This window comes from Somniosus microcephalus, chromosome 28 (assembly GCF_052327205.1).
Source record: "Somniosus microcephalus isolate GS21.2 chromosome 28, FLI_Smic_1.0, whole genome shotgun sequence".
Classification (NCBI taxonomy): Eukaryota; Metazoa; Chordata; class Chondrichthyes; order Squaliformes; family Somniosidae; genus Somniosus; species Somniosus microcephalus.
The window spans coordinates 13160435-13232523 of record NC_141014.1 but is presented as its reverse complement, the minus strand read 5'-3'; the positions used below and the strand labels follow the sequence as shown (position 1 = coordinate 13232523).

The window sequence follows — 72089 nt, the reverse complement described above, 5'->3', positions numbered from 1 at the left end:
ACAATCCCTGGCTTAAGAGGCCAGTGCCTTATCCATTAGCCCACTGGGGCTGAATACACAATGTAACCCGCCTGAGGACAATTGACCACTCCAAAATGTGACATCTCCCTCACAGTTTCAGAGTCTTTGAAAGTTAAGCACAGATAGGAGCTATTTTCACCCATCATATCTGTCACTGCTCGCGCCATACCAGAGCCCTCTACAATGAAAACTTGCATTTATATAGTGTAATGATCAGTAACCTGTCATTCTGGAATGGTACACTAGGTGGTGCTGTATGTAAATAAGAGTGGGCTACCCACGATGCACTAGGCTACCCACAAGTCAGCAGTCAAGATGGAGGCCTCTACAGATACTGTGCCTAGTCCACATGTGCTCAATAAAGCGTCTAGCAAAAGCTAGCTGTTCTTAATAAAAATGACTAGTTATTAATGAACATAACATGGTACCAGGATTGGTAAGATCTGCTGAATATTGTGCAACGCGACATGGAGAATTTGAAGCCACCAGAGCGTTTGAAACTCACAGGAAATATCGACTACAATTGGCAGACTTTTAAACAACAATTTGAACTCTACATTGCTGCCATCGGATTCGGTACGAAGCCAGACGCAAGGAAAATAGCGTTGCTGCTCATGGTTGCAGGTCCACAGACGATAGAGATACTTAATACATTTGTATTTAATCCAGAGGAGAACAGAGGAAAATTAGACGATGTGCTAAAGAAGTTTGATACACATTGTTCTCCCAAAAAGAATGAAACCTATGAGAGGTACATCTTCTGTTCTCAGACACAGCAGCAAAATGAGACTTTTGATAGCTTTATAACTGATCTGAAACTGAAAGCACAGACATGTAATTTCTCTGAGCTGAAAGCATCCATGATTCGTGACCAGATTGTGTTTGGTATTCATGATAAAAAAAGTCAGGGAACGTCTGTTGAGAGAAACCGAACTAACATTGGAAATTGCTGTGAAAATATGCCAAGCCAGCGAGCTAGCTCGAAAGCACGCGAAGACTTTCAGTGAAATCAATAATGATGCGATTGTAATGAGTGATAATGCTGCTGTCGGTGCTGTGTCCTACAAGGGGAAGAAACGTGGGCAGAACAGAAATGAAAAGCAATCAGAGGATGAAATTTTTAATTGTAAACGCTGTGGTTACAAACACCAGTTAAGAAAATGCCCAGCATTTGGAAAAATGTGCACAAAGTGTAATGGAAAGAATCACTTTGCCAAACAATGCTTTTCAAAACTAAAAACAAAGAAAGGGCAACGAGTTAATGTGATTGAGGACACTGATATAAGTGAGACATTTTTTGTATGAATGGTGTCATGTGACAATGTCAAAAATGATACAGAAAATGTGCAGCCCTCAGATATGGACAATGCTGAACATAAAATTAATGCAGTAAAAGAGGACAAATGGATGATCCCACTGCAGATAAATGGAGCATTAGTTACATTGAAACTGGACACTGGGGCAAAAGCAAATTTAATCAGTATGAGTGACATTAAAAACATGAAAGAAAAGCCCAAAATACAGGAAAAAGTCAGTACTACTGAAGTGCTATAATGGACAGAAAATAGATAGCTTATGTGTATGCAGACTTAAAGTGACAGTCAAAGACAAAGTGCATCATCTCATGTTTTCTGTTGTGGCTGAAGGACTTGATTCATTACTGGCTGACAAAGCTTGTGAGGACTTAGAACTGGTCAAGAGAGTATACCGTATAAACTGTGCCATAAGCAGACCAGATGACTCAGTGGATTCTGTAGTAAATAATTTCCAGGATGTGTTCAAAGGATTTGGAGTTCTCCCAATCACTTACAAGATCCAGCTAAAGGAGGATGCTCAGCCAATGGTACATGCTCCACGAAGAGTTCCAGCACCCCTGCGTGACCGGCTCAAGAATGAACTGGACAGAATGACCACACTAGGAGTCATCAGGAAAGTCGAAGAGCCAACAGACTGGGTTAACTCCATGGTATGTGTAAAGAAAAAGAACAATGATCTAAGAATATGCATGGATCCAAAGGACTTAAATGCAAACATAAAACGTGAACACTACCAGATTCCCAAGCGAGAAGAAATCACCAGTGAAATGTCAGGTGCCAGATACTTTACAAAGCTCGATGCATGGTTTTGGCAACTAAAACTGGATGAAGAGAGCACCAAATACTGTACCTTCAACACACCATTTGGCAGGTATTGCTTCCTCAGAATGCCTTTCGGGATAATATCTGCATCTGAAATCTTTCATAGAGCGATGGAACACATAATTGAAGGTCTGGAAGGAGTTCAGGTCTATGTTGATGATATCATCATCTGGGGCTCCACACTGAAAGAACACAATGAGAGACTGACGAAAGTGCTACAGAGCATACGCCGGAATGGACTGAAGCTCAACAACGCCAAGTGTCAGTTTGGCGTCCAGGAAGTCACTTTCCTAGGAGATAATCTATCTGGTAAAGGAATAGAGCCAGATATGGAAAAAGTAAACGCCATACTCAAAATGCCCCGACCCACTGACGAAGAAGGAATGCTACGCATCATGGGGATGATAAACTTCATTGGAAAGTTCATTCCTAACTTGTCAGCCAAGACAGCCTGTCTGCGAGACCTGCTACGTAAAACAAATGAGTTCGCATGGACAGAAAGACATGAACAAGAGTGGATAAACCTCAAAACAGTGCTGACAACCACACCTGTACTCACCTTCTTTGACCCAACAAAAAGAATCAAAGTGTCAACGGATGCATCAACAGATGGCCTGGGTGCGGTCTTGCTACAAGCAGAGGGTGAACATTGGAAGCCTGTTGCCTATGCCTCCAGGTCTATGACTGATACTGAGTGTCGGTACGCCCAGGTTGAAAAGGAATGTCTAGGCTTGGTAGTTGGACTAGAAAAGTTTCATGGCTACATATATGGACTTCCCACCTTCACAGTTGAGACAGACCACAGCCCACTGGTTGCCATCATAAAAAAGAACCTGAATGAGATGTCTCCAAGGATTCAACGACTCATGATGAAGCTGCAAAGATATGACTTTGAACTGATCTACACACCAGGCAAATACATAGTGTTAGCAGATGCACTATCCCGAGCACTCACAATGAGTCATGTGAGCTCTACTGAAGAAGAAGTGGATGTTCATGTGAGTATGGTCACTGCTGCGCTGCCCGTGTCAGACACAAAATCAAAGCAAATAGCAGAAGAAACAGTAAAAGATACAGTATTACAAACAGTAACAGAGAACATTCATCATGGTTGGCCAAAAGGTTCCTGTCCAAAATATTTTCACATAATGTCAGAATTGAGTGTCGCAAGTGGACTATTACTAAAACAGAACAGAATAGTCATTCCACAGGCTCTACGTCAAGACATGCTCAAAAGGATTCATGAGGGACACCTCGGAATTGAAAAATGCAAAAGGAGAGCAAGAGACACTGTTTATTGGCCTGGCATAAATAAGGACATTCAGAACATGATAGGCAAATGTGAGACATGTCAGAAACACCAAAACAAACAAGCAAAGGAACCAATGATAGTAGCTGACATACCAACAGCACCATGGCAAAAGGTTGGTATGGACCTTTCTCATTTAAATGGTAAAGACTATCTAATAGTGATTGACTACTATTCTAACTATCCTGAGATGGCGCTGCTCTCAAGCACCACAGCAAGCAGTGTCATAATGCATGTGAAATCCATCTTCGCCAGACATGGAATTCCCAGGATTGCCGTTAGTGACAATGGTCCGTGCTTCAACTGTAAGGAGTGGCAACAGTTTGCAGCACATTATGACTTTCAACACGTCACATCCAGTCCTTTGTATGCTCAGTCGAATGGTAAGGCAGAGAAAGGTATTTAAGTTCTCAAGCAGCTACTGAAGAAAGCGACAGAAAGCAAGTCTGATCCTTATCTCGCCCTGCTGAGCTACCGAGCCTCACCTTTAGACTCTGGTTCTTCACCTGCTGAACTCCTAATGGGTCACAAGTTGCGTACCACGCTACCCTGCTGTGCAAAAGAAAAGCAGAGTAAGGAACTGAGACAGAGACTTCAACTGTTAAAGCTGAAGCAGAAATCACACTATGAAAAGTCATTCAAAACTCTGAAACCATTGACAAGGGATGATGTTGTCAGGATTGAGGATCCAGATGCATGGAACAGGGAAGCTACAGTTCTTGAGGAAGTAGGACCAAGGTCATACACTGTTAGAACTGAGGAAGAACAGATTCTCAGGAGGAACCGCCGTTCCCTCCTAAAAACACAAGAGGCTATCGAAGAGCAAATCGATGACAATGCCACAACGGAATCTTGTCACTCACCACCAGAACAATCAAACATAAATACACATACAGGCTCTCATGAAAACACATCAGACTTACCTGTGCTGAGAAGATCCACACGTGAAGTAAAAAAGCCTGATGGACTTAATTTTTGAGTACAAAGAAAACTACATTGAAAATGCATTGACTGTTGAAGATGTTTATGTTGTTATTGATTGATATTGATTGATACTGATTTTGGTTAACCTCAAAGAAAGTGGGATGTAATGATCAGTGACCTGTCATTCTGGAATGGTACACTAGGTGGTGCTGTATGTATATAAGAGTGGGCTACCCATGATGCACTAGGCTACCCACAAGGCAGCAGTCAAGATGGAGGCCTCTACAGATACTGTGCCTAGTCCACATGTGCTCAATAAAGTGTCTAGCAAAAGCTAGCTGTTCTTAATAAAAAGGACTAGTTATTAATGAACATAACATATAGCACCTTTAACCTAGTAAAATATCCCAAGGTGCTTCACAGGAGCCATTATCAAACAAAATTTGACACCGAGCCACATAAGGAGAGATTAGGTCAGGTGCCCTAAACCTTGGTCAAAGAGGTAGGTTTGGAGGAACATTTAAAGGAGGAGAGAGATGTAGCGAGTTGGAGATGTTTAGGGAGATACCGTGCCCAGTGTCCATTCCGCGACCCGGCCTGGTCTTTGCTTTCATCAGTGAGCCCTGGAACTTTGCTCAAATTTGATTCCCAATTCCTGGCCTTCTCTGCCATCAATACTACACTGCTCCACTGGACTACTCAGATCTTCTATTCACTTGCTTAAGTTTGAAGGTAACTTTGTCTAGTTTACAGCCCATCCCCCATCGCTGCTGTGTCTGTGACTGTCCCACTGGTTTATTTTGCGGCTGTCTGGGTTCCTGGTCAGAAATTCACTCTCCTGGGCCGACGTCCATTTCTGGATCTTATGGTGGCCTCCAACTTCACCAGTGCTTTCTGCCACACAACACTTCTCCACATTTCCACAGAAATACCTCCAGCATACCTCTCGGTTACTCTGCCCTCCCAAATCCCTTCAGAATGTCTATCAACTTGCGAACACTGCCCTGACCATCTACGAGTTTATTCTGGATGGCTGCATTGAAATTCTGGGCCTTGACGGCTATATCATCGTGCCAATCTTTAAAAAAACATCACCCCAGATGGGACTCGAACCCACAATCCCTGACTTAGAAGGCCAGTGCCTTATCCATTAGGCCACTGGGGTTACACAGAAAGTGATGAAAATCATGAGACTTAAGGGTCAGTTTGTGACCGCCAAATCATTATTTACAGGGCAAATTATTCTCACAGCACACAGAAAATCTTTGATTAGGATTTAAAATGCACATTGTTGGGTGGCTAATGAATCGATTCACCCCATTCTCCCCATGTGGCCCGAATACTACGGTAGGTAATCAATCGAACCCGAACTGTACAGCCAGAGTAATGTTTGTACAGGACACAATTTCAAACTTTGCAAATGACACAAAACTTGGAAGTGCAGTGAACAGTCAGGAGGATAGTGATAGACTTCAAGAGGACATAGACAGGCTGGTGGAATGGGCGGCCACGTGACAAATGAAATTTAACGCAGAAAACTGATACATTTTGGTAGAAGGAATGAAGAGAGGGAATATAAACTAAAGGGTACAATTCTAAAGTGGGTGCATGAACAGACAGAACTAGGGGTGTATGTACACAACTGATTGAAGGTGGCAGGGCAGGTTGAGAAAGCAGTTAAAAAAGCTTACGGGATCCTGGGCTTCATGAATAGAGTTGTAGAGTCATCGAGTCATAACGGCACAGATGGAGGCCATTCAGCCCATCCAGTCCGTGCCAGCTCTCTTTAGAGCAATCCAGTCAGTCCCATTCCCCCGCTTTATTCCCATAGCCCTGCAAGTTTATTTCCCTCAAGTGCCTATCCAGCCTCCACTTGAAAACATTGAGTGTCTCCACTTCCGCCACTTCCGTCGGCAGCGAGTTCCAGGTCATCACCATTCACTGTGTAAATAAGTTTTTTTCTCACAACCCCCCTGTATCTCTTGCCCAATTCCTTAAATCTGTGTCCCCTAGTCCTTGTGCCATCAACTAGTGGGAAGAGCCTTTCCCCGTCTAGCCTATCCAAACCCGTCATAATCTTGAACACCTCTATCAAATCACCCCTCAACCTCCTTTGCTCTAACGAAAACAAATCTAGCTTCTCCAACCTGTCCTTATAGCTAAGATCCCCCATCCACGGAACCATTCTGGTAAATCTCCTCTGCACAACGGCCTTCACATCCTTCCTAAATTGTGGTGACCAGAACTGGATGCAATACTCCAGTTGTGGTCCAACCAGCGCTTTATAAAGGTTCAGCATAACTTCTCTACTTTTGTACTCAAAACCTAAAGCCTCTATTTATGAAGCCCAAGATCCCATATGCTTTGTTAACCACTCTCTCAATATGTCCTGCCACCGAGGTATAGAGTAGAAAATCGTGGAAATTATGATGAACCTGTATAAAACACTGGTTCGACCCCAACTGGAGTATTGTGTCCAATTATGAGCACCGCACTTTAGGAAGGATGTGAAGGCCTTAGAGAGAGTGCAGAAAAGATTTACGAGAATGATTCCAGGGATGATGGACTTTAGTTACGTGGATAGACTGGAGAAGCTGGGGTTGTTCTCCTTAGAGCAGAGAAGATTGAGAGAAGATTTGATAGAGGTGTTCAAAATCATGAGGGGTCTGGACAGAGTAGATAGAGAGATACTGTTCCTATTGGTGGAAGGGTCGAGAACCAGAGGACAGAGATTTAAGATGATTGGTGGAACAATCAAAGGCGACGTGTGGAATAACTTGTTCACTCAGCGAGTGGTTAGGATCTGGAATGCACTGCCTGGAAGGCTGGTGGAGGCAGATTCAATCATGGCTTTCAAAGGGGAATTGGATAAGTACCTGCAGGAAAAACATTTGCAGGGCTACGGGGAAGGGGCAGGGACAGTGGGACTAGCTGAAGTGGTATTGCAGAGAGCCGGCACGGGCTCGATGGGCCGAATGGCCTCCTTCTGTGCTGTAACCATTCTATGATAAGCTTTTGGTCACCTGTCCTAGTATCTCCTTATGTGGCTCAGTGTCAAATTCTGTTTGATAATCGCTCCTGTGAGCCCCTTGGGACGTTTTACTACTTTACAGACGCTATATAAATGCAAGTTGTTGCTGTAGATGGCTCTGGCACGGCACGTGAGCAGCGGCAGATATGATGGGCGAAAATAGCTTCCCTCTATGCTTTACTTTCCAGGATTTGGGAAATGTGAGGAATTTCAGAGCGGTCAATTGTCCTCAGGTGGGGTGCTGTTTGTATTCTGCCCCAGTGGCCTAATGGATAAGGCACTGGCCTCCTAAGCCAGGGATTGTGTGTTTGAGTCTCATCTGGGGTGATGTGTTTTTAATGATTGACACTATGGCGGGTTAGACGGGGCAAGTGGTGGAAAGTACAGCCAGGCGGGGAGGCTGCATTAATCGTAACTTGTGAGCCAAGTTTCCGTCAAGGCCATGGTGTCAATGCAATCATCCGCAATAAGCCCAAGGGTGGTAAGGGCCTTGTGGACAAGTGGATCAACATTTCGAGAAAGTGGGAGCAGGGATTTGGGACGGCTGAGTGACCAAGAGGTTTGCTGGAGGTATTTCTGTGGAAATTGCCAGGGCTGACTGATGTAAACAAAGAGGTGGATGGTCAGTGGGCCCAGGTAACTTTAAACTTGTAGCTTGGGCTAGAATGCAACCACACAGGATCGTACCTATCAGCCAAGTTCCCAGACTCCTCCATCACCATCCCTGGGTATGTCCCGTCCCACAAGCAGGACAGACCCAGCAGAGGTGGCGGCCCAGTGGTACACAGACAGGAGGGAGTGGCCCTGGGAGTCCTCAACGCTGACTCCTGTCTCCATGAACTCTCATACCATCAGGTGGACTTCAATGTCCATCATCAGAAGAACATAAGAAGCAGGAGCAGGAGTCGACCATACAGCCCTTCGAGCCTGCTCTGCCATTCAATAAGATCATGGCTGATCTTCGACCTCAACTCCACTTTCCCACCCGACCCCATATCCCTTGTTCCCCCTAGAGTCCAAATATCTATCGATCTCAGCCTTGAATATACTCCACGACTCAGCATCCACAGCCCTTTGGGGTGGAGAATTCCAAACATTCACAACCCTCTGAGTAAAGAAATTCCTCCTCATCTCAGTCTTAAATGCACGACCCCTTATCCTGAGATTGTGACCCCTGGTTCTAGACTCTCCAGCCAGGGGAATCAACCTCTCAGCATCTACCCTGTCAATCCCACTCAGAATCTTATATGTTTCAATGAGACCACCTCTCATTCTTCTAAACTCCAGAGAGTATAGGCCCATTCTACACAATCTCTCATCATAGGACAGCCCTCTCATCCCAGGAATCAATCTAGTGAACCTTCGTTGCACCGCCTCTAAGGCAAGTATATCCTTCCTCAGATAAGGAGACCAGAACTGTGCCCAGTACTCCAGGTGTGGTCTCACCAAAGCCCTGTACAATTGTAGTAAGACTTCCTTACTCTTGTGCTCCAACACCCTTGCAATAAAGGCCAACATGCCATTTCCCTTCCTAATTGCTTGCTGTACCTGCATGCCAACTCTCTGCGTTTCCTGTACGAGGACACCTAAATCTCTCTGAACACCAACATTTAATAGTTTCTTACCATTTAAAAAATATTCTGTTTTTCTATTCTTCCGAACAAAGTCAATAACCTCACCTTTCCTCACATTATTCTCTATCTCCCTCCTTATTGCCCACTCACTTAATCTGTCTAGATCACTTTGCAGGCTCTTTGTGTCCTCCTCACAGCTTACTTTTCCACCTAGCTTTGTATCGTCAGCAAATCGGGAGTTCATCAACCATCCCCGGGCCGTTGCCGGAATGAGAGGCCATAAACCCAGCTTGGGAGAAGAAACAAATATATAAAGTTCACAAGCGAAGATTCACTACTGGGTGACAAAGCTTGTGAGGACTTAGAACTGGTCAAAAGAGTCTACCGTATAAACTGTGCCATAAGCAGACCAGATGACTCAGGTGATGAAGCAGAGAGCCCATCAAGGATGCAAAGGCCAAAGGGTATCCATGTCTTCAAAAAGCCTAGTTTCTCCAAGAAGAAAGAAAAAGACTTTAAGGTCAAAGAGAAGCCAAAGGAAGAAAAGCACAAAGAGGAAAAACACAAGGAGAAAAAGTCCAAAGATATAACCGTAGCAGATGTTGTTAAGCAGTGGAAAGAGAAAAAGAAAGCGAAGAAGCCTGCACCAGAGCAGGAAGCAGTTCCGGTGGATATTCCTTCTTCCCTCAGGCCAATCTTTGGTGTTCCATTAGCCGAGGCTGCTGAGAGGACTATGCTGTATGATGGGATCCAGCTGCCAGCAGTTTTTCGAGAGTGCATTGACTACATTGAGAGTCATGGCATGAAAAGTGAAGGAAACAATGAAACCCTCTCCAAGCAAAGATCGCAAGGAGACCTCGATCTATACAAGAGCAGATTGATGACAATGCCGCAACTGCATCTTGTCATTCACCGCCAGAACAATCTCATGAAGACACATCAGACTTACCCGTGTTGAGAAGATCCACACGTGAAGTAAAAGAGCCTGATAGACTTAATCTTTGAGTACAATGTAAAGCTTTGAAAATGTGTTGACTGTTTTGAAAATGTTTATGTTTATAGAGCACTAACAAAAGTGTTACTGATACTATCTTTATTGTTTTCTTGAAAGTTGATTGATATTGATTTGTTAAACCTCAAAGAAAGGAGGATGTAGTGATCAATAACATGTCATTCTGTGGTGGACACTAGGTGGAGCAGTAGAGCTGATATATAGCTGTATGTATAAGACTACACTACCCAGCTATATATTATATTAAGGCTACATTACCCATGAGGCTAGGCTACCCACAAGGCAGCAGTCAAGATGGAAGCCTCTACAAGATGCTGTACAAGTCCACATGTGCTCAATAAAAGTAGCTAGCAAAAGCTAGCTGTGTACATAATAAGAATGTCTATTTATTAATGAACATAAGAAAGAGGACATAGACAGGCTGGTGGAATGGGCGGGCACATGGCAGATGAAATTTAACGCAGAAAAGAGCGAACTGATACATTTTGTTCGACGGAATGAGGAGAGGAAATATAAACTAAAAGGGTACAATCCTAAAGGGGGTGCATGAACAGAGAGACCTGGGGGTATATGTGCACAAATCATTGAAGTTGGCAGGGCAGGTTGAGAAAGCAGTTAAAAAAGCTTACGGGGTCCTGGGCTTCATGAACAGAGTCGTAGAGTCAGAGTCATAATGGCAGAGATGGGCTCACTGATGAAACCAAAGTGCGGGCAGGGTCGGGGAATGAACAGTGGGCACGGTATCTCCCTAAACATCTCCGCCTCGCTACCTCTCTCACAGATACATAGATACGTAGAAGATAGGAGCAGGAGTAGGCCATTCGACCCCTCGAGCCTGCTCCACCATTCAATGAGATCATGACTGATCTTCGACCTCAACTCCACTTTCCCACCCGACCCCATATCCCTTGTTCCTCCTAGAGTCCAAATATCTATCGATCTCAGCCTTGAATATACTCCACGACTCAGCATCCACAGCCCTTTGGGGTGGAGAATTCCAAAGATTCACAATCCTCTGAGTGAAGAAATTCCTCCTCATCTCAGTCTTAAATGGCCAACCCCTTATCCTGAGACTGTGACCCCTAGTTCTAGACTCTCCAGCCAGGGGAAACAACCTCTCAGCATCTACCCTGTCAATTCCCCTCAGAATCTTGTATGTTTCAATGAGACCACCTCTCATTCTTCTAAACTCCAGAGAGTATCGGCCCATTCTACACAATCTCTATCATAGGACAGCCCTCTCATCCCAGGAATCAATCTAGTGAACCTTCGTTGCACCGCCTCTAAGGCATGTATGTCCTTTCTCAGATAAGGAGACCAGAACTGTGCCCAGTACTCCAGGTGTGGTCTCACCAAAGCCCTGTACAATTGTAGTAAGACTTCCTTACTCTTATACTCCAACCCCCTTGCAATAAAGGCCAGCATGCCATTTCCCTTCCTAATTGCTTGCTGTACCTGCATGCTAACTCTCTGTGTTTCCTGTACGAGGACACCTAAATCTCTCTGAACACCAACATTTAATAGTTTCTCACCATTTAAAAAATATTCTGCTTTTCTATTCTTCCTAACAAAGTGAATAACCTCACCTTTCCTCACATTATTCTCTATCTCCCTCCTTATTGCCCACTCACTTAACCTGTCTAGATCCCTTTGCAGGCTCTTTGTGTCCTCCTCACAGCTTACTTTTCCACCTAGCTTTGTATCATCAGCAAATCTGGATACATTGTACTCGGTCCCTTCATCTAAGTCATTAATATAGATTGTAAATAGCTGAGGCCCAAGCACCCCACTAGTTACAGCCTGCCAACCGGAAAATGACCCGTTTATCCCTACCCGCTGTTTTCTGTCTGTTAGCCACTCCTCTATCCATGCTAATATATTACCCCAACCCCAGGATACCTTATCTTGCGTAGTGTTGTGGTTGTTGGAGGTCAATCACCTCAGCCCCTGGACATCGCTGCAGGAGTTCCTCGGGGCAGCGGCTCACCACCACCTTCTCAAGGGCAATTAGGGATGGGCAATAAATGCTGGCCTTGCCAACGACGCCCACATCCCAGGAACAAATAAAAATAAAACCTTTCACATGGCACCTTATTGAATGCCTTTTGGAAAACCAAATATACGACATCCACTGGTTCCCATTTATCTATCCTGCTAGTTACATCCTCAAAATACTGCAATAAATTTGTTAAACACAATTTCCCTTTCACAAAAACCTAATCATATAATTTTCTGAGTGCATTGTTACCACTCCCTTAATAATGGATTCCAACATTTTCCCGATGACTGATGTCAGGCTAACTGGCCTGTCTTCTCTCTCCCTCCTTATTGTGGATGATTGCATTGACCTTACGGCCTTGATGGAATCTTGGCTACAGGTGATAATACAATCCTCCTTAATGTAGCCTCCCCGCCTGGCAGCACCTTCCACCACTTGCCCCGCCTAAGCTGCTGTTGTGTCAATCATTAAAAACACATCACACCAGATGGGACTCGAACCCACAATCCCTGGCTTAAAAGGCCAGTGCCTTATCCATTAGGCCACTGGGGCTGAATGCACAATGTAATCTGCCTGAGGACAATTGACCGCTCAGAAATGTGACATCTGCCTCAGATTCAGAGTGTTCGAATGTTAAGCACAGATGGGAGCTATTTTCACCCATCATTTCTGTCACTTCTCGCACCATACCAGAGCCATCTACAACAACTTGCATTTATATAGCGCCTTTAACCTAGTAAAATGTCCCAAGGCGCTTCACAGGAGCCATTATCAAACGAAACTTGACACCGAGCCACATAAGGAGATATTAGGACATGAGCCCTGAACCTTGGTCAAAGAGGTAGGTTTTAAGGAACATTTAAAGGAGGAGAGAGAGGCAGCAAGGCGGAGATGTTTAGGGAGATACCGTGCCCACTGTCCATTCCCCGACCCTGCCCGCTCTTTGTTTTCATCAGTGAGCCCTGGAACTTTGCTCAAATTTGATTCCCAATTCCTGGCCTTCCCTACTACACTACTCCACTGGGCTCCACTGGAATACACTGTAAGACTCAGCTGCTGTGACTCTGATCTTCTATTCAGTTGCTGCAGTTTGAAGGTAATTTGTCCAGTTTACAGCCCATCCCCCATCGCTGCTGTGACCTGCTGAGTCTGTGACTGTCCCACTGGTTTATTTTGCTGCTGTCTGGGTCCTGGCCAGAAATTCCCACTCCTGGGCCGACGTCCATTTCTCGGCCGTTTCCAGATCTTATGGTGGCCTCCAACCTCACCAATGCTTTCTGCCCCACGGCAATTCTACAGCATTTCCACGGAAATACCTCCAGCTCTCCCAAATCCACTCCCGTTAGAATGCCCATCAACTTCTGAACACGGCCCTGACCATCTACGAGTTTATTCTGGATGGTTGTATTGACGTTCTGGGCCTTGACGGCGATACCGTAGTACCAATCTTTAAAAATACATCACCCCAGATGGGACTTGAACCCACAATCCCTGGCTTAGGAGGCCAGTGCCTTATCCATTAGGCCACTGGGGCTGTATGAAAAATGATGAAAATCATGACTCTTAAGGGTCAGTTTGTGACCGCCAAATCATTATTTACATCGCAAATTATTCTCACCGCAGACTGAAAGTCTTTGATTAGGATTGAAAATGCACATTGTTGGGAGGCTAATGAATCGATTCACCCCATTCTCCCCATGTGGCCCGAACACTATGGTAGGTAATCAATCAAACCCAAACTGCACAGCCAGAGTAAAGTTTGTATGGTACACAATTTCAAAATTTGCAGCTGACACAAAACTTGGAAGTGCAGTGAACAGTGAGGAGGATAGTGTTAGACTTCCAGAGGTCATAGACAGGCTGGTGGAATGGGCGGACACATGGCAGATGAAATTTAACGCAGAAAAGAGCGAACTGATACATTTTGTTCGAAGGAATGAGGAGAGGAAATATAAACTAAAGGGTACAATTCTAACGGGGGTTCATGAAGAGAGAGACCTGGGGGTATATGTGCACAAATCATTGAAGTTGGCAGAGCAGGTTGAGAAAGCAGTTAAAAAAGCTTACGGGATCCTGGGCTTCATGAATAGCGTCATAGAGTCATCGAGTCATAACGGCAGAGATGGAGGCCATTCGGCCCATCGAGTCAATGCCAGCTCTCTTTAGAGCAATCCAGTCAGTCCCATTGCTCCGCTCTATTCCCATAGCCCTGCAAGTTTATTTCCCTCAAGTACCTATAGCACCGTTAACATAGTAAAATGTCCCAAGGTGCTTCACAGGAGCGATTATCAAACAGAATTTGACACCGAGCCACATAAGGAGATATTAGGACAGGAGTCCTCAACCTTGGTCAAAGAGGTAGGTTTTAAGGAACATTTAAAGGAGGGGAGAGAGGCAGCGAGGCGGAGATGTTTAGGGAGATACCGTGCCCACTGCCCATTCCCCAACCCTGCCCGCTCTTTGTTTTCATCAGTGAGCCCTGGAACTTTGCTCAAATTTGATTCCCAATTCCTGGCCTTCTCTGCCATCAATACTAGGAAACTCCACTGGAATACACTGTAAGACTCAGCTGCTGTGACTCTGATCTTCTATTCAGTTGCTGCAGTTTGAAGGTAACTTTGTCCAGTTTACAGCCCATCCCCCATCGCTGCTGTTACCTGCTGAGTCTGTGACTCTCCCACTGGTTTATTTTGCTGCTGTCTGGGTCCTGGCCAGAAATTCACTCTCCTGGGCCGACGTCCATTTCTGCACCCTTTCTGGGTCTTGTGGTGGCCTCCAACTTCACCAGTGCTTTCTGCCCCATGGCAATTCTCCACATTTCCACAGTAATAGCTCCAGCGTATCTCTGGGTTACTCTGCCCTCCCAAATCCTCACTCACTTTAGAACGCCCATCAACTTGTAAACAAGGCCCTCTACCATCTATGAGCTTATTCTGGACAATTGCACTGATATTATGGCCGTGACCGAAACTTGGCTGACAGGTGCCAATGAATGGAGCCTCCCCCTGCCTGGCTGCACCTATCAATCTTTAAAAACACATCACCCCAGATGGGACTCAAACTCACAATCCCTGGCATAAGAGGCCAGTGCCTTATCCATTAGGCCACTGGGGCTGCAATTAACTTGCTGAAAATCGTGAGACTTAAGGGCCATTTTGTGATGTCTAAATCATTATTTAGAATCATAGAAATTTACAGCAAGGAAGGAGGCCATTTTGGCCCATCGTGTCCGCGCCGGCCAACAAAGAGCTATCCAGCCTAATCCCACTTTCCAGCTCTTGGTCCGTAGCCCTGTAGGTTACGGCACTTCAAGTGTACATCCAAGTACTTTTTAAATGTGATGAGTGTTTCTGCCTCTACCACCCTTTCAGACAGTGAGTTCCAGACCCCACCACCCTCTGGGTGAAGAAATTTCCCCTCAGATCTCCTCTAATCCCCTCTACCAATTACTTTAAATCTATGACCCCTGGTTATTGACCTCTCTGCTAAGGAAAATAGATCCTTCCTATCCACGCTATCTAGGCCCCTCATAATTTTATACACCTCAATTAAATCTCCCCTCAGCCTCCTCTGTTCCAAAGGAAACAACCCCAGCCGATCCAATCTTTCCTCACAGCTAAAATTCTCCAGTCGTGGCATTTACATTTACCTGGCAAACTATTCCCAACGCAGACAGAAAATCTTTGATTAGGATTTAAAATGCACATTGTTGGGTGGGGACTGAATCGATTCACCCCATTCTCCCCATGTGGCCCGAACAGCACAGTAGATAATCAATCAAACCCAAACTGTGCACAGCCAGAGTAAAGTTTGAGGTAAGGTACAAAGAACAAATGGATCAATGCTAATTTGTGTATCAGTACAAATAAATATTCATTTCAGGGAATGACAGTGTCATGACTTCCGGATTTAGACCGGGATCACGTTCCTCCCCCATCCCCACTCTGCTCTCCGTGCTCTTTACCCCCCTCCGAGTTCCTGACCTTCTCTCCCCCCGTTAGATCCTCTCCCCTTCCGATCTCCCTCTCTCCCCCCTCCAATCTCCTCACTCCCCCCTCCGATCTCCTCCCCACTTCTCCCTCCGATCTCCTCTCTCTCCCCCACCAGTCTCCTCTCTCTGACTCCCCCTGCTCTCTCTCCCTTTCCACTCTATCCCCATCCGATCTCCTCTCTCTCTCTCTCCTCCCTTCTCTCTCTCTCTTCTCCTCTCTCTCTCCGATCTCCTCTCTCTCTCTTCTCCTCTCTCTCTCCGATCTCCTCTCTCTCCAGTCTCCTCTCTCTCACTCCCTCTCCTCTCTCTCCCCTCTCTTTCCTCATCCGAACTCCTCCCTCTGTCTCCTCCCTTCTCTCTCTCTCTACTCCAATCTCCTCTCTCTCTTCTCCCTTCGATCCTCTCTCAATTCGCCACTCCACCCCCTCTCTCTCCCCCCCGTCGATTCTCCCTCTCCCCTTTCGAACCTCGATCTTCCCCGCCCCCCTCTTCCCCGGCCACCAGCGGCTCCCCTGAGTGATCTTCTCCGCACGGAGCCGAGGAACGCCGGGCCCACAGTGCAGGCCACAACCATTGGGTGCTGCACAGGTGAGGCTCCAGGATACAGCGCGCCTGCGCAGATGTGGATCGGGCGCGCCTGCACGGCTCCGGTATACTGCGCATGTGCAAAGGTGTTCGTGCAAATAATCACAGCGGGTAATGTGGAGAATTGTTGTGGGGCAGAAAGCACTGGTGAAGTTGGAGTCCACCATAAGATCCGGAAACGGTGGAGAAATGTATGTCGGCCCAGGAGAGGGAATTACTGGTTAGGACCCAGACAGCAGCAAAATAAACCAGTGGGGTATAATAAACTGCAAGGACCCGCACATCCATTGGCAGTATAGGCGCACCAACGTCAGTGTTCTTGCTCAGGCCAACATCCCCAGCATCGAAGCTCTGACCACGCTCGATCAGCCTTGATGGACGGGCCACATTGTCCGCATGCCCGATACGAGACTTCCAAAACAAATGCTCTACTCGGAGCTCCGGCACGACAAGAGAGCCCCAGGTGGGCAGAGGAAACGCTTCAAGGACACCCGTAAAGCCTCCTTGAATAAGTGTAACATCCCCACCGACACCTGGGAATCCCTGGCCCAAGACCGCACAAAGTGGAGGAGAAGCATCCGGGAAGGCGCCGAACACCTCGAGTCTCGTCGCCGGGAGCAAGCGGAAGTGAAACACAGGCAGCACAAGGAGCGCACGTCAACCCAAGCACCCCACCCACCCGCCCCTTCAACCACTGTCTGCCCCACCTGTGACAGAGTGTGTAGGTCCCGCATTGGACTCATCAGTCACCTGAGAACTCATTTTTAATGTGGAAGCAAATCATCCTCGGTTTCGAGGGGCTGCCTAAGAAGAAGGAAACCAGTGGGACAGTCACAGAATCAGCAGGTAACAGCAGCGATGGGGAATGGGCTGTAAACTGGACAAAGTTACCCTCAAACTGCAGCAACTGAATAGAAGGTCAGAATCACAGCAGCTGAGTCTTACAGTGTATTCCAGTGGAGTCCAGTGGAGTAGTGTAGTATTGATGGCAGAGAAGGCCAGGAATTGGGAAGTCAAATTTGAGCAACGTTCCAGGGCTCACTGATGAAAACAAAGAGCGGGGAGTGTCGGGGAATGGACAGTGGGCACGGTATCTCCCGAAACATCTCCGCCTTGCTACCTCTCTCTCCTCCTTTAAATGTTCCTTAAAACCTACCTCTTTGACCAAGGTTTAGGGCACCTGTCCTAATATCTGCTTATCCGGGTAGCCGAGAGGTATGCTGGAGGTATTTCTGTGGAAATTTCCAGGGCTGAATGATGTAAACAAAGAGGTGGATGGTCAGTGGGCCCAGGTAACTTTAAACTTGTAGCTTGGGCTAGAATGCAACCACAGAGGAGCATACCTATCAGCCAAGGTCCCAGACTCCTCCATCACCATCCCTGGGTATGTCCCGTCCCACAAGCAGGACAGACCCACCAGAGGTGGCGGCCCAGTGGTACACAGACAGGAGGGAGTGGCCCTGGGAGTCCTCAACGCTGACTCCGGACCCCATGAACTCTCATACCATCAGGTGGGCTTCAATGTCCATCGCCATAAGAACATAAGAAGTAGGAGCAGGAGTCGACCATACAGCCATTCGAGCCTGCTCCGCCATTCAATAAGATCATGATTGATCTTCGACCTCAGCTCCACGTTCCCACCCGACCCATATCCCTTGTTCCCCCTAGAGTCCAAATATCTATCTATCTCAGCCTTGAATATACTCCACGACTCAGCATCCACAGTCCTTTGGGGTGGAGAATTCCAAAGATTCACAACCGTCTGAGTGAAGAAATTCCTCCTCATCTCAGGCTTAAATGACCAGCCACTTATCCTGAGATTGTGACCCCTGGTTCTAGACACTCAACCCAGGGGAAACAACTTCTCAGCATCTACCCTGTCAATCCCTCTCAGAATCTTATATGTTTCAATGAGATCACCTCTCATTCTTCTAAACTCCAGAGAGTATAGGCCCATTCTACACAATCTCTCATCATAGGACAGCCCTCTCATCCCAGGAATCAATCTAGTGAACCTTCATTGCACTGCATCATAAGGCATGTATCTCCTTTCTCTGATAAGGAGACCAGAACTGTGCCCAGTACTCCAGGTGTGGTCTCACCAAAGCCCTGTACAATTGTAGTAAGACTTCCTTACACTTGTGCTCCAACTCCCTTGCAATAAAGGCCAACATGCCATTTCCCTTCCTAATTGCTTGCTGTACCTGCATGCTAACTCTCTGTGTTTCCTGTACGAGGACACCTAAATCTCTCTGAACACCAACATTTAATAGTTTCTCACCATTTAAAAAATATTCTGTTTTTCTATTCTTCCTAACAAAGTGAATAACCTCACCTTTCCTCACATTATTCTCTATCTCCCTCCTTATTGTCCACTCACTTAACCTGTCTAGATCCCTTTGCAGGCTCTTTGTGTCCTCCTCACAGCTTACTTTTCCACCAAGCTTTGTATCGTCAGCAAATCTGGATACATTGTACTCGGTCCCTTCATCTAAGTCATTAATATAGATTGTAAATAGCTGAGGCCCAAGCACCCCACTAGTTACAGCCTGCCAACCAGAAAATGACCCGTTTATCCCTACCCGCTGTTTTCTGTCTGTTAGCCACTCCTCTATCCATGCTAATATATTACCCCAACCCCAGGATACCTTATCTTGCGTAGCGTTGTGGTTGTTGGAGGTCAATCACCTCAGCCCCAGGACATCGCTGCAGGAGTTCCTCAGGGCAGCGGCTCACCACCACCTTCTCAAGGGCAATTAGGGATGGGCAATAAATGCTGGCCTTGCCAACGACGCCCACATCACAGGAACAAATAAAAATAAAACCTTTTACATGGCACCTTATTGAATGCCTTTTGGAAATCCAAATATACAACATCCACTGGTTCCCATTTATCTGCCATGCTAGTTACATCCTCAAAATACTCCAATAAATTTGTTAAACACAATTTCCCTTTCACAAAAACCTAATCATATGATTTTCTAAGTGCATTGTTACCACTTCCTCAATAATGGATTCCAACATTTGCCCAATGACTGATGTCAGGCTAACTGGCCTGTCTTCTCTTTCCCTTCTTATTGTGGATGATTGCATTGACCTTACGGCCTTGATGGAATCTTGGCTACAGGTGATAATACAATCCTCCTTAATGCAGCCTCCCCGCCTGGCAGCACCTTCCACCACTTGCCCCGCCTAAACCGTCATTGTGTCAATCATTAAAAACACATCACCCCAGATGGGACTCGAACCCACAATCTCTAGTTTAAGAGGCCAGTGCTTTATCCATTAGGCCACTGGGGCTGAATACATAATGTAACCCGCCTGAGGGCAATTGACCACTCCGAAATGTGACATCTGCCTCAGTTTCAGCGTCGTCGAAAGTTCAGCAGAGATGGGAGCTATTTTCACCCATCATATCTGTCACTGCTCGCGCCATACCAGAGCCACCTACAACAACTTGCATTTATATAGTGCCTTTAACATAGTAAAATATTCCAAGGTGCTTCACAGGTGCGATTATCAAACAAAATTTGACACCAAGCCACATAAGGAGATATTAGGACAGGAGTCCTAAACCTTGGTCAAAGAGGTAGGTTTTGAGGAACATTTAAAGGAGGAGAGAGGTAGCGAGGTGGAGATGTTTAGGGAGATACCGTGCCCACTGCCCATTCCCCGACCCTGCCCGCTCTTTGTTTTCATCAGTGAGCCCTGGAACTTTGCTCAAATTTGATTCCCAATTCCTGGCCTTCTCTGCCATCAATACTACACTACTCCACTGGGCTCCACTGGAATACACTGTAAGACTCAGCTGCTGTGACTCTGATCTTCTATTCAGTTGCTGCAGTTTGAAGGTAACTTTGTCCAGTTTACAGCCCATCCCCCATCGCTGCTGTTACCTGCTGAGTCTGTGACTGTCCCACTGGTTTATTTTGTTGCTGTCTGGGTCCTGGTCAGAAATTCACTGTCCTGGGCCAACGTCCATTTCTCCACTGTTTCCGCATCTTATGGTGGCCTCCAACTTCACCAGCGCTTTCTGCCCCACAACAATTCTCCAACATTTCCACGGAAATACATCCAGCGTACCTCTTGGTTACTCTGGATTGTGGATGTTGGAGGTCAATCACCTCAGCCCCAGGACATCGCTGCAGTAGTTCCTCAGGGCAGTGTCCTAGGTCCAACCATCTGCAGCTGCTTCATCAATGACCTTCCCTCCATCATAAGGTCAGAAGTGGCGATGTTCGCTGATGATTGCACAGTGTTCAGTTCCATTCACAACTCCTCAGATAATGAGGCAGTCCATGTCCGCTTACAGCAAGACCTGGATTACAGTCAGGCTTGGGCTGATAAGTGGCAAGTAACATTGGCACCACACAAGTACCAGGCAGTGACTATCATAGAATCATAGAATGGTTACAGCACAAAAGAAGGCCATTCGGCCCGTGCCGGCTCTCAGCTAGTCCCACTCCGCTGGCCTTTCCCTGTAGCCCTACAATTTTCTTTCCTTGAGATACTTATCCAACTCCCTGTTGAACGTTAAGATTGAGTCTGCCTCCACCACCCTTTCAGGCAGCGCATTCCAGATCTTAACCATTCGCTGCGTAAAAAAGTTTTTTCCACTGCTGGGTGAGACTAGAACTAGGGGGCATAATCTTAGAATAAGGGGCTGCCCTTTCAAAACTGAGATGAGGAGAAACTTCTTTACTCAGAGGGTAGTAAATCTATGGAATTTGCTACCCCAGAGAGCTGTGGAAGCTGCAACATTAAATACATTTAAAATGGAGATAGACAGTTTCCTAGCAGATAAGGGAATTAGGGGTTACGGGGAGAGGGCAGGGAAGTGGATGTGAGTCTAGATTCAGGTCAGCCATGATCCTATTGAATGGCCGAGCAGGCCCGAGGGGCCGTATGGCCGACTCCTGCTCCTATTTCTTATGTTCTTATGTCGCCTTTGGTTCTTTTGCCAATCACCTTAAATCTGTGCCCTCTGATTCTCGAATATCTCCAACTTACGAGAGTCTAACCACCACCCCTTGATATTCAACAGCATTACCATCGCCGAATTCTGCGGTGAGTGTCTCACCTCCTGACTCCCCAAAGCCTTTCCACCATCTACAAGGCACAAGTCAGGAGTGTGATGGAATACTCTGCACTGGCCTGGATGAGTACAGCTCCAACAACACTCAAGAAGATTGACACCACCCAGGACAAAGCAGCCCGCCTGATTGGCACCCCATCCACCATCTTGAACATTCACTCCCTCCACCACCGGCACACCGTGTGCCATATACAAGATGCACAGCAATAACTTGCCAAGGTTTCTTCAGCAGCATCTCCCAAAACCAGGACTGATGTCAGGCTAACTGGCCCGTCTTCTCTCTAACTCCTTATTGTGGATGATTATATTGACCTTATGGCTGTGATGGATTCTTGGCTGACAGGTGATAATACAATCCTCCTTAATGCAGCCTCCCCGCCTGCCAGCACCTTCCACCACTCGCCCCACCTAAACCACCGTTTTATCAATCATTAGAAAACACATCACCGCAGATAGGAATCGAACCCACAACCCCTGACTTAAGAGGCCAGTGCCTTATCCATTAGGCCACTGGGGCTGAATACACAATGTAAGCCACCTGAGGACAGTTGACCACTCTGAAATGTGACATATCCCTCACAGTTTCAGAGTCTTCGAAAGTTAAGCACAGATAGGAGCTATTTTCACCCATCATATCTGTCACTGCTCACGCCATACCAGAGCCCTCTACAATGACAACTTGCATTTATATAGTGTAATGATCAGTAACCTGTCATTCTGGAATGGTACACTAGGTGGTGCTGTATGTATATAAGAGTGGGCTACCCATGATTCACTAGGCTACCCACAAGGCAGCAGTCAAGATGGAGGCATCTACAGATACTGTGCCTAGTCCACATGTGCTCAATAAAGTGTCTAGCAAAAGCTAGCTGTTCTTAATAAAAACGACCAGTTATTAATGAACATAACATCGTACCAGGATTGGTAAGATCTGTTGGATATTGTGCAACGCGACATGGAGAATTTGAAGCCACCAGAGCATTTGAAACTCACAGGAAATATCGACTACAATTGGCAGACTTTTAAACAACAATTCGAACTCTACATTGCTGCCATTGGATTCGGTACAAAGCAAGACGCAAGGAAAATAGCGTTGCTGCTCATGGTTGCAGGTCCACAGGCGATAGAGATATTTAATACATTTGTATTTAATCCTGAGGAGAACAGAGGAAAATTAGATGATGTGCTAAAGAAGTTTGATACACATTGTTCTCCCAAAAAGAATGAAACCTATGAGAGGTACATCTTCCGTTCTCAGACACAGCAGCAAAATGAGACTTTTGATAGATTATAACTGATCTGAAACTGAAAGCACAGACTTGTAATTTCTCTGAGCTGAAAGCATCCATGATTCGTGACCAGATTGTGTTTGGTATTCATGATAAAAAAAGTCAGGGAACGTCTGTTGAGAGAAACCGAACTAACATTGGAAATTGCTGTGAAAATATGCCAAGCCAGCGAGCTAGCTCGAAAGCACGCGAAGACTTTCAGTGAAATCAATAATGATGCGATTGTAATGAGTGATAATGCTGCTGTCGGTGCTGTGTCCTACAAGGGGAAGAAACGTGGGCAGAACAGAAATGAAAAGCAATCGGAGGATGAAATTTTTAAATGTAAAGGCTGTGGTTACAAACACCAGTTAAGAAAATGCGCAACATTTGGAAAAATGTGCACAAAGTGTAATGGAAAGAATCACTTTGCCAAACAATGCTTTTCAAAACTAAAAACAAAGAAAGGGCAACGAGTTAATGTGATTGAGGACACTGATTTAAGTGAGACATTTTTTGTATGAGTGGTGTCATGTGACAATGTCAAAAATGTTACAGAAAATGTGCAGCCCTCAGACATGGACAATGCTGAACATAAAATTAAGGCAGTAAAAGAGGACAAATGGATGATCCCACTGCAGATAAATGGAGCATTAGTTACATTGAAACTGGACACTGAGGCAAAGAGCAAATTTAATCAGTATGAGTGACATTAAAAACATGAAAGAAAAGCACAAAATACAGAAAAAGTCAGTACTACTGAAGGAGTATAATGGACAGAAATAGATAGCTTAGGTGTATGCAGACTTAAAGTGACAGTCAAAGACAAAGTGCATCATCTCATGTTTTCTGTTGTGGCTGACGGACTTGATTCACTACTGGGTGACAAAGCTTGTGAGGACTTAGAACTGGTCAAGAGAGTATACCGTATAAACTGTGCCATAAGCAGACCAGATGACTTAGTGGATTCTGTAGTAAATAATTTCCAGGATGTGTTCAAAGGATTTGGAGTTCTACCATTCACTTACAAGATCCAGCTAAAGGAGGATGCTCAGCCAGTGGTACATGCTCCATGAAGAGTTCCAGCACCCCTGCGTGACCGGCTCAAGAATGAACTGGACAGAATGACCACACTAGGAGTCATCAGGAAAGTCGAAGAGCCAACAGACTGGGTTAACTCCATGGTATGTGTAAAGAAAAAGAACAATGATCTAAGAATATGCATGGATCCAAAGGACTTAAATGCAAACATAAAACGTGAACACTACCAGATTCCCAAGCGAGAAGAAATCACCAGTGAAATGTCAGGTGCCAGATACTTTACAAAGCTCGATGCATCACAAGGATTTTGGCAACTAAAACTGGATGAAGAGAGCACCAAATACTGTACCTTCAACACACCATTTGGCAGGTATTGTTTCCTCAGAATGACTTTCGGGGTAATATCTGCATCTGAAATCTTTCATAGAGCGATGGAACACATAATTGAAGGTCTGGAAGGAGTTCAGGTCGATGTTGATGATATCATCATCTGGGGCTCCACACTGAAAGAACACAATGAGAGACTGAATAAAGTGCTACAGAGCATACGCCGGAATGGACTGAAGCTCAACAAAGCCAAGTGTCAGTTTGGCGTCCAGGAAGTCACTTTCCTAGGAGATAATCTATCTGGTAAAGGAATAGAGCCAGATATGGAAAAAGTAAACGCCATACTCAAAATGCCCCGACCCACTGACGAAAAAGGAGTGCTACGCATCATGGGGATGATAAGCTTCATTGGAAAGTTCATTCCTAACTTGTCAGCCAAGACAGCCTGTCTGCGAGACCTGCTACGTAAAACAAATGAGTTCGCATGGACAGAAAGACATGAACAAGAGTGGATAAACCTCAAAACAGTGCTGACAACCACACCTGTACTCACCTTCTTTGACCCAACAAAAAGAATCAAAGTGTCAACGGATGCATCAAAAGATGGCCTAGGTGCGGTCTTGCTACTAGCAGAGGGTGAAGATTGGAAGCCTGTTGCCTATGCCTCCAGGTCTATGACTGATACTGAGTGTCGATACGCCCAGATTGAAAAGGAATGTCTAGGCTTGGTAGTTGGACTAGAAAAGTTTCATGGCTACATATATGGACTTCCCACCTTCACAGTTGAGACAGACCACAGCCCACTGGTTGCCATCATAAAAAAGAACCTGAATGAGATGTCTCCAAGGATTCAACGACTCATGATGAAGCTGCAAAGATATGACTTTGAACTGATCTACACACCAGGCAAATACATAGTGTTAGCAGATGCACTATCCCGAGCACCCACAATGAGTCATGTGAGCTGTACTGAAGAAGACGTGGATGTTCATGTGAGTATGGTCACTGCTGCGCTGCCCGTGTCAGACACAAAATCAAAGCAAATAGCAGAAGAAACAGTAAAAGATACAGTATTACAAACAGTAACTGAGAACATTCATCATGGTTGGCCAAAAGGTTCCTGTCCCAAATATTTTCACATAAGGTCAGAATTGAGTGTCGCAAGTGGACTATTACTAAAACAGAACAGAATAGTCATTCCACAGGCTCTACATCAAGACATGCTCAAAAGGATTCATGAGGGACACCTCGGAATTGAAAAATGCATAAGGAGAGCAAGAGACACTGTTTATTGGCCTGGCATAAATAAGGACATTGAGAACATGATAGGCAAATGTGAGACATGTCAGAAACACAAAAACAAACAAGCAAAGGAACCAATGATAGTAGCTGACATACCAACAGCACCATGGCAAAAGGTTGGTATGGACCTTTTTCATTTAAATGGTAAAGACTATCTAATAGTGATTGACTACTATTCTAACTATCCTGAGATGGCGCTGCTCTCAAGCACCACAGCAAGCAGTGTCATAATGCATGTAAAATCCATCTTCGCCAGAAATGGAATTCCCAGGATTGCCGTTAGCGACAATGGTCCGTGCTTCAACTGTAAGGAGTGGCAACAGTTTGCAGCACATTATGACTTTCAACACATCACATCCAGTCCTTTGTATGCTCAGTCGAATGGTAAGGCAGAGAAAGGTGTTCAAGTTCTCAAGCAGCTACTGAAGAAAGCGACAGAAAGCAAGTCTGATCCTTATCTCGCCCTGCTGAGCTACCGAGCCTCATCTTTAGACTCTGGTTCTTCACCTGCTGAACTCCTAATGGGTCGCAAGTTGCGTACCACGCTACCCTGCTGTGCAAAAGAAAAGCAGAGTAAGGAACTGAGACAGAGACTTCAACTGTTAAAGCTGAAACAGAAATCACACTATGAAAAGTCATTCAAAACTCTGAAACCATTGACAAGGGATGATGTTGTCAGGATTGAGGATCCAGATGCATGGAACAGGAAAGCTACAGTTCTTGAGGAAGTAGGACCAAGGTCATACACTGTTAGAACTGAGGAAGGACAGATTCTCAGGAGGAACCGCCGTTCCCTCCTAAAAACACAAGAGACTATCGAAGAGCAAATCGATGACAATGCCACAACTGAATCTTGTCACTCACCACCAGAACAATCAAACACAAATACACATACAGGCTCTCATGAAAACACATCAGACTTACCTGTGCTGAGAAGATCCACGCGTAAAGTAAAAAATCCTGATAGACTTAATCTTTGAGTACAAAGAAAACTACATTGAAAATGCATTGACTGTTGAAGATGTTTATGTTGTTATTGATTGATATTGATTGATACTGATTTTGTTTAACCTCAAAGAAAGGGGGATGTAATGATCAGTAACCTGTCATTCTGGAATGGTACACTAGGTGGTGCTGTATGTATATAAGTGTGGGCTACCCACGATGCACTAGGCTACCCACAAGGCAGCAGTCAAGATGGAGGCCTCTACAGATACTGTGCCTAGTCCACATGTGCTCAATAAAGTGTCTAGCAAAAGCTAGCTGTTCTTAATAAAAATGACTAGTTATTAATGAATATAACATATAGCACCTTTAACCTAGTAAAATATCCCAAGGTGCTTCACAGGAGCCATTATCAAAAAAATTTGACACCGAGCCACATAAGGAGAGATTAGGTCAGGTGCCCTAAACCTTGGTCAAAGAGGTCGGTTTGGAGGAACATTTAAAGAAGCAGTGAGAGGTAGCGAGGCGGAGATGTTTAGGGAGATACCGTGCCCAGTGTCCATTCCCCGACCCGGCCTGGTCTTTGCTTTCATCAGTGAGCCCTGGAACTTTGCTCAAATTTGATTCCCAATTCCTGGCCTTCTCTGCCATCAATACAACACTGCTCCACTGGACTACTCAGATCTTCTATTCAGTTGCTGCAGTTTGATGGTAACTTTGTCTAGTTTGCAGCCCATCCCCCATCGCTGCTGTCACCTGCTGAGTCTGTGACTGTCCCACTGGTTTATTTTGCTGCTGTCTGGGTTCCTGGTCAGAAGTTCACTCTCCTGAGCTGATGTCCATTTCTGGATCTTATGGTGGACTCCAACTTCAGAGTGCTTTCTGCCACACAACACTTCTCCACATTAACACCTCCAGCATACCTCTCGGTTACTCTGCCCTCCCAAATCCCTTCAGAATGTCTATCAACTTGCAAACACTGCCCTGACCATCTGCAAGTTTATTCTGGATGGTTGCATTGACATTCTGGGCCGTGACAGCAATACCATAGTGCCAATCTTAAAAATACATCACCCCAGATGGGACTCGAACCCACAATCCCTGGCTTAGGAGGCCAGTGCCTTATCCATTAGGCCACTGGGACTGTATACAAAGCAATGAAAATCATGAGACTTAAGGGTCAGTTTGTGACCGCCCAATCATTATTTACAGGGCAAATTATTCTCACCGCAGACAGAAAATCTTTGATTAGGATTTAAAATGCACATCAGCTGCTGTGACTCTGATCTTCTATTCAGTTGCTGCAGTTTGAAGGTAACTTTGTCTAGTTTGCAGCCCATCCCCCATCGCTGCTGTTACCTGCTGAGTCTGTGACTGTCCCACTGGTTTATTTTGCTGCTGTCTGGGTTCCTGGTCAGAAATTCACTCTCCTGGGCCGACGTCCATTTCTGGATCTTATGGTGGCCTCCAACTTCACCAGTGCTTTCTGCCACACAGCATTTCTCCACATTTCCACAGAAATACCTCCAGCGTACCTCTCGGTTACTCCGCCCTCCCAAATCCCTTCAGAATGTCTATCAACTTGCGAACACTGCCCTGACCATCTACCAGTTTATTCTGGATGGCTGCATTGACATTCTGGGCCTTGACGGCTATATCATAGTTGTAGTGTATGTGCCTTTAAGAGCCCCAGGTGTGCTGTAATGCCACTCGGGCTATATAAGCCTGTATATTGTGTATATCCGTTAGAACCCCCCCCCAGACTTTGCTTAGTAAACACCTATGAACCAACTCCTGTCTTCAGTGTCTCTATCAACACACGGACACTACAGTGGCGACGAAGTGGAAACGGACTTACCTACAATTCGGCAGCACCTCAAGAACATCGATTCCTCGGGCGTCCAGAAGACTCAAGAAAGTGGTGGCAGGTACTGCGCTAATCCTTCCTGGGCGTCAGGCTGGGGCTCCAGCGGCTGGCTCTACAGATAAGACAGGCAGCGAAATCGGAGGCAAGCAATAACAGACTGGGAGGGAGCACTCGGGAGACGGCCAGCGCTGCAAGCAGGTCGGCGTTCAGACCTGGAGAGAAAGTCCGGCAGGAACGAGTCTCCAACTGTGAATAAATTTTAAAAAAGAACGGAAACCGCGGGAAACAGCGTTGTCATCGGCAGCAGCGGCGGGAAAGCGCGGGAAGTGCCATATCTTTTCTGCAGAACAGAAAGAAAAGCGTGGGAAGCGCCATATCTTTTCTAAGATGCCTAAGTCTGGCAATATTGATGCTTTTGATAGCGAAATAGAGGATTGGACCACATATGTGGAAAGTGTAGAGGTATATTGCACTGCAAATGGAATAGAAGATGAAAAAAAAAGCTTCAGTACTGCTGAACCTAATGGGCGCAAAGGCATGCGGGCTGTTACGAAATTTAATCACTCCAGCCAAACCAAAGGACAAGAATTTTAAAGAAATTGTTGATACCCTGCAGGAGCACTTAAACCCAACACCGCTGCTGATAACGGAACGATTCAAATTCTTCAAGAGAAATCAGCACAAGAATGAAAGTAACGCTGATTACCTCACCGAATTAAGAAAGCTATCAAAGTACTGCCAATTCGAGGCAGGACTAGCAGATTATCTTCGAGGCAAATTTGTCTGCGGTCTCTTAAGTGAAGGAACACAAAAAAGGCTGCTTTGTGAAAAAGATTTAACACTGGACAAGGCTTTCAGTATGGCTGTATCATACGAAGCAGCAGCAAGAGGAGCTGCAGAGATACAACAAAAGACACAGGACTTCGGCACCCATGAAATGACACAGGGTTTCGAAAGATGTTATCGCTGCAGCAGATCCACCCATAACCAGAGGGACTGCTGGTTCAAGGACAAAGCATGCAGGCAATGCGGAAAGATTGGACACATTGCACAGGTATGCCGATCTGGACAAAATAAATCCACAGACTGAAAAAAAAAAATCAATAAAGAAAAGTACAGAAAGGTACAAATGATGACGGACAGTAGCTCCGAAGACCAGAAAAGCGATAGCGACTCCGAAAACAAGAGACTAAGCTGTCTCAAATTACATAATGTACTTGCCAAAGATGATTACCAAACCATTTGGGTTACCCTCACGATAGCAGGGTCCCCAGTTAAAATGGAACTAGATACAGGATCAGCTCTAACCATAATAAATCGACAGGATTACGAGAGGCTATTTCCGCATATAACTTTAAAAGACACATCCATTATCTTAAAAACATATACGGGGCAGAAAGTATACCCCAAAGGAAAAATAAGGGTGCCTGTTGTATACAATGGCAAAGAAATACAAAAGTTGTATTTATACATTCTACAAGATGGTGGTCCACCGTTGTTGGGACGTGAATGGATCAGAAAGATACGTTTAGACTGGCACTCCATTCAGGCACTGACGGTGACCAGTAAGGAAAAAAACGATGATGACATCATACCTGAACGATTAAAAGACATCTTGGCCAACGCCAAAGAAGTGTTTCAAGAGAAACTAGGAACCTTGAAAGGCATCACCGCCTCAATAAAAGTGGAAGATGCAGCAATTCCCAAGTTTTTTAAGGCAAGACCGGTGCCATACGCAATTCGTCCAGCAGTCGAGGCAGAGCTGGGGAATTTGGAAAAGGCAGGCGTATTATCCAAAATAGATTGGAGCGAGTGGGCAACACCCATCGTTCCAGTCATGAAGAAAGCATTGAATAATGATAAATCTGAAGAACAGAGAAAAATTCGCATCTGTGGAGACTTCAAGGTGACTGTAAACCCGGTCCTTCACACAGTACAGTATCCTCTTCCGAGGATAGAAGATATTTTCGCCTCACTATCCGGAGGGAAACGTTTCACCAAAATTGACTTGGCACAGGCATATCTACAGACGGAGGTTGAAGAGGCCTCTAAAAATATCTCACGATAAATACACACAAAGGTCTATACCAGTACAATCGACTGGTTTTCGGTGTAGCATCCGCTCCAGCTATCTGGCAAAGAGCTATGGAGCAAGTCCTCCAAGGGATTCCGGGTACTCAATGCTACCTAGACGACATCCTTGTAACAGGAGAAAACGACAACGAGCACCTTGCCAATTTGGAGCAGGTGCTCACTAGGCTGAGAGAACGGGGCCTACGAGCAAATCGCCCCAAGTGCGAATTTTTCCAAAATCAAATATCATATTGTGGCCACATAATTAATAAGGAAGGGTTGCATAAGTCACCTGAAAAAATTGAAGCGGTCATAAAAGCCCCAGCACCTGAAAATGTTTCACAATTAAGGTCGTTCCTGGGATTAATAAATTACTATCATAAATTTTTACCGAACTTATCAACTCTTCTACACCCTCTTAATGAACTGCTACAAACAGGAGTGATTTGGAAATGGAACGAAGACTGTAAACGTGCCTTCCATAAATGCAAAGACTTAATCACATCCGAAGAAGTTTTGGCTTATTACAACCCATCACTGCCAATCAGACTGGCGTGCGATGAATCCCCTTACGGCATAGGAGCAGTATTATCGCATAAATTCCCTGATGGCTCAGAACGGCCGATAGCTTTTGCGTCATGCTCATTAAACTCAGCTGAGTGTAACTATGCCCAAATCGACAGGGAGGCACTCAGCCTGATATGGGGAGTGAAGAAATTCAACCATTACTTACACGGACAAAAATTTACCTTGTTGACTGATCATCAACCCCTCATCTCCATATTCAACCCTAAAAAGGGTGTTCCCATTATGACAGCGCAAAGGCTACAGAGGTGGTCCCTTTTTCTAGGGGCACACCAATACAACATAGAATACAAAGGATCAAAACAGCATGGGAATGCTGACGGTTTATCGCGCCTATCGTTGCCAACGGTAGAAGAGGCACCTACAGTAGACCCAGTGGAGATGTTCCACTCTACCATTGTGGAATGTCTACCAGTAACAAATTCTGCCATTGAAAGGGAGACGAGAAATGACCCGACTCTCTCACGGGTCTACGATTTAACAGTGAAGGGATGGCCGGCACATGGCGAACCACTGTTGCCAGCATTCTCGCAAAGAAGAGAACAGCTGTCAGTGTGCCGAGGAACCTTGATGTGTGGATCCAGAGTGGTGATTCCACCCAAACTCCAGGATAAAGTGCTAAAGGAGCTTCACGAGGGGCATCTGGGTGGAGTGAAAATGAAGAACCTAGCCAGGGCGTTTGTATGGTGGCCAGGTATCGATGGAGACATCGAAGAAATGACCAAGAGCTGCCTAGGATGCCAGAAGGTCCAAAATGCTCCGCCACAAGCCCCTCTACATCCATGGGCGTGGCCCTCATCTCCCTGGCAAAGGGCACACATCGACCTTGCTGGTCCATTTATGGACTCAATGTTCTTAATCGCGGTTGATGCACACTCCAAGTGGCCGGAGGTAATAAAGATGTCCTCCACCACCACGGAAAAAACCATCACAGTATTAAGGACCATATTTGCCAGGAATGGGCTGCCGGAACAGATCTGTTCTGATAATGGACCGCAATTTGTGTCCGAAGAATTCAGGAAGTTCTTAAAAAACAATGGGGTTAAGCACTACACGTCCGCCCCATACCATCCCGCCACCAATGGATTGGCTGAAAGGTTTGTCCAGACCTTCAAGAAGGCCATAAATGCCATGGGTAATGAAGACATAAAACTTCAACACAAGGTGGATAACTTCTTATTCGCATACAGGAATGCAACACATATGGTTACCAACCAAACTCCCGCCATGATGTTCTTCGATAGAAACCTAAGATGCCGGCTGGATTTGGTCAAGCCCAACATCAGAAGGGACGTGGAGAACCGGCAGTTTCAAGGCATGAATGAAAGGCCAACTAGAACCTTCCAGATCGGTCAACAAGTTTTAGCCCGGGACTACCGTACCGAGAAATGGCAGCCTGGAACTATCTGCACACGACTAGGACCACTGATGTATACCGTGGACATCGGAGAAAGCATAATAAGGCGCCATGCTGACCAAATCATAGACTCATCTGAAAAGGGACAACCTACACCACAACTCTATACGTCTAACGATGAAGTAGAGATACCCATATCTACCTCCGATCCGGTGATACTGGAACCCGATGAACCCGACACTGGCATTCAAGCCGAATCAGCCTTGCCAAAAGAACCTACTACACCACCAGAAACTACTACACCACCGAGGCGTTATCCGGACCGAGTCACGAAGCCTCCTGAGAGATTGACTTATATTTGATTAACTGCAGCAATGTGTAGATTATTTTTCTTATAACATGTAATTAATAATTACTTAAAATATGATGTACTGGTTAACTAAAAGGGGAGGAATTGTAGTGTATGTGCCTTTAAGAGCCCCAGGTGTGCTGTAATGCCGGTAATGGCCACTCGGGCTATATAAGCCTGTATATCCGTCAGAACCCCCCCCCAGACTTTGCTTAGTAAACACCTATGAACCAACTCCTATCTTCAGTGTCTCTATCAACACACGGACACTACAATAGTGCCAATCTTAAAAATACATCACCCTCAGATGGGACTCGAACCCACAATCCCTGACTTAGAAGGCCAGTGCCTTATCCATTAGGCCACTGGGGTTGTACATAAAGCAATGAAAATCATGAGACTTAAGGGTCAGTTTGTGACCGCCAAATTATTATTTACAGGGCAAATTATTCTCACCGCAGACAGAAAATCTTTGATTAGGATTTTAAATGCACATTGTTGGGTGGCTAATGAATCGATTCACCCCATTCTTCCCATGTGGCCCGAATACTACGGTAGGTAACCAATCAAACCCAAACTGCACAGCCAGAGTAAAGTTTGGTGTGGAGGTGCCGGAGTTGGACTGGGGTGGACAAATGTAAGAAGTCACACAACACCAGGTTATAGTCCAACAGCTTTATTTGAAATCACAAGCTTTCGGAGCGCTGCTCCTTCTTCAGGTGAAGTGGAGAAATGCATAAAGACACAGCTTAGTAAAGTTTGTACAGGACACAATTTCAAACTTTGCAAATGACACAAAACTTGGAAGTGCAGTGAACAGTGAGGAGGATAGTGATAGACTTCAAGAGGACATAGACAGGCTGGTGGAATGGGCGGCCACGTGACAAATGAAATTTAATGCAGAAAACTGATACATTTTGGTAGAAGGAATGAAGAGAGGAAATATAAACTAAAGGGTACAATCCTAAAGTGGGTGCACGAACAGACAGAACGAGGGGTGTATGTGCACAAATCATTGAAGGTGGCAGGGCAGGTTGAGAAAGCAGTTAAAAAAGCTTATGGGATCCTGGGCTTCATGAATAGAGTTGTAGAGTCATCGAGTCATAACGGCACAGAGGGAGGCCATTCAGCCCATCCAGTCCGTGCCGGCTGTCTTTAGAGCAATCCAGTCAGTCCCATTCCTGGCTTTATTCCCATAGCCCTGCAAGTTTATTTCCCTCAAGTACCTATCCAGCCTCCCCTTGAAAACATTGAGTGTCTCCACTTCCGCCACTTCCGTCGGCAGTGAGTTCCAGGTCATCACCATTCACTGTGTAAAAAAGTTTTTCCTCACATCCCCCCTGTATCTCTTGCCCAATTCCTTAAATCTGTGCCCCTAGTCCTTGTGCCATCAACTAGTGGGAAGAGCCTTTCCCCGTCTAGCCTATCCAAACCCGTCATAATCTTGTGCACCTTTATCAAATCACCCCTCAACCTCCTTTGCTCTAACGAAAACAAATCCAGCTTCTCCAACCTGTCCTTGTAGCTAAGATCCCCCATCCACGGAACCATTCTGGTAAATCTCCTCTGCACCCTCTCAAGGGCCTTCACATCCTTCCTAAAGTGTGGTGACCAGAACTGGACGCAATACTCCAGTTGTGGTCCAACCAGCGCTTTATAAAGGTTCAGCATAACTTCTCTACTTTTGTACTCAAAACCTAAAGCCTCTATTTATGAAGCCCAAGATCCCATATGCTTTGTTAACCACTCTCTCAATATGTCCTGCCACCGAGGTATAGAGTAGAAAATCGTGGAAATTATGATGAACCTGTATAAAACACTGGTTCGACCCCAACTGGAGTATTGTGTCCAATTCTGGTCAACGCACTTTAGGAAGGATGTGAAGGCCTTAGAGAGGCTGCAGAAAAGATTTACGAGAATTGTAAAGTCCGCGCCTCAATAATACACGGACTTCAGGAGAACAGTTTAACAGGTACTTTACTGAACAAGAGGCAGCTTGAAACTGAAACTACAGAAGCCTGCTAGGGCCTTTTATACAGGGGTGGTCACTGCCGGTACTGCAGTCTAAGACCAGTTATTCCCTTAAAGGTACATACACAAAAATTCCTCCCCTTTTAGATAAACAGTACAGGGAGTATAGGCCCATTCTACACAATCTCTCATTATAGGACTGTCCTCTCATCTCAGGAATCAATCTAGTGAATCTTCATTGCACTGCATCATAAGGCATGTATGTCCTTTCTCTGATAAGGAGACCAAAACTGTGCGCAGTACTCCAGGTGTGGTCTCACCAAAGCCCTGTACAATTGTAGTAAGACTTCCTTACTCTTGTGTTCCAACACCCTTGCAATAAAGGCCAACATGCCATTTGCCTTCCTAATTGCTTGCTGTACCTGCATGCTAACTCTCTGTGTTTCCTGTACGAGGACACCTAAATCTCTCTGAACACCAACATTTAATAGTTTCTCACCATTTAAAAAATATTCTGTTTTTCTATTCTTCCGAACAAAGTGAATAACCTCACCTTTCCTCACATTATTCTCTATCTCCCTCCTTATTGCCCACTCACTTAACCTGTCTAGATCCCTTTGCAGGCTCTTTGTGTCCTCCTCACAGCTTACTTTTCCACCTAGCTTTGTATCGTCAGCAAATCTGGATACATTGTCCTCGGCCCCTTCATCTAAGTCGTTAATATAGATTGTAAATAGCTGAGGCCCAAGCACCCCACTAGTTACAGCCTGCCAACCGGAAAATGACACGTTTATCCCTACCCGCTGTTTTCTGTCTGTTAGCCACTCCTCTATCCATGCTAATATATTACCCCAACACCAGGATACCTTATCTTGCGTAGCGTTGTGGTTGTTGGAGGTCAATCACCTCAGCCCCAGGACATCGCTGCAGGAGTTCCTCAGGGCAGCGGCTCACCACCATCTTCTCAAGGGCAATTAGGGATGGGCAATAAATGCTGGCCTTGCCAACGACGCCCACATCCCAGGAACAAATAAAAATAAAACCTTTTACGTGGCACCTTATTGAATGCCTTTTGGAAATCCAAATATACGACATCCACTGGTTCCCATTTATCTACCCTGCTAGTTACATCCTCAAAATACTGCAATAAATTTGTTAAACACAGTTTCCCTTTGACAAAGACCTAATCATATGATTTTCTAAGTGCATTGTTAGCACTCCCTTAATAATGGATTCCAACATTTGCCCGATGACTGATGTCAGGCTAACTGGCCTGTCTTCTCTCTCCCTCCTTATTGTGGATGATTGCATTGACCTTACGGCCTTGATGGAATCTTGGCTACAGGTGATAATACAATCCTCCTTAATGCAGCCTCCCCGCCTGGCAGCACCTTCCACCACTTGCCCCGCCTAAACCACCGTTGTGTCAATCATTAAAAACACAGCACCCCAGATGGGACTACAAACCCACAATCCCTGGCTTAGGAGGCCAGTGCTTTATCCATTAGGCCACTGGGGCTGAATACGCATTGAAACCCGCCTGAGGACAATGGACCGCTCAGAAATGTGACATCTGCCTCAGATTCAGAGTCTTCGAATGCTAAGCACAGATGGGAGCTATTTTCACCCATCATATCTGTCACTGCTCGCGCCATACCAGAGCCATCTACAACAACTTGCATTTATATAGCGCCTTTAACCTAGTAAAATGACCCAAGGCACTTCACAGGAGCGATTATCAAACGAAATTTGACACCGAGCCACATAAGGAGATATTAGGACATGAGCCCTGAACCTTGGTCAAAGAGGTAGGTTTTAAGGAACATTTAAAGGAGGAGAGGGAGGTAGCGAGGCGGAGATGTTTAGGGAGATACCGTGCCCACTGTCCATTCCCCGACCCTGCCCGCTCTTTGTTTTCATCAGTGAACCCTGGAACTTGGCTCAAATTTGATTCCCAATTCCTGGCCTTCTCTGCCATCAATACTACACTGCTCCACTGGGCTCCACTGGAATACACTGTAAGACTCAGCTGCTGTGACTCTGATCTTCTATTCAGTTGCTGCAGTTTGAAGGTAATTTGTCCAGTTTACAGCCCATCCCCCATCGCTGCTGTTACCTGCTGAGTCTGTGACTGTCCCACTGGTTTATTTTGCTGCTGTCTGGGTCCTGACCAGAAATTCCCTCTCCTGGGCCGACGTCCATTTCTCGGCCGTTTCCAGATCTTATGGTGGCCTCCAACCTCACCAATGCTTTCTGCCCCACGGCAATTCTACAGCATTTCCACGGAAATACCTCCAGCTCTCCCGAATCCACTCCCGTTAGAATGCCCATCAACTTCTGAACACAGCCCTGACCATCTGCGAGTTTATTCTGGATGGTTGCATTGACGTTCTGGGCCTTGACGGCGATACCGTAGTGCCAATCTTTAAAAATACATCACCCCAGATGGGACTTGAACCCACTATCCCTGGCTTAGGAGGCCAGTGCCTTATCCATTAGGCCACTGGGGCTGTATAGAAAATGATGAAAATCATGACTCTTAAGGGTCAGTTTGTGACTGCCAAATCATTATTTACAGGGCAAATTATTCTCACCGCAGACTGAAAATCTTTGATTAGGGTTTAAAATGCACAATGTTGGGAGGCTAATGAATCGATTCACCCCATTCTCCCCATGTGGCCCGAACACTATGGTAGGTAATCAATCAAACCCAAACTGCACAGCCAGAGTAAAGTTTGTACGGGACACAATTTCAAAATTTGCAGCTGACACAAAACTTGGAAGTGCAGTGAACAGTGAGGAGGATAGTGTTAGACTTCCAGAGGTCATAGACAGGCTGGTGGAATGGGCGGACACATGGCAGATGAAATTTAACGCAGAAAAGAGCGAACTGATACATTTTGTTCGAAGGAATGAGGAGAGGAAATATAAACTAAAGGGTACAATTCTAACGGGGGTTCATGAAGAGAGAGACCTGGGGGTATATGTGCACAAATCATTGAAGTTGGCAGAGCAGGTTGAGAAAGCAGTTAAAAAAGCTTACGGGATCCTGGGCTTCGTGAATAGCGTCATAGAGTCATCGAGTCATAACGGCAGAGATGGAGGCCATTCGGCCCATCGAGTCAATGCCAGCTCTCTTTAGAGCAATCCAGTCAGTCCCATTGCTCCGCTCTATCCCCATAGCCCTGCAAGTTTATTTCCCTCAAGTACCTATAGCACCGTTAACATAGTAAAATGTCCCAAGGTGCTTCACAGGAGCGATTATCAAACAGAATTTGACACCGAGCCACATAAGGAGATATTAGGACAGGTGTCCTCAACCTTGGTCAAAGAGGTAGGTTTTAAGGAACATTTAAAGGAGGAGAGAGAGGTAGCGAGGCGGAGATGTTTAGGGAGATACCGTGCCCACTGCCCATTCCCCGACCCTGCCCGCTCTTTGTTTTCATCAGTGAGCTCTGGAACTTTGCTCAAATTTGATTCCCAATTCCTGGCCTTCTCTGCCATCAATACTAGGAAACTCCACTGGAATACACTGTAAGACTTAGCTGCTGTGACTCTGATCTTCTATTCAGTTGCTGCAGTTTGAAGGTAACTTTGTCCAGTTTACAGCCCATCCCCCATCGCTGCTGTTACCTGCTGAGTCTGTGACTGTCCCACTGGTTTATTTTGCTGCTGTCTGGGTCCTGGCCAGAAATTCACTCTCCTGGGCCGACGTCCATTTCTGCACCCTTTCTGGGTCTTGTGGTGGCCTCCAACTTCACCAGTGCTTTCTGCCCCATGGCAATTCTCCACATTTCCACAGTAATAGCTCCATCGTATCTCCGGGTTACTCTGCCCTCCCAAATCCTCACTCACTTTAGAACGCCCATCAACTTGTAAACAAGGCCCTCTACCATCTATGAGCTTATTCTGGACAATTGCACTGATATTATGGCCGTGACCGAAACTTGGCTGACAGGTGCCAATGAATGGAGCCTCCCCCTGCCTGGCTGCACCTATCAATCTTTAAAAACACATCACCCCAGATGGAACTCAAACTCACAACCCCTGGCATAAGAGGCCAGTGCCTTATCCATTAGGCCACTGGGGCTGCAATTAACTTGCTGAAAATCGTGAGACTTAAGGGCCATTTTGTGATGTCTAAATCATTATTTAGAATCATAGAAATTTACAGCAAAGAAGGAGGCCATTTCGGCCCATCGTGTCCACGCCGGCCAACAAAGAGCTATCCAGCCTAATCCCACTTTCCAGCTCTTGTTCCGTAGCCCTGTAGGTTATGGCACTTCAAGTGTACATCCAAGAACTTTTTTAATGTGATGAGGGTTTCTGCCTCTACCACCCTTTCAGACAGTGAGTTCCAGACCCCACCATCCTCTGGGTGAAGAAATTTCCCTCAGATCTCCTCTAATCCCCTCTACCAATTACTTTAAATCTATGACCCCTGGTTATTGACCTCTCTGCTAAGGAAAATAGATCCTTCCTATCCACTCTATCTGGGCCCCTCATCATTTTATACACCTCAATTAAATCTCCCCTCAGCCTCCTCTGTTCCAAAGGAAACAACCCCAGCCGATCCAATCTTTCCTCACAGCTAAAATTCTCCAGTCGTGCCATTTACATTGACCTGGCAAACTATTCCCAACGCAGACAGAAAATCTTTGATTAGGATTTAAACTGCACATTGTTGGGTGGGGACTGAATCGATTCACCCCATTCTCCCCATGTGGCCCGAACAGCACAGTAGATAATCAATCAAACCCAAACTGTGCACAGCCAGAGTAAAGTTTGAGGTAAGGCACAAAGAACAAATGGATCAATGCTAATTTGTGTATCAGTACAAATAAATATTCATTTCAGGGAATGACAGTGTCAGGACTTCCGGATTTAGACCGGGATCACGTTCCTCCCACATCCCCACTCTGCTCTCCGTGCTCTTTACCCCCCTCCGAGTTCCTGACCTTCTCTCCCCCCGTTAGATCCTCTCCCCTTCCGATCTCCCTCTCTCCCCCCTCCAATCTCCTCACTCCCCCCTCCGATCTCCTCCCCACTTCTCCCTCCGATCTCCTCTCTCTCCCCCACCAGTCTCCTCTCTCTGACTCCCCACTCTATCCCCATCCGATCTCCTCTCTCTCTCTCCTCCCTTCTCTCTCTCTCTTCTCCTCTCTCTCTCCGATCTCGTCTCTCTCTCTCCTCCCTTCTCTCTCTCTCTCTTCTCCTCTCTCTCTCCGATCTCCTCTCTCTCCAGTCTCCTCTCTCTCACTCCCTCTCCTCTCTCTCCCCTCTCTTTCCCCATCCGATCTACTATCTCTCTCCTCCCTTCTCTCTCTCTCTACTCCAATCTCCTCTCTCTCTTCCCTCTTCGATCCTCTCTCACTTCGCCCCTCCACCCCCTCTCTCTCTGATTTCTCTCTCTCTCCAATCTCCTCTCTCCCCCTCCAATCTCCACTCTCTCCTCCCCCTCCTCTCTCTCTCCCCCTCCTCTCTTTCCTCATCCGAACTCCTCCCTCTGTCTCCTCCCTTCTCTCTCTCTCTTCTCCAATCGCCTCTCTCTCTTCCCCCTTCGAACCTCTCTCAATTCGCCACTCCACCCCCTCTCTCACCCCCCCTGTCGATTCTCTCTCTCCCCTTTCGAACCTCGATCTTCCCTGCCCCCCTCTTCCCCAGCCACCAGCGGCTCCCCTGAGTGATCTTCACCGCACGGAGCCGAGGAACGCCGGGCCCACAGTGCAGGCCACAACCATTGGGTACTGCACAGGTGAGGCTCCAGGATACAGCGCGCCTGCGCAGATGTGGATCGGGCGCGCCTGCACAGCTCCGGTATACTGCGCATGCGCGCAGAAGACCGCAAAGGTGTTCGTGCAAATAATTACAGCGGGTAATGTGGAGAATTGTTGTGGGGCAGAAAGCACTGGTGAAGTTGGAGTCCACCATAAGATCCGGAAACGGTGGAGAAATGGATGTCGGCCCAGGAGAGGGAATTACTGGTTAGGACCCAGACAGCAGCAAAATAAACCAGTGGGGTGTAATAAACTGCAAGGACCCGCACATCCATTGGCAGTATAGGCGCACCAACGTCAGTGTTCTTGCTCAGGCCAACATCCCCAGCATCGAAGCTCTGACCACGCTCGATCAGCCTTGATGGACGGGCCACATTGTCCGCATGCCCGATACGAGACTTCCAAAACAAATGCTCTACTCGGAGCTCCGGCACGACAAGAGAGCCCCAGGTGGGCAGAGGAAGCGCTTCAAGGACACCCGTAAAGCCTCCTTGAATAAGTGTAACATCCCCACCGACACCTGGGAATCCCTGGCCCAAGACCGCACAAAGTGGAGGAGAAGCATCCGGGAAGGCGCCGAACACCACGAGTCTCGTCGCCGGGAGCAAGCGGAAGTGAAGCGCAGGCAGCACAAGGAGCGCACGTCAACCCAAGCACCCCACCCACCCGCCCCTTCAACCACTGTCTGCCCCACCTGTGACAGAGTGTGTAGGTCCCGCATTGGACTCATCAGTCACCTGAGAACTCATTTTTAATGTGGAAGCAAGTCATCCTCGGTTTCGAGGGACTGCCTAAGAAGAAGGAAACCAGTGGGACAGTCACAGACTCAGCAGGTAACAGCAGCGATGGGGGATGGGCTGTAAACTGGACAAAGTTACCCTCAAACTGCAGCAACTGAATAGAAGGTCAGAATCACAGCAGCTGAGTCTTACAGTGTATTCCAGTGGAGTCCAGTGGAGTAGTGTAGTATTGATGGCAGAGAAGGCCAGGAATTGGGAAGTCAAATTTGAGCAACGTTCCAGGGCTCACTGATGAAAACAAAGAGCGGGGAGTGTCGGGGAATGGGCAGTGGGCACGGTATCTCCCTAAACATCTCCGCCTCGCTGCCTCTCTCTCCTCCTTTAAATGTTCCTTAAAACCTACCTCTTTGACCAAGGTTTAGGGCACCTGTCCTAATATCTGCTTATCCGAGTACCCGAGAGGTATGCTGGAGGTATTTCTGTGGAAATTTCCAGGGCTGAATGATGTAAACAAAGAGGTGGATGGTCAGTGGGCCCAGGTAACTTTAAACTTGTACCTTGGGCTAGAATGCAACCACACAGGATCATACCTATCAGCCAAGGTCCCAGACTCCTCCATCACCATCCCTGGGTATGTCCCGTCCCACAAGCAGGACAGACCCACCAGAGGTGGCGGCCCAGTGGTACACAGACGGGAGGGAGTGGCCCTGGGAGTCCTCAACGCTGACTCCGGACCCCATGAACTCTCATACCATCAGGTGGACTTCAATGTCCATCGCCATAAGAACATAAGAAGTAGGAGCAGGAGTCGACCATACAGCCCTTCGAGCCTGCTCCGCCATTCAATAAGATCATGACTGATCTTCGACCTCAACTCCACTTTCCCGCCCGACCCCATATCCCTTGTTCCCCCTAGAGTCCAAATATCTATCTATCTCAGCCTTGAATATACTCCACGACTCAGCATCCACAGCCCTTTGGGGTGGAGAATTCCAAAGATTCACAACCCTCGTGAGTGAAGAAATTCCTCCTCATCTCAGGCTTAAATGACCAACCACTTATCCTGAGACTATGCCCCCTGGTTCTAGACTCTCCAGCCAGGGGAAACAACCTCTCAGCATCTACTCAGTCAATCCCCCTCAGAATCTTGTATGTTTCAATGAGATCACCTCTCATTATTCTAAACTCCAGAGAGTATCGGCCCATTCTACACAATCTCTCATCATAGGACAGCCCTCTCATCCCAGGAATCAATCTAGTGAACCTTCGTTGCACCGCCTCTAAGGCATGTATCTCCTTTCTCAGATAAGGAGACAAAAACTGTGCGCAGTACTCCAGGTGTGGTCTCACCAAAGCCCTGTACAATTGTAGTAAGACTTCCTTACTCTTGTGCTCCAACACCCTTGCAATAAAGGCCAACATGCCATTTGCCTTCCTAATTGCTTGCTGTACCTGCATGCTAACTCTCTGTGTTTCCTGTACGAGGACACCTAAATCTCTCTGAACACCAACATTTAATAGTTTCTCACCATTTAAAAAATATTCTGTTTTTCTATTCTTCCTAACAAAGTGAATAACCTCACCTTTCCTCACATTATTCTTTATTTGCCACCTTATTGCCCACTCACTTAATCTGTCTAGATCCCTTTGCAGGCTCTTTGTGTCCTCCTCACAGCTTACTTTTCCACCTAGCTTTGTATCGTCAGCAAATCTGGATACATTGTCCTCGGCCCCTTCATCTAAGTCATTAATATAGATTGTGAATAGCTGAGGCCCAAGCACCCCACTAGTTACAGCCTGCCAACTGGAAAATGACCCGTTTTCCTTATTCTCGGTTTTCTATCTGTTAGCCACTCCTCAATCCATGCTAATATATTACCCCAACCCCAGAACACCTTATCTTGCATAGCGTTGTGGTTGTCGGAGGTCAATCACCTCAGCCCCAGGACATTGCTGCAGGAGTTCCTCAGGGCAGTGTCCCAGGCCCAACCATCTGCAGCTGCTTCATCAATGACCTTCCCTCCACCATAAGGTCAGAAGTGGGGATGTTCGCTGATGATTGCACAGTGTTCAGTTCCATTCGCAACTCCTCAGATAATGAGGCAGTCCATGCCCGCATACAGCAAGACCTGGGTGACAGTCAGGCTTGGGCTGATAAGCGGCAAGTAACATTCCCGCCACGCACAGTAACAGGCAGTGACTATCATAGCATCATAGAATGGTTACAGCACGAAAGAAGGCCATTCGGCCCGTCGAGCCCGTGCCGGCTCTCAGCTGGTCCCACTCCCCTGCCCTTTCCCTGTAACCCTGGAATTTTTTTCCTTCAGATACTTATCCAGCTCCCTTTTGAAAGATAAGATTGAGTCTGCCTCCACCACCCTTTCAGGCAGCGCATTCCAGATCTTAACCATTCACTGCGTAAAAAAGTTTTTTCTTACGTCACCTTTGGTCCTTTTGCCAATCACCTTAAATTGGTGCCCCCTGATTCTCGACTATCTCCAACTTACGAGAGTCTAACAACCGCCCCTTGATATTCAATTGCCTTACCATCGCCGAATTCTGCGGCGAGTGTCTCGCCTCCTGACTCCCCAAAGCCTTTCCACCATCGACAAGGCACAAGTCAGGGAGTGCGATGGAATACTCGGCACTTGCCTGGATGAGTACAGCTCCAACAACACTCAAGAAGCTCGACACCACCCAGGACAAAGCAGCCCGCTTGATCGGCACCCCAGCCACCATCTTAAATATGCACTTCCTCCACCACCAGCGTACCGTGGCTGCAGTGTGTACCATCTACAAGATGCACTGCAGCAACTCGCCAAGGCTTCTTCGGCAGCACCTCCCAAAATCGCGATCTCTACCACCTAGAAGGACGAGGGCAGCAGGCGCATGGGAGCACCATCACCTGCAAGTTCCCCTCCAAGTTATACACCATCCTGACTTGGAAATATATCGTCGTTCCTTCATCATCGCTGGGTCAAAATCCTGGAACTCCCTCCCTAACAGCACTGTGGGACTACCTTCACCACACAGACTGCAGTGGTTCAAGAAGGTGGCTCACCACCACCTTCTCAAGGGCAACTAGGGATGGGCAATAAATGCTGGCCTTGCCAGCGACGCCCACATCCCAGGAACAAATTTTTAAAAGTCTTTTACATGGCACCTTATTGAATGCCTTTTGGAAATCCAAATATTCGACATCCACTGGTTCCCATGTATCTACCCTGCTAGTTTCATCCTCAAAATGCTCCAATAAATTTGTTAAACACAATTTCCATTTCACAAATTCCTAATCATATGATTTTCTGAGTGCATTGTTACCACTCCCTTAATAATGGATTCCAACATTTTCCCAATGACTGATGTCAGGCTAACTGGCCTGTCTTCTCTCTCCCTCCTTATTGTGGATGATTGCATTGACCTTACGGCCTTGATGGAATCTTGGCTACAGGTGATAATACAATCCTCCTTAATGCAGCCTCCCCGCCTGGCAGCACCTTCCACCACTTGCCCCGCCTAAACCGCTGTTGTGTCAATCATTAAAAACACATCACCCCAGATGGGACTCGAACACACAATCCCTGGCTTAGAAGGCCAGTGCCTTATCCATTAAGCCACTGGGGCTGAATGCACAATGTAAACCGCCTGAGAGCAATTGACCGCTCCGAAATGTGACATCTGCCTCACAGTTTCAGGGTCTTCGAAAGTTCAGCAGAGATGGGAGCTATTTTCACCCATCATATCTGTCACTGCTCGTGCCATACCAGAGCCACCTACAACAACAACTTGCATTTATGTAGCGCCGTTAACATAGTAAAATGTCCCAAGGTGCTTCACAGGAGCGATTATCAAACAGAATTTGACACCGAGCCACATAAGGAGATATTAGGCCAGGAGTCCTAAACCTTGGTCAAAGAGGTAGGTTTTAAGGAACATTTAAAGGAGGAGAGAGAGGCAGCGAGGTGGAGATGTTTAGGGAGATACCGTGCCCACTGTCCATTCCCCGACCCTGCCCACTCTTTGTTTTCACCAGAGAGCCCTGGAACTTTGCTCAAATTTGATTCCCAATTCCTGGCCTTCTCTGCCATCAATATTAGGAAACTCCACTGGAATTACACTGTAAGACTCAGCTGCTGTGACTCTGATCTTCTATTCAGTTGCTGCAGTTTGAAGGTAACTTTGTCTAGTTTACAGCCCATCCCCCACCGCTGCTGTTTCCTGCTGTGTCTGTGACTGTCCCACTGGTTTATTTTGCTGCTGTTTGGGTCCTGACCAGAAATTCACTCTCCTGGGCCGACGTCCATTTCTGGATCTTATGGTGGCCTCCAACTTCACCAGTGCTTTCTGCCACACAACACTTCTCCACATTTCCACAGAAATATCTCCAGCGTACCTCTCGGTTACTCTGCCCTCCCAAATCCCTTCAGAATGTCTATCAACTTGCGAACACTGCCCTGACCATCTACGAGTTTATTCTGGACGGCTGCATTGGCATTCTGGGCCTTGACGACTATATCATAGTGCCAATCTTAAAAATACATCACCCCAGATGGGACTCGAACCCACAATCCCTGACTTAGAAGACCAGTGCCTTATCCATTAGGCCACTGGGGTTGCACAGAAAGCAATGAAAATCATGAGACTTAAGGGGCAGTTTGTGACCGCCAAATCATTATTTACAGGGCAAATTATTCTCACAGCACACAGAAAATCTTTGATTAGGATTTAAAATGCACAATTTTGGGTGACTAATAAATCAATTCACCCCATTCTTCCCATGTGGCCTGAACACTACGGTAGGTAATCAATCAAACCCAAACTGCACAGCCAGAGTAAAGTTTGTACAGGACACAATTACAAAACTTGGAAGTGCAGTGAACAGTGAGGAGGATTGTGATAGACTTCAAGAGGACATAGACAGGCTGGTGGAATGGGCGGCCACGTGACAAATGAAATTTAACGCAGAAAACTGATACATTTTGTTCGAAGGAATGAAGAGAGGAAATATAAACTAAAGGGTACAATCCTAAAGGGGGTGCATGAACAGACAGAACTAGGGGTGTATGTACACAAATCATTGAAGGTGGCAGGGCAGGTTGAGAAAGCAGTTAAAAAAGCTTACGGGATCCTGAGCTTCATGAATAGAGTTGTAGAATCATAGAGTCATAACGGCACAGAGGGAGGCCATTCAGCTCATCCAGTCCGTGCCGGCTCTCTGTAGAGCAATCCAGTCAGTCCCATTCCCCCGCTTTATTCCCATAGCCCTGCAAGTTTATTTCCCTCAAGTGCCTATCCAGTCTCCCCTTGAAAACATTGAGTGTCTCCACTTCCGCCACTTCCGTCGGCAGCGAGTTCCAGGTCATCACCATTCACTGTGTAAAAAAGTTTTGTCTCACATCCCCCCTGTATCTCTTGCCCAATTCCTTCAATCTGTGTCCCCTAGTCCTTGTGCCATCAACTAGTGGGAAGAGCCTTTCCCCGTCTAGCCTATCCAAACCCATCATAATCTTGTACACCTCTATCAAATCACCCCTCAACCTCCTTTGCTCTAATGAAAACAAATCCAGCTTCTCCAACCTGTCCTTATAGCTAAGATCCCCCATCCATGGAACCATTCTGGTAAATCTCCTCTGCACCCTCTCAAGGGCCTTCACATCCTTCCAAAAGTGTGGTGACCAGAACTGGATGCAATACTCCAGTTGTGGTCCAACCAGCGCTTTATAAAGGTTCAGCATAACTTCTCTACTTTTGTACTCAAAACCTAAAGCCTCTATTTATGAAGCCCAAGATCCCATATGCTTTGTTAACCACTCTCTCAATATGTCCTGCCACCGAGGTATAGAGTAGAAAATCGTGGAAATTATGATGAACCTTTATAAAACACTGGTTCGACCTCAACTGGAGTATTGTGTCCAATTATGAGCACCGCACTTTAGGAAGGATGTGAAGGCCTTAGAGAGAGTACAGAAAAGATTTACGAGAATGATTCCAGGGATGAGGGACTTTAGTTACGTGGATACACTGGAGAAGCTGGGGTTGTTCTCCATAGAGCAGAGAGGATTGAGAGTAGATTTGATAGAGGTATTCAAAATCATGAGGGGTCTGGACAGAGTAGATAGAGAGAAACTGTTCATATTGGCGGAAGAATCGAGAACCAGAGGACACAGATTTAAGATGATTGGCAAAAGAACCAAAGGCGACGTGTGGTATAACTTGTTCACTCAGCGAGTGGTTAGGATCTGGAATGCACTGCCTGGAAGGCTGGTGGAGACAGATTCAATCACAGCTTTCAAAGGGGAATTGGATAAGTACCTGCAGGACAAACATTTGCAGGGCTACGGGGAAGGGGCAGGAACAGTGGGACTAGCTGAAGTGGTATTGCAGAGAGCCGGCACGGGCTCGACGGGCCGAATGGCCTCCTTCTGTGCTGTAACCATTCTATGATAAGCTTTTGGTCACCTGTCCTAGTATCTCCTTATGTGGCTCGGTGTCAAATTCTGTCTGATAATCGCTCCTGTGAGCCCCTTGGGATGTTTTACTACTTTACAGACGCTATATAAATGCAAGTTATTGCTGTAGATGGCTCTGGCACGGCACATGAGCAGCGGCGGATATGATGGGTGAAAATAGCTTCCCTCTATGCTTAACTTTCCAAGATTTGGGAAATGTGAGGAATTTCAGAGCGGTCAATTGTCCTCAGGTGGGGTGCTGTTTGTATTCAACCCCAGTGGCCTAATGGATAAGGCACTGGCCTCCTAAACCAGGGATTGTGTGTTTGAGTCTAATCTGGGGTGACGTGTTTTTAATGATTGACACTATGGCGGATTAGACGGGGCAAGTGATGGAAAGTACAGCCAGGCGGGGAGGCTGCATTAACCGTAACTTGTGAGCCAAATTTCCGTCAAGGCCATGATGTCAATGCAATCATCCGCAATAAGCTCAAGGGTGGTAAGGGCCTTGTGGACAAGTGTATTGACAATTCGAGGAAGTGGGAGCAGGGATTTGGGAGGGCCGAGTGACCAAGAGGTTTGATGGAGGTATTTCCGTGGAAGCTTCCAGGGCTCACTGATGTAAACAAAGAGGTGGATGGTCAGTGGGCCCAGGTAACTTTAAACTTGTGGCTTGGGCTAGAATGCAACCACACAGGATCTTACCTATCAGCCAAGGTCCCAGACTCCTCCATCACCATCCCTGGGTATGTCCCGTCCCACAAGCAGGACAGACCCACCAGAGGTGGCGGCCCAGTGGTCCACAGACAGGAGGAAGTGGCCCTGGGAGTCCTCAACGCTGACTCCGGACCCCATGAACTCTCATGCCATCAGGTGGACTTCAATGTCCATCACCATAAGAACATAAGAAGTAGGAGCAGGAGTCGACCATACAGCCCTTCGAGCCTGCTCCGCCATTCAATAAGATCATGACTGATCTTCGACCTCAACTCCACTTTCCCACCCGAGCCGATATCCCTTGTTCCCCCTAAAGTCCAAATATCTATCAATCTCAGCCTTGAATATAGTCCACGACTCAGCATCCACAGCCCTTCGGGGCAGAGAATTCCAAAGATTCACAACCCTCTGAGTGAAGAAATTCCTCCTCATCTCAGTCTTAAATGGCCGACCCCTTATCCTGAGACTATGCCCCCTAGTTCTAGACTCTCCAGCCAGGGGAAACAACCTCTCAGCATCTACCCTGTCAATCCCCCTCAGAATCTTATATGTTTCAATGAGACCACCTCTCATTCTTCTAAACTCCAGAGAGTATGGGCCCATTCTACTCAATCTCTCATCATAGGACAGCCCTCTCATCCCAGGAATCAACCTCGTGAACCTTCGTTGCACCGCCTCTAAGGCAAGTATATCCTTCCTTAGATAAGGAGACCAAAACTGTGCACAGTACTCCAGGTGTGGTCTCACCAAAGCCCTGTACAATTGTAGTAAGACTTCCTTACTCTTGTGCTCCAACACCCTTGCAATAAAGACCAACATGCCATTTCCCTTCCTAATTGCTTGCTGTACCTGCATGCTAACTGTCTGTGTTTCCTGTACGAGGACACCTAAATCTCTTCGAACAGCAACATATAATTGATGGGCCTTCAATAACCACAAAACTAGAAGTTATAGACTTAAACAAGTTGGCTTTTAATCACTAAGATCAGAGCTAACATCTCAACATGCCGACTGGTTCACAGGAATGAGTCATACAGATCCTGGGATCTTTATGTAAGAAAAGTCAGGGGCAGAGCCAAGAGCCAAGACCTGGAACCTCCCAGATTAGTCGGGAAAGAGGAAGTGAAACTATACACAGTGGGGGAGGGTAATATACATGAGTGCAAAATGAATACAGGATCAAGACAAACAGATTTAATTACATTCACCCCTTCTATAGATTTAGTCCATCGGGGTGATGTTTCTTAAAAGTTGGTATAAGTGAGTCTGTCAGGAGGTTTTGCAGTTCTCAGTGATCGGCGCAAAGCCGGTTGGGGTGCCTCTAGGGGAGTGGATTCTGGTTCCTCCGCTGTCCGGGCCTCTGCAGTGTCTTCCAGGTTATCTGCAGTGTCCTCCAGGTTAAAGTTGGGTATTGATACCTCTGGGTGTCCTGTCTCTTTGTAGTGTAGGTCTTCATCGGGTAGTCTCCCATCGTTCTCTCCGCTCCCCGAGGGAGCGAGGTCTTTTATGGAAACAGTGTCCTCTCGCCCGTCAGAGTATTCGATATAGGCGTACTGAGGGTTTGCATGGAGGAGCTGTACCTTTTCCACAAGGGGGTCCGTTTTATGGCCTCTCACGTGCTTCCGCAATAGTACTGTCCCCGGAGACGTCAGCCACGTGGGTAGAGATATGCCCGAGGTGGATTTCCGGGGGAAAACGAACATCTTTTCATGAGGGGTAGCGTTAGTGGCAGTACATAACAGAGACCTTATGGAGTGGAGCACGTCTGGGAGGACTTCCTGCCAGCGGGAGGTCGGAAGGCCTTTTGACTTTAAGGCTAACGTGACAGCCTTCCAAACAGTAGCATTCTCCCTTTCCACTTGCCCATTACCCCGGGGGTTGTTGCTCGTGGTTCTGCTAGTGGCTATCCCCTTCGAGAGCAAGAACTGGCGCAGCTCGTCTCTCATGAATGACGTCCCCCTATCGCTGTGTATGTAATTCGGCATGCCAAACATGCAGAATAGATTACAGAGACACTTGATGACCGTGGCACTGGTCATGTCTGGGCAGGGAATGGCGAAGGGGAAGCGGGAATATTCATCAATGATATTGAGGAAGTATACGTTACGGTCGGCAGAGGGAAGGGGTCCCTTGAAGTCCAGACTTAGGCGCTCGAATGGCCGTGTGGCTTTGATAAGGTGTGCACGGTCAGGCCTGTAGAAACGAGGCTTGCATTCCGCACAGATGCGGCAGGCTCTGGTCATTGCCCTGACCTCCTCGATGGAGTGGGGCAGATTGCGGGACTTTATAAAATGGTATAGTCGGGTGCCCCCTGGGTGACAGAGGTCGTTGTGGAGACCCTATAATTTGTCCGTATGAATGCTGGCACACATTCCCCGCGATAGGGCGTCTGGGGGTTCATTAAGGGCTCCCGGCCTATACATAATATCATAGTCGAACGTGGATAGTTCGATCCTCCACCTGAGTATTTTGTCATTCTTGATTTTCCCCCTTTGTTTGTTATTAAACATGAAAGCCACCGACCGCTGGTCGGTGAGCAGGGTGAAACGTTTGCCGGCTAGGTAGTGTCTCCAGTGCCGCACTGCCTCCACTATAGCCTGTGCCTCCTTCTCGACAGAAGAGTGCCTGATTTCAGGTCCCTGAAGGGTTCGGGAGAAGAAGGCCACAGGTCTCCCAGCCTGATTGAGGGTCGCAGCTAAGGCAAAGTCTGACGCATCGCTTTCGACTTGAAAGGGAATGCATTCGTCCACTGCACACACTGCAGCCCTTTCAATGTCCTGTTTAATACTGGTGAAAGCCTCCCGAGCTTCAGCTGATAGTGGGAAGGACGTCGATTTAATGAGGGGTCAGGCCTTATCAGAGTAATTGGGCACCCATTGGGCATAATACGAAAAAAATCCCAGGCACCTTTTTAAAGCTTTGGGATTGTGTGGCAGGGGCAGTTCCTTTAGGGGGCGTAATCGGTCAGGGTCCGGTCCAATTACCCCATCTTCCACCACACAGCCGAGGATACAGAGACGGGCTGTGTTGAAGACACATTTGTCTTCGTTGTAGGTTAGATTCAGCTTTAGGGTAGTTTCTAAAAATCTCGCAAGATTTAGATCGTGGTCTTGCTGGTTGTGCCCGCAGATAGTGACATTGTCCAGATAGGGGTAGGTAGCTTGTAGTTTATTCTCGTCAACCATGCGGTCCATCTCACGTTGGAAGACCGAGACCCCATTTGTTACCCCGAAGGGCACTCTGAGAAAATGGTAGAGGCGCCCGTTCGCCTTGAAGGCGGTGTATGGGCTGTCCTCCGTTCTAATGGGGAGCTGGTGATACGCGGATTTGAGGTCGATAGTCGAGAAGACTCGGTATTGCGCAATCTGGTTGACCACTTCTGATATGCGGGGTAAAGGGTAGGCGTCCAGCTGGGTATAAATATTAACAGTCTGGCTGTAGTCAATTACCATCCGTTTCTTTTCGCTATTTTTAACTATGACTACTTGGGCACGCCACGGGCTGGTACTGCATTCAATAATGCCTTCCCGCAGGAGTCTGTCCACTTCCGCCTTGATAAAGTGTCTGTCTTCCAGACTGTACCGTCTACTTTTGGTCGCTATGGGCCTACAGTTCGGAGCGAGATTAGCGAATAAAGAGGGCGGGCTGATTTTTAAGATTGATAGGCCACAGACTGTGAGTGGCGGCTGGGACCCGCCATATGCTAGCGTGACACTTTCATGGTGGCACTGGAAGTCCAGGCCCAAGATTACATTAACACAGAGTTCTGGCATCACGAGGAGTTTAAAACCCTTGTAGTCCGTGCCTTTTACAGTCAGTGTTACCACACAGTAGCCCAAAATGTCCGAAGTGTGGGGCTTAGCAGCCACAGCAATTCTGCTCCGTGTAGGGGTTACCGTTAATGAGTGCCACTGTACCAGGCTAGGGTGGATAAAACTCTCGGTACTCCCACAGTCAATTAAACATTTCCTTAAATTCCCGTTTACCTGTATGTCCATCATGGATTTTGTCAACGGGTGTGGCCTGGATTGATCCACCGTGATGGAAGCCACTGTTGGGCCCTGGGCGGCCGTTGAGTCGGGAAACGATGGCGGATCCCAAGATGGCGGCCCACATGGCACGCACGAGGCGGTGACGGAGTTGGAAATCGGATTCCCCCTGCAGGCTTTGCTAAAATGCCCCTTTTTCTTACATTTGAAGCATGTAGCGTCCTTCGCTGGGCATCGTTGTCTGGGGTGCTTGGCCTGGCCGCAGAAGTAGCATGGTGATTATCTTAGTGATTAAAATTGATGGGCCTTCAATAACCACAAAACAAGAAGTTATAGACTTAAACAAGTTGGCTTTTAATCACTAAGATCAGAGCTAACATCTCAACACGCCGACTGGTTCACAGGAATGAGTCATACAGATCCTGGGATGTTTATGTAAGAGAAGTCAGGGGCGGAGCCAAGAGCCAAGACCTGGAACCTCCCAGATTAGTCGGGAAAGAGGAAGTGAAACTATACACAGTGGGGGAGGGTAATATACATGAGTGCAAAACGAATACAGGATCAAGACAAACAGATTTCATTACAATGCTATTCCCATTTCTAATTCCTTGCTGTACCTGCATGCTAACTGTCTGTGTTTCCTGTACGAGGACACCTAAATCTCTCTGAACACCAACATTTAATAGTTTCTTACCATTTAAAAAATATTCTGCTTTTCTATACTTCCTAACAAAGTGAATAACCTCACCTTTCCTCACATTATTCTCTATCTCCCACCTTATTGCCCACTCACTTAATCTGTCTAGATCCCTTTGCAGGCTCTTTGTGTCCTCCTCACAGCTTACTTTTCCACCTAGCTTTGTATCGTCAGCAAATCTGGATAGATTGTCCTCGGCCCCTTCATCTAAGTCATTAATATAGATTGTAAATAGCTGAGGCCCAAGCACCCCACTAGTTACAGCCTGCCAACCAGAAAATGAACCGTTTATCCCTACCCGCAGTTTTCTGTCTGTTAGCCACTCCTCTATCCATGCAAATATATTACCCCAACCCCAGGATACCTTATCTTGCGTAGCGTTGTGGTTGTTGGAGGTCAATCACCTCAGCCCCAGGACATCGCTGCAGGAGTTCCTCAGGGCAGCGGCTCACCACCACCTTCTCAAGGGCAATTAGGGATGGGCAATAAATGCTGGCCTTGCCAGCGACGCCCACATCCCAGGAACAAATAAAAATGAAACCTTTTACGTGGCACCTTATTGAATGCCTTTTGGAAATCCAAATATACAACATCCACTGGTTCCCATTTATCTACCCTGCTAGTTACATCCTCAAAATACTCCAATAAATTTGTTAAACACAATTTCCCTTTCACAAAAACCGAATGATATGATTTTCTAAGTGCATTGTTACCACTTCCTCAATAATGGATTCCAACATTTTCCCGATGACTGATGTCAGGCTAACTGGCCTGTCTTCTCTCTCCCTCCTTATTGTGGATGATTGCATTGGCCTTACGGCCTTGATGGAATCTTGGCTACAGGTGATAATACAATCCTCCTTAATGCATCCTCCCCGCCTGGCAGCACCTTCCACCACTTGCCCCGCCTAAACCGTCATTGTGTCAATCATTAAAAACACATCACCCCAGATGGGACTCAAACCCACAATCCCTGGCTTAGGAGGCCAGTGCCTTATCCATTAGGCCACTGGGGCTGAATACGCAATGTAACCCGCCTGAGGACAATTGGCCGCTCCGAAATGTGACATCTGCCTCACATTTTCAGAGTCTTTGAAGGTTCAGCAGAGATGGGAGCTATTTTCACCCATCATATCTGTCACTGCTCGCGCCATACCAGAGCCCTCCACAACAACAACTTGCATTTATATAGCGCCGTTAACATAGTAAAATATCCCAAGGTGCTTCACAGGAGCGATTATCAAACAGAATTTGACACCGAGCCACATAAGGAGATATTAGGACAGGTGTCCTGAACCTTGGTCAAAGAGGTAGGTTTGGAGGAACATTTAAAGGAGGAGAGAGAGGCAGCGAGGTGGAGATGTTTAGGGAGATACCGTGCCCACTGTCCATTCCCCGACCCTGCCCGCTCTTTGTTTTCATCAGTGAGCCCTGGAACTTTGCTCAAATTTGATTCACAATTCCTGGCCTTCTCTGCCATCAATACTACACTGCTCCACTGGAATACACTGTAAGACTCAGCTGCTGTGACTCTGATCTTCTATTCAGTTGCTGCAGTTTGAAGGTAACTTTGTCCAGTTTACAGCCCATCCCCCATCACTGCTGTTACCTGCTGAGTCTGTGACTGTCCCACTGGTTTATTTTGCTGCTGTCTGGGTTCTGACCAGAAATTCCCTCTCCTGGGCCGACATCCATTTCTTGGCTGTTTCCAGATCTTATGGTGGCTGTAGTGTATGTAACGTTCCACCTTTAAGAGAACTATTTTAAGGGTTGCACTACTTTATCTTGGCTACTGTATACTGTAATACCGGTGGTGACCACACCGGTACATAAGTGCTGTGTAAGGATTTATTGGGCAGATTCGCCCTGACCTTCGAATAGTAAAGTCCTGTTAAAGTTACTCTTGTAGTCTGTGTATTAATTCGCCATATAACACACAGACTTTACAGTGGCGACAAGTTCGATCTTACCCTGCGGCAGCGATACATCCGAAGCAGTTAACGAGCGTCGAGAAGAGGCATCCGCCCTCGTCGTTCTGCTGAGAGAAGACTCGAGTCTGCAGAGCAAGGAAGAAGGAAGAATTCAGACATGAAGCCTTCCATCAGCAACAGGCAGTGATCGTCCCTTCTGTCACGGTGGTGAGTGAGCTGATCAGCCACGAGAAGCAAGTCGGCCACGTTGACTGTGAGTAGGGGGGAAATAAAAAGAAACGGAGGATAAGGGCGGTGAACTCGACCACGGTCGGGGGAAAGGAGCCGGACAGAAGTCGGGGCTAGTGACGCTGAGACTGGGGCAGCGTAGGGCACGGAAGCCGCGGTACAAGCGGGAACGCAGCCGGTGTGAGAGACCGGGCTACAAGCGGGCTGGGAGACGCAACAGCGTCGGGAGACAGATCGACCGCGACCGGCGAAAAAGGCCGGGCAGCTACCGAGGCCGCGAGGCGCTGCGACCGGGATCGTAAGGCGCGGGAAGAAATAAATAAATAAAACCGCGGAGAACTCAGCCGCAGCCGGGGGAGGAAAGGACCGGACTGCGAGAGGGCTGGGGAGGCGCGATTGAAAGCCGCTGAGGGAGAGACAGAGCCCGAGCGAGCGGGAGAGCTTCAGAATAAACTGAAGCCGGCGCGCAGGCTGCGAAACCCGAAAGCCAGCGGTCGTCGCCCGAGGGCAAAGCTTACCCCCCGCCAGAGGAAGACAAGCGTGGGAAACCGCCATCCTCGGAGGCGGGGAAGAAGATAAGCGCGGGAAACCGCCATTTTTGAAAAAAAAGTTAAAAAGTAAAGAAAAATTTCGTTGTTGTTCTCAGAAAGATTGTGAAGATGCCTAAGCGTGGTAACATCAACGATTTCGATTCCGATGTGGAAGATTGGGCCACGTATGTAGAACACATCAAGATATATTGTAAGGTCAATAAGATAGCAAATTATGATAAAGCTCTAACCTTACTAAACTCAATGGGTGCGAAGACATATGGGCTATTGAAGCATCTTCTATCACCAGTTAAACCGGCGGATCAGTCTTTCGCTAATATTGTTGCTGTCCTGAAGGATCATTTGAACCCCACACCGCTGATGTTAGCGGAACGATCTAAATTTTACGTGAGAACGCAACTAAAAGAGGGAAGCAACGCGGAGTACTTGGTTGAACTGCGTAGGCTAGCAAAATACTGTCAGTTTGGGGAAAATCTGACAGAGGCACTGAGAGACAAGTTCGTGTGTGGGATGTCGAAGGAAGAAACACAAAAGCGACTGCTCGAAGAGAACGATCTTACACTTGATCAGGCTGTCCTTATTGCAGCATCGCATGAAGCCGCAGCGAGAGGCACGGCGGAGATGCAGCTGAAGACAGCGGTACTCAGCGTGGATCAAATGACTTTCGGTACAACGAAATGTTATCGTTGTGGGAAGACAACACACGACCAGAACCAATGCTGGTTTAAAAACCAGGAATGTAGAAAATGTGGCAAGCTTGGTCACATAGCTAAAGTATGCCGGTCAGGAAAGAAGACCAGCAACAATAAGTCACTGCAGAAGAAGTACAGAAAGGTACATAAAGTGACTGTGAAGAGTTCAGATGAACAGAATTCGGATTCAGACTCCAACAGCAAGGAACTGGGTAGTCTGAGGATTCACAATGTGAGTAAGGAAACTGACCGACAAACTATCTGGGTCACACTACAGATTGCAAAAGTCCAAGTGAAGGTGGAAGTGGACACCGGATCGGCGTTGACGGTCATGAATAAGCAAGATTACAAAAAGTTATTCAAACATATTCCCCTACGGGATACGGAGATAGTATTGCAGACATACACGGGGCATAAAGTATACCCCATCGGAAAGATGAAAGTCAAGGTGAGACACAAGGGCAAAGAACACCAAGGAATGGACATATATGTACTACCCGAGGGAGGTCCACCACTTCTGGGGCGGGAGTGGATCAGGAAAATAAAGATAGACTGGCACTCCCTAAACACAATGATGGTAGATTCCAGAAAGAAAGATGTCAAACCTGAACGATTGTCCAGAATATTGGACGAGGCTAAAGAGGTATTCCAGCAGGGACTGGGATTACTGAGAGGAATTAAGGCAAAAATCAAGATTGCAGAACATGCAAGCCCAAAATTTTTCAAAGCCAGATCGGTACCTTACGCGATACGACCTGCTGTGGAGGCAGAACTGGAAGAGCTTGAACGTTCAGGGGTACTGTCTAAGGTGGACTGGAGTGAGTGGGCCACGCCCATTGTTCCCGTCATGAAGCCTTCGTCGAGTAACAAGCCAGGGGGACCGGGAAAGGTCCGCATCTGCGGAGACTTCAAGATCACAGTTAATCCGGTGCTTCACATGGTACAATACCCGCTTCCGCGGATTGAGGATATCTTTGCTTCATTGTCTGGTGGGAAACACTTCACCAAGATAGACCTGGCGCAAGCATACTTACAGATGGAAGTCGAGGAAGAGTCGCGCCAGTATCTCACAATCAACACGCACAGAGGCTTGTACCGATATAATAGACTGGTTTTTGGAGTGGCTTCGGCTCCAGCAATTTGGCAGAGGGCCATGGAGCAGGTCTTACAGGGTATTCCAAGCACTCAGTGTTACTTGGACGATATCCTGATTACGGGAGAGGACGAGGAGGAACACCTCACAAATTTGAAACTGGTGCTCACCAGGTTGAAGGAATATGGCCTTCGAGCTAACCGCCAGAAATGTGAGTTCTTCCAGAAACGGATCTCGTACTGTGGTCATGTCATTGACCAAGAGGGCCTGCACAAGTCATCTGAAAAGATCGAAGCTGTCGTGAAGGCCCCCGCTCCGGAAAATGTATCAAAGTTGAGGTCGTTTCTGGGGTTGATTAACTATTACCATAAGTTTCTGCCAAATCTATCCACGGTGCTGCACCCGCTGAATGCTCTGTTGCGGAAAGAAGTGCCATGGAAGTGGAGCGAGGACTGTAAGAAGGCCTTTCGCAAAAGCAAGGCATTGATCACCTCTGAGGAAGTGTTGGCTCACTTCAATCCAATGCTACCTCTTCGTCGAGCTTGTGATGCTTCCCCTTATGGTATTGGAGCAGTACTCTCACACAAGTTGCCAAATGGCTCGGAAAGGCCAGTCGCATTTGCATCCCGATCATTGACCTCCGCTGAGCGCAATTATGCTCAGATAGATAGGGAGGCTCTCAGCCTTGTGTGGGGAGTAAAGAAATTCAATCATTACCTGCAGGGCAAGAAGTTTACATTGCTGACAGACCACCAGCCGTTGGTATCCATATTCAACCCTAACAAGGCCGTTTCCACTATGACAGCGCAAAGGCTACAGAGGTGGTCCGTGTTACTAGGGGCACACCAATATGACATCGAATACAAAAGGTCCAAACAGCATGGAAATGCTGATGGGTTATCGCGCTTACCGTTGCCAGTGGTAGAAGAGGCGACTACAGTGGACCCAGTGGAGATGTTCCACTCAACCATAGTGGAATGTCTACCAGTAACAAATTCTATGATCGAAAAGGAAACAAGAAATGACCCGACTCTCTCACGAGTCTACGATTTAACGGTGGAGGGATGGCCAGCACATGGCGAACCAATGTTGCCAGCATTTTCGCAAAGAAGAGAACAGCTGTCAGTGTGCCGAGGAACCTTGATGTGTGGATCTAGAGTGGTGATTCCACCCAAACTCCAGCATAAAGTGCTAAAGGAGCTTCATGAGGGGCATCTGGGTGGAGTGAAAATGAAGAACCTAGCCAGAGCGTTTGTGTGGTGGCCAGGTATTGATGGAGACATCGAAGAAATAACCAAGAGCTGTCTAGGATGCCAGAAGGCCCAAAACGCCCCACCACAAGCTCCTCTGCATCCATGGGAGTGGCCCTCATCTCCATGGCAAAGGGTACATATCGACTTTGCTGGTCCATTTATGGACTCAATGTTTTTAATCGCGGTGGATGCACACTCCAAGTGGCCGGAGGTAATAAAGATGTCCTCCACCACCACGGAAAAAACCATCACAGTATTAAGGACCATATTTGCCAGGAATGGGCTGCCGGAACAGATCTGTTCTGATAATGGACCGCAATTTGTGTCCGAAGAATTCAGGAAGTTCTTAAAAAGCAATGGGGTTAAGCACTACACGTCCGCCCCATACCATCCCGCCACCAATGGATTAGCTGAAAGGTTTGTCCAGACCTTCAAGAAGGCCATAAAGGCCATGGGTAATGAAGACATAAATCTACAACATAAGGTAGATAACTTCTTGTTGGCGTACAGGAATGCAACACATGCGGTCACAAACCAAACTCCCGCCATGATGTTTTTCAATAGAAGACTAAGATGCCGGCTGGATTTGATTAAGCCAAACGTCAGAAGGGACGTAGAGAACCGGCAATTTCAAGGCATGAATGAAAGGCCAACTAGAACCTTCCAGATAGGTCAACAAGTTTTGGCCCGGGACTATCGTACCGAGAAATGGCAGCCTGGAACTATTGGAAAAAGGCTAGGACCGCTGATGTATACCGTGGACATTGGTGAAAGCATAATAAGGCGCCATGTTGACCAGATCATAGAGTCATCCACAAAGGGCCAACCTACTCCACAACTCTATATGCCTAATGTTGAAGCAGAGATACCCAGAGCATCTACCTCCGATCCGGTAATACTGGAATCAGATGAACCTGACACTGCCCTTCAAGCAGAATCGACCTTGCCAGAAGAACCTACTACACCACCGAAAACTACTACACCACCAAGGCGTTATGCGGACAGAGTCAGGAAGCCTCCAGAGAGACTGAATCTGTGAACTGTTTTGCATAAAGTTGTATATATGTTATGATGTTATATTAATGGGAATATATATATACTGTTAACCTAAAAAGGGAGGATTGTAGTGTATGTAACGTTCCACCTTTAAGAGAACTATTTTAAGGGTTGCACTACTTTATCTTGGCTACTGTATACTGTAATACCGGTGGTGACCACACCGGTATACAAGTGCTGTGTAAGGATTTATTGGGCAGATTCGCCCTGACCTTCGAATAGTAAAGTCCTGTTAAAGTTACTCTTGTAGTCTGTGTATTAATTCGCCATATAACACACAGACTTTACAGTGGCCTCCAACCTCACCAGTGCTTTCTGCCCCACGGCAATTCTGCAGCATTTCCACAGACATACCTCCAGCTCTCCCGAATCCACTCCCGTTAGAATGCCCAACAACTTCCGAACACTGCCCTGACCAACTGCGAATTTATTCTGGATGGTTGCATTGACATTCTGGGCCTTGACGGCTATACCGTAGTGCCAATCTTTAAAAACACATCACCCCAGATGGGATTCGAACCCACAATCCCTGGCTTAGGAGGCCAGTGCCTTATCCATTAGGCCACTGGGGCTGAATACACAATGTAACCCGCCTGAGGGCAATTGACCACTCCGAAATGTGACATCTGCCTCAGTTTCAGCGTCGTCGAAAGTTCAGCAGAGATGGGAGCTATTTTCACCCATCATATCTGTCACTGCTCGCGCCATACCAGAGCCACCTACAACAACAACTTGTATTTATATAGTGCCTTTAACATAGTAAAATATTCCAAGGTGCTTCACAGGTGCGATTATCAAACATAATTTGACACCGAGCCACATAAGGAGATATTAGGACAGGTGCCCTAAACCTTGGTCAAGGAGGTAGGTTTTGAGGAACATTTAAAGGAGGAGAGAGGCAGCGAGGCGGAGATGTTTAGGGAGATACCGTGCCCACTGTCCATTCCCCGACACTCCCCGCTCTTTGTTTTCATCAGTGAGCCCTGGAACTTTGCTCAAATTTGATTCCCAATTCCTGGCCTTCTCTGCCATCAATACTACACTACTCCACTGGGCTCCACTGGAATACACTGTAAGACTCAGCTGCTGTGACTCTGACCTTCTATTCAGTTGCTGCAGTTTGAAGGTAACTTTGTCCAGTTTACAGCCCATCCCCCATCGCTGCTGTTTCCTGCTGAGTCTGTGACTGTCCCACTGGTTTATTTTGCTGCTGTCTGGGTCCTGGCCAGAAATTCACTCTCCTGGGCCGACGTCCATTTCTCCACCGTTTCCGCATCTTATGGTGGCCTCCAACTTCACCATCGCTTTCTGCCCCACAACAATTCTCCAACATTTCCACGGAAATACATCCAGCGTACCTCTCAGTTACTCTGGATTGTGGTTGTTGGAGGTCAATCACCTCAGCCCCAGGACATTGCTGCAGGAGTTCCTCAGGGCAGTGTCCTAGGTCCAACCATCTGCAGCTGCTTCATCAATGACCTTCCCTCCATCATAAGGTCAGAAGTGTGGATGTTCGCTGATGATTGCACAGTGTTCAGTTCCATTCACAACTCCTCAGATAATGAGGCAGTCCATGTCCGCATACAGCAAGACCTGGATGACAGTCAGGCTTGGGCTGATAAGTGGCAAGTAACATTGGCACCACACAAGTACCAGGCAGTGACTATCATAGAATCATAGAATGCTTACAGCACAAAAGAAGGCCATTCGGCCCGTGCCGGCTCTCAGCTAGTCCCACTCCCCTGCCCTTTCCCTGTAGCCCTACAGTTTTCTTTCCTTGAGATACTTATCCAACTACCTGTTGAAAGTTAAGATTGAGTCTGCCTCCACCACCCTTTCAGGCAGCGCATTCCAGATCTTAACCATTCGCTGCGTAAAAAAGTTTTTTCCACTGATGGGTGAGACTAGAACTAGGGGGCATAATCTTAGAATAAGGGGCTGCCCTTTCAAAACTGAGATGAGGAGAAACTTCTTTACTCAGAGGGTAGTAAATCTATGGAATTTGCTACCCCAGAGAGCTGTGGAAGCTGCAACATTAAATACATTTAAAATGGAGATAGACATTTTCCTAGCAGATAAGGGAATTAGGGGTTACGGGGAGAGGGCAGGGAAGTGGATGTGAGTCTAGATTCAGATCAGCCATGATCCTATTGAATGGCCGAGCAGGCCCGAGGGGCCGTATGGCCTACTCCTGCTCCTATTTCTTATGTTCTTATGTCGCCTTTGGTTCTTTTGCCAATCCCCTTAAATCTGTGCCCTCTGATTCTCAAATATCTCCAACTTACCAGAGTCTAACCACCACCCCTTGATATTCAACAGCATCACCATCGCCGAATTCTGCGGTGAGTGTCTCACCTCCTGACTCCCCAAAGCCTTTCCACCATCTACAAGGCACAAGTGTGATGGAATACTCTGCACTGGCCTGGATGAGTACAGCTCCAACAACACTCAAGAAGATTGACACCACCCAGGACAAAGCAGCCCGCTTGATTGGCACCCCATCCACCATCTTGAACATTCACTCCCTCCACCACCGGCACACCATGTGCCATCTACAAGATGCATAGCAATAACTTGCCAAGGCTTCTTCGGCAGCATCTCCCAAAACCAGGACTGATGTCAGGCTAACTGGCCTGTCTTCTCTCTCCCTCCTTATTGTGGATGATTACATTGAGGATGATTAGATTGACCTTATGGCTGTAATGGATTCTTGGCTGACAGGTGATAATACAATCCTCCTTAATGCAGCCTCCCCACCTGGCGGCACCTTCTACCACTCGCCCCACCTAAACCACCGTTTTATCAATCAATAGAAAACACATCACCGCAGATAGGGATCGAACCCACAATCCCTGGCTTAAGAGGCCAGTGCCTTATCCATTAGCCCACTGGGGCTGAATACACAATGTAACCCGCCTGAGGACAATTGACCACTCCAAAATGTGACATCTCCCTCACAGTTTCAGAGTCTTTGAAAGTTAAGCACAGATAGGAGCTATTTTCACCCATCATATCTGTCACTGCTCGCGCCATACCAGAGCCCTCTACAATGAAAACTTGCATTTATATAGTGTAATGATCAGTAACCTGTCATTCTGGAATGGTACACTAGGTGGTGCTGTATGTAAATAAGAGTGGGCTACCCACGATGCACTAGGCTACCCACAAGTCAGCAGTCAAGATGGAGGCCTCTACAGATACTGTGCCTAGTCCACATGTGCTCAATAAAGCGTCTAGCAAAAGCTAGCTGTTCTTAATAAAAATGACTAGTTATTAATGAACATAACATGGTACCAGGATTGGTAAGATCTGCTGAATATTGTGCAACGCGACATGGAGAATTTGAAGCCACCAGAGCGTTTGAAACTCACAGGAAATATCGACTACAATTGGCAGACTTTTAAACAACAATTTGAACTCTACATTGCTGCCATCGGATTCGGTACGAAGCCAGACGCAAGGAAAATAGCGTTGCTGCTCATGGTTGCAGGTCCACAGACGATAGAGATACTTAATACATTTGTATTTAATCCAGAGGAGAACAGAGGAAAATTAGACGATGTGCTAAAGAAGTTTGATACACATTGTTCTCCCAAAAAGAATGAAACCTATGAGAGGTACATCTTCTGTTCTCAGACACAGCAGCAAAATGAGACTTTTGATAGCTTTATAACTGATCTGAAACTGAAAGCACAGACATGTAATTTCTCTGAGCTGAAAGCATCCATGATTCGTGACCAGATTGTGTTTGGTATTCATGATAAAAAAAGTCAGGGAACGTCTGTTGAGAGAAACCGAACTAACATTGGAAATTGCTGTGAAAATATGCCAAGCCAGCGAGCTAGCTCGAAAGCACGCGAAGACTTTCAGTGAAATCAATAATGATGCGATTGTAATGAGTGATAATGCTGCTGTCGGTGCTGTGTCCTACAAGGGGAAGAAACGTGGGCAGAACAGAAATGAAAAGCAATCGGAGGATGAAATTTTTAATTGTAAACGCTGTGGTTACAAACACCAGTTAAGAAAATGCCCAGCATTTGGAAAAATGTGCACAAAGTGTAATGGAAAGAATCACTTTGCCAAACAATGCTTTTCAAAACTAAAAACAAAGAAAGGGCAACGAGTTAATGTGATTGAGGACACTGATTTAAGTGAGACATTTTTTGTATGAATGGTGTCATGTGACAATGTCAAAAATGATACAGAAAATGTGCAGCCCTCAGATATGGACAATGCTGAACATAAAATTAATGCAGTAAAAGAGGACAAATGGATGATCCCACTGCAGATAAATGGAGCATTAGTTACATTGAAACTGGACACTGGGGCAAAAGCAAATTTAATCAGTATGAGTGACATTAAAAACATGAAAGAAAAGCCCAAAATACAGGAAAAAGTCAGTACTACTGAAGAGCTATAATGGACAGAAAATAGATAGCTTATGTGTATGCAGACTTAAAGTGACAGTCAAAGACAAAGTGCATCATCTCATGTTTTCTGTTGTGGCTGAAGGACTTGATTCATTACTGGCTGACAAAGCTTGTGAGGACTTAGAACTGGTCAAGAGAGTATACCGTATAAACTGTGCCATAAGCAGACCAGATGACTCAGTGGATTCTGTAGTAAATAATTTCCAGGATGTGTTCAAAGGATTTGGAGTTCTCCCAATCACTTACAAGATCCAGCTAAAGGAGGATGCTCAGCCAATGGTACATGCTCCACGAAGAGTTCCAGCACCCCTGCGTGACCGGCTCAAGAATGAACTGGACAGAATGACCACACTAGGAGTCATCAGGAAAGTCGAAGAGCCAACAGACTGGGTTAACTCCATGGTATGTGTAAAGAAAAAGAACAATGATCTAAGAATATGCATGGATCCAAAGGACTTAAATGCAAACATAAAACGTGAACACTACCAGATTCCCAAGCGAGAAGAAATCACCAGTGAAATGTCAGGTGCCAGATACTTTACAAAGCTCGATGCATGGTTTTGGCAACTAAAACTGGATGAAGAGAGCACCAAATACTGTACCTTCAACACACCATTTGGCAGGTATTGCTTCCTCAGAATGCCTTTCGGGATAATATCTGCATCTGAAATCTTTCATAGAGCGATGGAACACATAATTGAAGGTCTGGAAGGAGTTCAGGTCTATGTTGATGATATCATCATCTGGGGCTCCACACTGAAAGAACACAATGAGAGACTGACTAAAGTGCTACAGAGCATACGCCGGAATGGACTGAAGCTCAACAAAGCCAAGTGTCAGTTTGGCGTCCAGGAAGTCACTTTCCTAGGAGATAATCTATCTGGTAAAGGAATAGAGCCAGATATGGAAAAAGTAAACGCCATACTCAAAATGCCCCGACCCACTGACGAAAAAGGAGTGCTACACATCATGGGGATGATAAACTTCATTGGAAAGTTCATTCCTAACTTGTCAGCCAAGACAGCCTGTCTGCGAGACCTGCTACGTAAAACAAATGAGTTCGCATGGACAGAAAGACATGAACAAGAGTGGATAAACCTCAAAACAGTGCTGACAACCACACCTGTACTCACCTTCTTTGACCCAACAAAAAGAATCAAAGTGTCAACGGATGCATCAACAGATGGCCTGGGTGCGGTCTTGCTACAAGCAGAGGGTGAACATTGGAAGCCTGTTGCCTATGCCTCCAGGTCTATGACTGATACTGAGTGTCGATACGCCCAGATTGAAAAGGAATGTCTAGGCTTGGTAGTTGGACTAGAAAAGTTTCATGGCTACATATATGGACTTCCCACCTTCACAGTTGAGACAGACCACAGCCCACTGGTTGCCATCATAAAAAAGAACCTGAATGAGATGTCTCCAAGGATTCAACGACTCATGATGAAGCTGCAAAGATATGACTTTGAACTGATCTACACACCAGGCAAATACATAGTGTTAGCAGATGCACTATCCCGAGCACCCACAATGAGTCATGTGAGCTCTACTGAAGAAGAAGTGGATGTTCATGTGAGTATGGTCACTGCTGCGCTGCCCGTGTCAGACGTAAAATCAAAGCAAATAGCAGAAGAAACAGTAAAAGATACAGTATTGCAAACAGTAATAGAGAACATTCATCATGGTTGGCCAAAAGGTTCCTGTCCAAAATATTTTCACATAAGGTCAGAATTGAGTGTCGCAAGTGGACTATTACTAAAACAGAACAGAATAGTCATTCCACAGGCTCTACGTCAAGACATGCTCAAAAGGATTCATGAAGGACACCTCAGAATTGAAAAATGCAAAAGGAGAGCAAGAGACACTGTTTATTGGCCTGGCATAAATAAGGACATTGAGAACATGATAGGCAAATGTGAGACATGTCAGAAACACAAAAACAAACAAGCAAATGAACCAATGATAGTAGCTGACATACCAACAGCACCATGGCAAAAGGTTGGTCTGGACCTTTCTCATTTAAATGGTAAAGACTATCTAATAGTGATTGACTACTATTCTAACTATCCTGAGATGGCGCTGCTCTCAAGCACCACAGCAAGCAGTTTCATAATGCATGTGAAATCCATCTTCGCCAGACATGGAATTCCCAGGATTGCCGTTAGCGACAATGGTCCGTGCTTCAACTGTAAGGAGTGGCAACAGTTTGCAGCACATTATGACTTTCAACACATCACATCCAGTCCTTTGTATGCTCAGTCGAATGGTAAGGCAGAAAAAGGTGTTCAAGTTCTCAAGCAGCTACTGAAGAAAGCGACAGAAAGCAAGTCTGATCCTTATCTCGCCCTGCTGAGCTACCGAGCCTCACCTTTAGACTCTGGTTCTTCACCTGCTGAACTCCTAATGGGTCGCAAGTTGCGTACCACGCTACCCTGCTGTGCAAAAGAAAAGCAGAGTAAGGAACTGAGACAGAGACTTCAACTGTTAAAGCTGAAGCAGAAATCACACTATGAAAAGTCATTCAAAACTCTGAAACCATTGACAAGGGATGATGTTGTCAGGATTGAGGATCCAGATGCATGGAACAGGGAAGCTACAGTTCTTGAGGAAGTAGGACCAAGATCATACACTGTTAGAACTGAGGAAGGACAGATTCTCAGGAGGAACCGCCGTTCCCTCCTAAAAACACAAGAGACTATCGAAGAGCAAATCGATGACAATGCCACAACTGAATCTTGTCACTCACCACCAGAACAATCAAACATAAATACACATACAGGCTCTCATGAAAACACATCAGACTTACCTGTGCTGAGAAGATCCACACGTGAAGTAAAAAAGCCTGATAGACTTAATTTTTGAGTACAAAGAAAACTACATTGAAAATGCATTGACTGTTGAAGATGTTTATGCTGTTATTGATTGATATTGATTGATACTGATTTTGTTTAACCTCAAAGAAAGGGGGATGTAATGATCAGTGAACTGTCATTCTGGAATGGTACACTAGGTGGTGCTGTATGTATATAAGAGTGGGCTACCCATGATGCACTAGGCTACCCACAAGGCAGCAGTCAAGATGGAGGCCTCTACAGATACTGTGCCTAGTCCACATGTGCTCAATAAAGTGTCTAGCAAAAGCTAGCTGTTCTTAATCAAAACGACTAGTTATTAATGAACATAACATATAGCACCTTTAACCTAGTAAAATATCCCAAGGTGCTTCACAGGAGCCATTATCAAACAAAATTTGACACCGAGCCACATAAGGAGAGATTAGGTCAGGTGCCCTAAACCTTGGTCAAAGAGGTAGGTTTGGAGGAACATTTAAAGGAGGAGAGGGATGTAGCAAGGTGGAGATGTTTAGGGAGATACCGTGCCCAGTGTCCATTCCCCGACCCGGCCTGGTCTTTGCTTTCATCAGTGAGCCCTGGAACTTTGCTCAAATTTGATTCCCAATTCCTGGCCTTCTCTGCCATCAATACTACACTGCTCCACTGGACCACTCAGATCTTCTATTCACTTGCTTAAGTTTGAAGGTAACATTGTCTAGTTTACAGCCCATCCCCCATCGCTGCTGTCACCTGCTGAGTCTGTGACTGTCCCACTGGTTTATTTTGCTGCTGTCTGGGTTCCTGGTCAGAAATTCACTCTCCTGGGCCGACGTCCATTTCTGGATCTTATGGTGGCCTCCAACTTCACCAGTGCTTTCTGCCACACAACACTTCTCCACATTTCCACAGAAATACCTCCAGCATACCTCTCGGTTACTCTGCCCTCCCAAATCCCTTCAGAATGTCTATCAACTTGCGAACACTGCCCTGACCATCTACGAGTTTATTCTGGATGGCTGCATTGAAATTCTGGGCCTTGACGGCTATATCATCGTGCCAATCTTTAAAAATACATCACCCCAGATGGGACTCGAACCCACAATCCCTGACTTAGAAGGCCAGTGCCTTATCCATTAGGCCACTGGGGTTGCACATAAAGTGATGAAAATCATGAGACTTAAGGGTCAGTTTGTGACCGCCAAATCATTATTTACAGGACAAATTATTCTCACAGCACACAGAAAATCTTTGATTAGGATTTAAAATGCACATTGTTGGGTGGCTAATGAATCGATTCACCCCATTCTCCCCATGTGGCCCAAATACTACGGTAGGTAATCAATCAAACCCAAACTGTACAGCCAGAGTAAAGTTTGTACAGGACACAATTTCAAACTTTGCAAATGACACAAAACTTGGAAGTGCAGTGAACAGTGAGGAGGATAGTGATAGACTTCAAGAGGACATAGACAGGCTGGTGGAATGGGCGGCCACGTGACAAATGAAATTTAACGCAGAAAACTGATACATTTTGGTAGAAGGAATGAAGAGAGGAAATATAAACTAAAGGGTACAATTCTAAAGTGGGTGCATGAACAGACAGAACTAGGGGTGTATGTACACAACTGATTGAAGGTGGCAGGGCAGGTTGAGAAAGCAGTTAAAAAAGCTTACGGGATCCTGGGCTTCATGAATAGAGTTGTAGAGTCATAGAATCATAACGGCACAGAGGGAGGCAATTCAGCCCATCCAGTCCGTGCCGGCTCTCTTTAGAGCAATCCAGTCAGTCCCATTCCCCCGCTTTATTCCCATAGCCCTGCAAGTTTATTTCCCTCAAGTGCCTATCCAGCCTCCCCTTGAAAACATTGAGTGTCTCCACTTCCGCCACTTCCGTCGGCCGCGAGTTCCAGGTCATCACCATTCACTGTGTAAAAAAGTTTTGTCTCACATCCCCCCTGTATCTCTTGCCCAATTCCTTAAACCTGTGTCCCCTGGTCCGTGTGCCATCAACTAGTGGGAAGAGTCTTTCCCCGTCTAGGCTATCCAAACCCGTCATAATCTTGTACACCTCTATCAAATCACCCCTCAACCTCCTTTGCTCTAACGAAAACAAATCCAGCTTCTCCAACCTGTCCTTATAGCTAAGATCCCCCATCCACGGAACCATTCTGGTAAATCCCCTCTACACCCTCTCAAGGGCCTTCACATCCTTCCTAAATTGTGGTGACCAGAACTGGATGCAATACTCCAGTTGTGGTCCAACCAGCACTTTATAAAGGTTCAGCATAACTTCCCTACTTTTGTACTCAAAACCTAAAGCCTCTATTTATGAAGCCCAAGATCCCATATGCTTTGTTAACCACTCTCTCAATATGTCCTGCCACCGAGGTATAGAGTAGAAAATCGTGGAAATTATGATGAACCTGTATAAAACACTGGTTCGACCCCAACTGCAGTATTGTGTCCAATTATGAGCACCGCACTTTAGAAAGGATGTGAAGGCCTTACAGAGAGTGCAGAAAAGATTTACGAGAATTATTCCAGGGATGAGGGAGTTTAGTTACGTGGATAGACTGGAGAAGCTGGGGTTGTTCTCCATAGAGCAGAGAGGATTGAGAGTAGATTTGATAGAGGTGTTCAAAATCATGAGGGGTCTGGACAGAGTAGATAGAGAGAAACTGTTCATATTGGCGGAAGGGTCGAGAACCAGAGGACACAGATTTAAGATGATTGGTGGAAGAACCAAAGGCGACGTGTGGAATAATTATTTCACTCAGTGAGTGGTTAGGATCTGGAATGCACTGACTGGAAGGCTGGTGGAGGCAGATTCAATCACGGCTTTCAAAGGGAAATTGGATAAGTACCTGCAGGAAAAACATTTGCAGGGCTACGGGGAAGGGGCAGAGACAGTGGGACTAGCTGAAGTGGTATTGCAGAGAGCCGGCACAGGCTCGACGGGCCATTCTGTGCTGTAACCATTCTATAATAAACGTTTGGTCACCTGTCCTAGTATCTATTTATGTGGCTCGGTGTCAAATTCTCTGATAATCGCTCCTGTGAACCGCCTTGGGATGTTTTACCACTTTACAGACGCTATATAAATGCAAGTTGTTGCTGCAGATGGCTCTGGCACGGCACGTGAGCAGCGGCAGATATGAGGGGTGAAAATAGCTTCCCTCAGTGCTTAACTTTCCAGGATTTGGGAAATGTGAGGAATTTCAGAGCGGTCAATTGTCCTCAGGTGGGGTGCTGTTAGTATTCAGCCCCAGTGGCCTAATGGATAAGGCACTGGCCTCCTAAGCCAGGGATTATGTGTTTGAGTTTCATCTGGGGTGATGCGTTTTTAATGATTGACACTATGGCGGATTAGTCAGGGCAAGTGGTGGAAAGTACAGCCAGGCGGGGAGGCTGCATTAATTGTAACTTGTGAGCCAAGTTTCCGTCAAGGCTGTGATGTCAATGCAACCATCCGCAATAAGCTTAAGGGTGGTAAGGGCCTTGTGGACAAGTGTATTGACAATTCGAGGAAGCGGGAGTAGGGATTTGGGAGGGCCGAGTGACCAAGAGGATTTATGGAGGTATTTCCGTGGAAATTTCCTGGGCTGACTGACTTAAACAAAGAGGCGGTTGGGCAGTGGGCCCAGGTAACTTTAAACTTGTAGCTTGGCTAGAATGCAACCACACAGGATCATACCTATCAGCCAAGGTCCCAGGCTCCTCCATCACCATCCCTGGGTATGTCCGTCCCACAAGCAGGACAGACCCACCAGAGGTGGCGGCCCAGTGGTACACAGACAGGAGGGAGTGGCCCTGGGAGTCCTCAACGCTGACTCCTGACCCCATGAACTCTCATGCCATCAGGTGGACTTCAATGTCCATCACCATAAGAACATAAGAAGTAGGAGCAGGAGTCGACCATACAGCCCTTCGAGCCTGCTCCACCATTCAATAAGATCATGACTGATCTTCGACCTCAACTCCACTTTCCCGCCTGACCCCATATCCCTTGTTCCCCTTAGAGTCCAAATATCTATCGATCTCAGCCTTGAATATACTCCACGACTCAGCATCCACAGCCCTTTGGGGTGGAGAATTCCAAAGATTCACAACCGTCTGAGTGAAGAAATTCCTCCTCGTCTCAGTCTTAAATGCACGACCCCTTATCCTGAGACTGTGACCCCTAGTTCTAGACACTCAACCCAGGGGAAACAACCTCTCAGCATCCAGCCTGTCAATCCCACTCTGAATCTTATATGTTTCATTCTTCTGAACTCCAGGGAGTATAGGCCCATTCTACACAATCTCTCATTATAGGACAATCCTCTCATCCCAGGAATCAATCTAGTGAATCTTCATTGCACCGCCTCTAAGGCATGTATGTCCTTTCTCTGATAAGTAGACCAAAACTGTGCGCAGTACTCCAGGTGTGGTCTCACCAAAGCCCTGTACAATTGTAGTAAGACTTCCTTACTCTTGTGTTCCAACACCCTTGCAATAAAGGCCAACATGCCATTTCCCTTCCTAATTGCTTGCTGTACCTGCATGCTAACTCTCTGTGTTTCCTGTACGAGGACACCTAAATCTCTCTGAACACCAACATTTAATAGTTTCTCACCATTTAAAAAATATTCTGTTTTTCTATTCTTCCTAACAAAGTGAATAACCTCACCTTTCCTCACATTATTCTCTATCTCCCTCCTTATTGTCCACTCACTTAATCTGTCTAGATCCCTTTGCAGGCTCTTTGTGTCCTCCTCACAGCTTACTTTTCCACCTAGCTTTGTATCGTCAGCAAAACTGGATACATTGTACTCGGTCCCTTCATCTAAGTCATTAATATAGATTGTAAATAGCTGAGGCCCAAGCACCCCACTAGTTACAGCCTGCC

The 72089-nt window shown here is 46.5% G+C and overlaps 8 non-coding genes across 8 annotated transcripts; all 8 read right to left on the bottom strand.

The window, feature by feature from the left end:
- Nucleotides 1–5484: 5484 nt before the first annotated feature.
- Nucleotides 5485–5557, bottom strand: trnar-ucu (transfer RNA arginine (anticodon UCU)). The gene has a single exon. It is a non-coding gene; the product is annotated as a tRNA-Arg (tRNA).
- A 7912-nt stretch (nt 5558–13469) lies between these two features.
- trnar-ccu (transfer RNA arginine (anticodon CCU)) lies at nt 13470–13542 on the bottom strand. Its single transcript has one exon. It is a non-coding gene; the product is annotated as a tRNA-Arg (tRNA).
- Nucleotides 13543–27633: 14091 nt separating this feature from the next.
- trnar-ccu (transfer RNA arginine (anticodon CCU)) lies at nt 27634–27706 on the bottom strand. The gene has a single exon. It is a non-coding gene; the product is annotated as a tRNA-Arg (tRNA).
- A 9495-nt stretch (nt 27707–37201) lies between these two features.
- On the bottom strand, nt 37202–37274 carry trnar-ccu (transfer RNA arginine (anticodon CCU)). Its single transcript has one exon. It is a non-coding gene; the product is annotated as a tRNA-Arg (tRNA).
- An 8548-nt stretch (nt 37275–45822) lies between these two features.
- Nucleotides 45823–45895, bottom strand: trnar-ucu (transfer RNA arginine (anticodon UCU)). Its single transcript has one exon. It is a non-coding gene; the product is annotated as a tRNA-Arg (tRNA).
- Nucleotides 45896–54076: 8181 nt separating this feature from the next.
- On the bottom strand, nt 54077–54149 carry trnar-ccu (transfer RNA arginine (anticodon CCU)). The gene has a single exon. It is a non-coding gene; the product is annotated as a tRNA-Arg (tRNA).
- A 6287-nt stretch (nt 54150–60436) lies between these two features.
- Nucleotides 60437–60509, bottom strand: trnar-ccu (transfer RNA arginine (anticodon CCU)). Its single transcript has one exon. It is a non-coding gene; the product is annotated as a tRNA-Arg (tRNA).
- A 7767-nt stretch (nt 60510–68276) lies between these two features.
- On the bottom strand, nt 68277–68349 carry trnar-ucu (transfer RNA arginine (anticodon UCU)). The gene has a single exon. It is a non-coding gene; the product is annotated as a tRNA-Arg (tRNA).
- Nucleotides 68350–72089: the final 3740 nt, after the last annotated feature.